This window comes from Nyctereutes procyonoides, unplaced genomic scaffold (genome assembly GCF_905146905.1).
Source record: "Nyctereutes procyonoides isolate TBG_1078 unplaced genomic scaffold, NYPRO_anot_genome, whole genome shotgun sequence".
In the NCBI taxonomy this organism is placed as follows: Eukaryota; Metazoa; Chordata; class Mammalia; order Carnivora; family Canidae; genus Nyctereutes; species Nyctereutes procyonoides.
In genome coordinates, this window is record NW_026575020.1 from 3,756,320 (window position 1) to 3,827,876 (window position 71,557).

Genomic DNA, 71,557 nt, shown 5'->3' on the forward strand with positions numbered 1-71,557 from the left:
GTATAACTATTTCAACAGTGATCCCCATAGGGTTACAGAGTCCATGTCACTGGATAGTTCACGTTTGTTTTTTGATTTTATTTTTTAAAGCAATTCTACCAGGGTCATATTTAGATTATAGCATTTATATTCCAAATGTAAAAAAAAAAAATACAACATCTTACAGTGCTATAAATATGCGCTCACTTATATGTAAGCTCCGGGACTTAAAAATTCTAACCTTAGCTCCACTTTTTAACCAAAATGATCAATATAGGAAATATTAGTAAGTCACCAAAAAATCTGGTAGCTTTTGGATTTTGGAAGTTGGGAAATCCCAAAGCAACAGAGCCTCTTCATGACACAGTGTACTGTCAAATTAATTCAGATAATACACCACTTGTTTCAGACTTAGAGTAACAAGCAGTTAATCTCCATAATGGGTGTTAGCTCAGTCTAGAAAAGCCAGAATAATAAAAGGATTAGCATTGCAATTATGCATGGTGGCTAATTGCTCTGATTTGTTGTTTTAATGACCGGTCTGGAGTTGAGGACAATCCTGCAAAAGAGTTTAGAACCTCCAGAAACCCAAGAGGAAGGATCCTCAGAAAGTTAAGGCCAAGTCTAGCCAGGATACAGACAAGACCAGCAAGTCCAACCCCTTCAAGAGCAGAATTCTTGCCCCATTAATTATCTTTCTTTTCAAATTAGTCCGTTTTTTCTATCATAAATGAAATGATATTAAAGAAGGCTTATCCAATCTGAGAAAGAAAACAGAATCCCTATGTTCTTGTTAATTTTCTAAGTCATAAGACTGGTAAATACAACTCTAGGCTACTTCCAGAGAGTTCTGAGTTACTCACTGTGTTAAAGCAAAAGCTCTAAAGATAGCTCTGTATTCAAATCCCAGCTGAGTCCTTTCATTGAACAATTTGGGGCAAGCTGCTTAATTTTTCTATTAAAATAAAAGCTATCTCATACAATTGCTGTCAGGATTTGATGAGACAAAAATTCAGGTCAAGTGCTTGGCACCGGTTCTGGAACATAGAATAAGTCTCAATAAGCTTTAATTATCTGAGAACTGACTTTGCAAATGTTACGTATTTAATAAGTTTAAATCCAGGAAATTAAAAGTTCTTTGGCATTATCTTTCATCAACTTTGTAGAGGGAGGCCAGAGTGGTTATGGTAGGTTTTCTCCATTGCTATTATGTGTTACACTTAAATGATTATTTAAATTACTGAATAAATTTAAATTTATTAAATTCCTTACCATACACACACACACACACACACACACACACACACACACACAAAGTGATTTGGACAAAGACCTATTCTCAATTTGTTATAAAACTGACAGGCTGTTTGATTCTTTAAATTATTTTTTAAATCTCTAAGGAATAAAATTAAGAGAATAATTTCGTAAGATTTCTTAAATTTAAGCACATTGCATATATTCATTTAAAATTACTAGAGTGGGGGATTCCTGCTTTTATGTATTTTTAACCTCTATGTGGACCATTTTGAATTCAAAATTTATTCTTTCCACATCTGCCCAGATTTCCTAAGTAAAAATTAACAAGACTTTATAATAAAGTTACTTTCTCTCATTACCAGCCATCATGGAGATGATCAATTTTCATGAACCTCGACAAGTAGACCAAAGGGAATTTTATTGGATTTAGGAGTAAGGAAAAAAAACAGTCACTATAATTTTGACAGGGTTCAGTTTTAATATCTTAAGACTGGAGAGGTTGGCTGGTTTGTTGATTGGCTTGGCACTTTCATCTTTACTATTTTTATGAAAACCAAAAGGGATATTTTTTTTTAAAAAAAAAGGGATATTATGTTTCTGTTCTCTGTACTACATCAGTAAATTCTCCTCCTAATGCAGGTAATTCATATTGACCAATTGTTTTTCATGGAATGAAGTCAACTCCATCAAAAGGAAGAAACCTAAGTCATGCTAACAAACCATAAAAGCTAAATCAGATAACATTTAATCTTCAAATTACACCAAACCCATGAGCTATCTAACCAGAAAACCAACTAAAATAGCCAATTCTCCTGGTAAAAAGTTTGAAATTTTATAAGTATAAATATATTTTTAGCAGTTTCCCAGTGTCAAGATCATCTCAACAGATCCAAGATCAAAAAATGGATTTTTATTTATTTATTTACTTATTTATTTTTAAAAATTTTATTTATTTATCTGACACACACACAGAGAGAGACAGAGAGAACACAAGCAGGGGGAGCAGCAGAGGGAGAAGGAGAAGCAGGCTCCCCACTGAGCAGAGGTCCCAAAGCAAGACTCCATCCCAGGACCCTAGGATCATGACCTGAGCTGAAGGCAGATGCTTAACTGACTGAACCACCAAGGTGTCCCCAAAAAGGGAATCTTTAATGAAGAGGAAAAAGTGAAAAGTTTTCTTAATATATATATTATATATATATATATATATTATCATTCTTATGCAACATTTTCACATCTAAAAGTATTATAAATTACTTTAAAGCATAATTAGTTGTCTTCAACTAGCCTTAATTAAAATGTGAACTTGCACCACTGCCAAAACATATGGAAAGAGTTCAGAGAACAAAATAAAGTCAAAGAAAATAAAGTAGGGGATCCCGGGGTGGCTCAGCGGTTTGGCTCCTGCCTTTGGCCCAGGGCGCGATCCTGGAGTCCTGGGATCGAGTCCCACGTCAGGCTCCCGGCATGGAGCCCGCTTCTCCCTCCTCCTGTGTCTCTGCCTCTCTTTCAATCTCTGTGTCTATCATGAATAAATAAATAAATAAATCTTTAAAAAAAAAAAGAAAGAAAAGAAAGTAGAAAAAGGCACTGAGATGATACAAAAACATTCAGAGAACAGTAGGTACCTGCCAGGTACCAACTAGGTATAAAATATCCTCCCTTCTCTAAAGGGACTTAAATGCCTTATCTCATTGGGAACAATAATAACAAAGCATATTATAGAATACTAGGTTACACACACAGGAAATGAAAGAGACAGACATGACTACATTAATGGTGAGAAACCTCCTGAAAGAGAGGGCATTTAAGCCAGAGACTGGAGTTGAAGTAGAATGTTTGTAAGTGGAAGAAAGTCCAAACCAAGAGCAATAAAGGAAGGCCTTAAATTTATGGATAAAGCTTGGTGTCTGACCAAGGTTAAAAAGAAAGGCTTGCTTATAATTAAAATATTTTTAATGGAAATTCTTTTCAGTGGATCATGGATTATTATACATATATTAATATTTACTAGTACAGGTACCCCCTGCTTTTTCAAAGTCACCTTTATGCAATTTTGCTTTTCTTTTAAAGGTTTTATTTGTGTTTGTTTGTTTGTTTTAGAGATAGAAAGAAAAGCAAGGAGGAGATAGAGCAGAGGGAGAGGGAGAGGAAAAGAGAATATCAAACAGACTGCACTGGGCGCAGAGCCTGACACAGGGCTTGATCTCACAACACTGAGTCATGACCTGAGAGAAAACCAAGAGTCAGACACTTAACCCACTGACCACCCAGGTGCCTCTATGCGATTTTGCTTTTACAAGAGACCTACATTAACACCTGTTTTCATTAACTGGAAATAATCGAAGGGGATTTTCACTTTTATGAAAAAAGGCACAAAGCAAAAATAGCACTGTTTCTAGCAATGAGCCATTACTGTGGTAGCAAGAATGGCCCCACCAAGCTCCTTCCCTAAGAATTCAGCATCTCAGCATCAAGCCACCATAGCCTGGAACTGGGTCTCTGAGCCCCTGTGCTTTATCTCAAACTATTTTCTGTATCCATTAGCAAGATGTGCCCCAGGGTATCAGAAAAGCCTATGAGAGGTTATTTTGGAGAATTGGGAATGCTCAAAATTTTTTCCATATAAGTGAACAGTAATTGCTTCTTTGCTTCACAGAACACCCTACTCTCCAGTAGCAGGGAAACCTACATTAATACTCATTTTTATGGGGTAGTAAAATGAGACATGGAGAGGTTGAGTGTCTTGCCCAAGGCCACATAATTACTTCAGGAGAAGCATGCAGCTCTCCTTCCACTCCGCCATCCTCACTCACTGCAGGGAGCACAAAATTGGGCAGAGTTGGACAAGGCTGTTGAGAAGACTTCATCCATCCACAGGAGAAAGCCATCATAGGCGCTTGAGTATATTGATGAAGCCATGACAATACTTTTTCAAGAACTACATTAATCTTGTGGCAGTAAACAGGAAAGATCCTAAGTGACATAGCATTAAGCCAAGACAACATCATCAGGAGCTGGTGATATGATATCCACGACAGAAGTGCCAAAAGCCTAGATTAGGGTAACGGCAGTGGCACCAGGCAGAAAGAAGCAAACACATTAGCTACAGTAAGAGAACTAGTGACAAAACTGGCGATTTGGTGGATGTAGCAGATAAAGAAAAGAATGAAGTTAAGGACGAAAGCACACATCCTTTAGAGAAAAACAGATGACACAGTTTCTACAACTTTCCACTGGGCTTTGATTCTGTGGTAGTAATCACAAAGGCACATTCAGCAATTCGCACAACGTCACAGGTCATTCAAGCAAAATATGTCTAACTTTCAAATTTATGTGATAAACAATAGAAAATTCTTTTTTTGTAAATTTTTTTATTGGAGTTCGATTTGCCAACATAGAGTATAACACCCAGTGCTTATCCAGTCACCCCATCCCCCCACCCACCTCCTTTTCTACCACCCCTTGTTCATTTCCCAGAGTTAGGAGTCTTTCATGTTCTGTCACCCTCATTGATATTTCCTACTCATTTTCTCTCCTTTCCCCTATAATCCCTTTCACTATTTTTTATATTTCCCGAATGAATGAAACCATATAATGTTTGTCCTTCTCCGACTGACTTACTTCACTCAGCATAATACCCTCCAGTTCTATCCATGTTGAAGCAAATGGTGGGTATTCGTCATTTCTAATGGCTGAGTAATATTCCATTGTATATATACACCACACCTTCTTTATCCATTCATCTTTCAAAGGACACCAAGGCTCATTCCACAGTTTGGCTATTGTGGACATTGTTAACAATAAAAAATTCTAAACATTTAGCTCATCAAGCTTGCCATCTTGAACATCATCTGCTTGAGCAGAGTCATCTTTCTTTAACTACCTAAATTATATCTCAATTAATCAGAAAAAGAAACTTGCAAATAGAATTTTCAACTAGAAACTTCAAAAGAGAATTTTACTTGAAGCAAAATAAGGAAGAAACAAGAAAGCTCCAAATCCCAACAGTCAGACAAGTCAAGCTGATAACAAGCCTGAATTAACTACATGGTTCAAGGGCCCCAGCCAAATTAACCCCATGAGAATAGCATTTATACCCACCTTAACCAGAGCCCAAATCCAGAAGCAATTAAAAGAGAAATTAACACACTTGACTACATGAAAACAAAATACAACAAAGTGATCAATTCTAATATTGGGTATACATTGTGGATTGCCCCACCAAACTCTACTAAACCACCCGAATGGAAGGATCCCAGTGGTTCCTAACTGCCAAATCAAGTCTTTCTTTAATCTCCTTTTTCCTTGACCTCTCTCTCTCTGGAGATGAGCCCACTTATCTGGGTTCCCTCCTTCTTGATCCTTCCATGATCCTTCTTCCTCTCTCCCCAGTCACAGGTAGCCTCCTTTTCAGTATTATTCTCTAACTCTTCTTCCCAGCCCCTAAAGTGGCCATCATTTGAAGCTTAGGCTTAAACCTTCCACTTATTTTCTTTCTAAATTCCTTCCCTTAGGTGGCACCCTCTTGCACTGTTGGTGGGAATGTGAACTGATACAGCCACTGTGGAAAACTGTGTGGAGGTTCCTCAGAGTTAAAAATAGAGCTACCCTACGACCCAGCAATTGCACTGCTGGGGATTTACCCCAAAGATACAGATGCAGTGAAAGACCGAGACACCTGCACCCCAATGTTTATAGCTGCAATGTCCACAACAGCCAAACTGTAGAAAGTTGGTGTCCATCAAAAGATGAATGGATAAAGAAGATGTGGTTTATGTATACAATGGAATATTACTCAGCCATTAGAAATGACAAATACCCACCATTTGCTTCAATATGGATGGAACTGGAGGGTATTATGCTGAGTGAAATAAGTCAATCGGAGAAGGACAAACATTATATGGTCTCATTCATTTGGGGAATATAAATAATAGTGAAAGGGAATAGAAGGGAAGAGAGAAGAAATGGGTAGGAAGTGTCATAAAGGGAGACAGAACATGAAGACTCCTAACTCTGGGAAACAAACAAGGGGTGGTGGAAGGGGAGGTGTGCGGGGGGTGGGGGTGAATGGGTAATGGGCACTGAGGGGGGCACTTGACGGGATGAGCACTGGGTGTTGTTCTGTATGTTGGCAAATTGAACACCAATAAAAAATAAATTTATTATTAAAAAAAAGATGAATTGATAAAGAAGGTGTGGTGTATATATACAATGGAATATTACTCAGCCATTAGAAACGACGAATACCCACCATTTGCTTCAACATGGATAGAACTGGAGGGTATTATGCTGAGTGAAGTAAGTCAATCAGAGGACAAACATTATATGGTCTCATTCATTCAGGGAATATAAAAAATAGTGAAAGGGATTATAGGGGAAAGGAGAGAAAATGAGTAGGAAATATCAGAGAGGGTGACAGAACATGAAAGACTCCTAACTCTGGGAAACAAACAAGGGGTAGTGGAAGGAAAGTTGGGTGGAGGGATGGGGTGATGGGCACTGGGGGGGAAACTTGATGGGATGAGCACTGGGTGTTATACTATATGTTGGCAAATATAACTCAAATATAATATGCAAAAAAATAAAAATTAAAAAAATTAAAAATAAATAAATAAATAAATAAATAAATAAATAAATAAATAAATTCCTTCCCTAAGGGATCCCACCTATCCTGAAGTCTGTTCTAGTCTCTCTCCTGAACTGTGGTCCTATGAGTCTAACTGTTGAAAAACATTTTACATTAATATCCTGGTATTATTTCAAATTCCCATCTTAAAACTTCTCAAAACTTCTCAAAATTTCACTCTTCTTTCATTGTGACCTCACTACATTGCATCTCTCTCTCTCTCTTTCTCTCTCTCTCTCTCACTCACACACACACACACACACACACACACACACACACACACTGTTGGAACCCCTCCCTGCACTACTTCAATACCCTGTCCATGCCTCAAGTGTAGCCCAGATTACCCTAGATTGTAATCTCTGACTTGTGGGTATGTTTGCTTTCCTCTCCCAAGTAGAGTGAAAATTCCTTAAAGGGGCAGAAATTGTATCTTAGTCACCTGTGTTTCCCCAGGGAATACTGTAGGTGCTCAATAAAATCTGTTAAGAGAAATAAATAAATATAGATGATCTGTTCCAGCCAAACTGGTCCACTGAGAGTCTCCACCTGTTTGGCATGTTCAGAGTGTCCACTCCCCAGAAGAGTCCTCTCTCTGCTGCTGCACACATGGAAAAATCCCACCCATCCTTTATAAGACTCAGCTTAAATTCTACTGGCAAAATGAAATCTTGTCAGATGACCCTATTCCAATAAGACTCCTTGCTCATCAGTCTTACAGTGACAGTTCAGTGTCATGAAAACAGGATCCATCTTTGAAGCTACATAGGCCTGATTCAAAACCAGACTGTAGTATAAACTACCTCTGCTACTCTGGACAAATTCCTAAAGCCTTCTAAAGCTTTTTTTCTCAGCTATAAAATAAGGTAAATAATACCTATCATAGAGAATCTGAGGGCGGGTGGATTAAAAGAGAGTAAACCATTACGAATATAGGAGATGTTCGGGAAATGTTAACTTCTTTCCTCATCCCACCTCCCTTTCACTTCATTTACTATCCACACGGCAGTTAAGTTGATCATGTTTGTTTTGTCTCCTCAATTAGATTGTAAGGATTAGCAAAATCCTTAAGGGCAAGAGCTAAATCTCATTCATCTCTCTGTCTTCTTCTTCTTCTTCTTCTTTTTTTTTTTTTTAAGATTTTACTTGTTTATTCATGAGAGACACACAGAGAGAGGCAGAGACACAGGCAGAGGGAGAAGCAGGCTCCCTGCAGGAGCCCAAAATGGGACTTGATCCTGGGACTCCAAGATCACGCCCTGGGCTGAGGGCAGACGCTCAACCGCTGAGCCACCCAGGCACCACCATCTCTCTGTCTTCTAAATGCCTACCAGCATGCCCTACAGGGGCAAAATAAAAATCAAGAACAACAAAATTACAGTTACAGTGGATTATGGCAATCAAGTGTAAATGGTGCCAAGACTAGACTGACGGTCATAAATTTTCATCTAATTTAGTGGTAGAATTGTTACACGGCACTTCTGCAATTTCATTCATGCCAAAGGCAGATCTCAACAAATGACAGTACAAATAAAAACAAATCAGTCTTAGAGAAAGCAGGTTAATAAGTAATCTTCGATAATAACCTTAAAGATGGCTTAAATTAAATGTTGCAGTTGGTATTAGAAGAGTCTCTATTTGTGTATTTACCCCCATGTACTTCTATGCAAAGGTTTCCTTTCACATACTCTTTAATATGATTGCAACAGATTTCTTCATACCACTTGTTAAATAACTGAACATAGATTGATATTTTAGGTTTCCCTACCAAGGTTTTTTAAAAAGTAAAAGCTAATACTGAAGCAAAATTGGTAAGATCAAGATCCAAAATTTGTGATAATTATAGGTAAAATCCATCAAAATCTCTCTTTCATTAAAATGGTTTCTTTCTGAATTGCTTTCATTAATATCAAGGCTTCAACATCCTTTCTGAACTTACTGGAATGTTTTGTTTTGTTTTGTTTTCTATCCTGATTTTTACAGCCTTCTACCACATGCTATCTTCATCAAGGATCAATTCCCATGGTTGGGCTTCATTATTTCTTTTAACCACTGCCCCACTTGCATGTGCTAACAAGTTGGAGGAGCTGCAATGTGCTGGGTAGTAACCTCTAACAATTGGCTCTTCATTAACATTCCCAGCCACATTTCCTTTCCTGAAGAAACTATTTCTACGGTTTTCATAGACTGTGCAACTGTAAATCTAATATGAAAAAGCAATTAGTAAGAGAAGAGTATGTGCCAAATACTATACCCTTTCAATATTTTCTTGCTTTCAAGTACTTTTTGTACTGTTTTGTTTCTTCCCCATATGGAGAAGTTTATGGTAAGAAATAGAGGCAATCTATTTTATCAGACCAAATCCACCAGAGTAGAAAGTACATACACACGTTCATAGAGAAGGACAGACCCAAAAGCCAGGGATCAAAAGATCAAGTTTCTAATTTCAGTTCAACCACCTATTTTATACTGTTAGTCAAAATCATAACCTCTCTAAGCTTCAACATCTTCTTTCATATACTAAAGATAATAACACATCCCTATTTCAGCACCTTGCTTCAGAGATTATAAAATCATAAGATCAAAAATGGCACTGTATAATTATAAAATGTGTGTATGTATAATATATATTAATATATTTCTGAATAATAGTAATGCCATAGCCTATGGGTAGATAAAAAATAATTTTATATCATGTATTAAAGTGCCAATTAGGGATGCCTGGGTGGTTCAGCGGTTGAGCGTCTGCCTTCCACTCAGGGCTTGATCCCGTGATTTGAGATCGAGTCCCACATAGGGCTCCTTGCAGGGAGCCTGCTTCTCCCTCTGCCTATGTCTCTGCCTCTCTCTGTGTGTGTTTCTCATAAATAAATAATAAAATCTTTAAAAAAATAAAGTCCCAATTAAATACTTCCCTAGACAAATTGTTACACCAAATTCTATATACAGTGCGTCCAAGGAATTTTTTTTTCTTTTAGAAACAGAATCTAACTGGGAAATATGTTCACAGTCCAGTTAATAATTTTTGGAGCAAGTATCATTCTCTAATCTGATGGGCACTGAGGAGGGCATTTGATGTAATGAGCACCGGGTGGTTTTATTTTTTTAAGATTTTATATATTTATTCATGACAGACACAGAGACAGAGGCAGAGACAGAGGCAGAGGGAGAAGCAGGCTCCCTGCAGAAAGCTGGATGTGGGACTCCATCCCAGGACCCCGGGATCACACCCTGAGCTGAAGGCAGAGGCTCAACCACTGAGCCACCCAGGTGTCCCAGCACTGGGTGTTAAATGCAACTCGTGAATCACTAAACTCTACCCCTGAAACTAATAATATCCTATATGTTAAATAAATTGAATTTAAATTTTAAAAATTTGGATTTATATTCTTGCAAGCAAAATTTTAATCACAATCATAATATACCTAAACTCTCCCTTTGGGATCAATCAAACTTAGAGTAAAGAAAGTACTGGAGGTTAGTTTTTCATATCTTGTGCTAAGAATTTCTGCATTATAGTTTTCAAATAAGCCTTCACTATGATGAATTTAAAAGTTAAAAAATCCAGAATAACTTCATGATTTTAGATTTTAAGGTTAAAAAGAATAGTACCATTATTTGCAGATTCCCACATCATTACTCACTTCCAACTCACTAAGCTAAACTCATTAAACTCACTTCCAACTCACTAAACTCACTTCCAACTCACTAAACTCACTTCCAACTCACCAACTCACTAAAAGTATCAATATACTTTCATTCTCCAAATAAATTAAGACTCCCGATAAATATATACATATATACATATTTCCAAATTGTGTTTTAATGTATATAACTTTTTATATGTGGCAACTTTTGAACACTAAATAAACTGTTTAGCATATGTTTTTTTTCTTTTTGGTTGCTTGCATTCTCTACAAGATTTCCATTAGAACATGATTCTAGTAGACTTTGTTAATTGCTGTTTCAATTCATTAAAACTGTTTAAAACATGGAATTTGAAATATCTTATTTTAACTAGAATTTTGTAGCTAAAATTCTTTTTCTAAACTTTGCAAACATTCCACGGAACCTAAATTAGTGCTGAGAAAAAAAAATGGATTTAAGTTGCTCAATGTTCTTCAAAAGGTGAAAAAGCACAATGAAACATAAGCTCATCTGAACTACACCCATTTTCAATTTCAACATAGTAAAACTCCTATTTGTTCTTAGGGCAAATTCAAAACCATACATATTGGAATTGGCTATTACTGAAGATAATGTATGCAATCATAAGTAAAGATGCTAAATTGGCAAAAAGAAAACCATGCAAGTAAGCAAACTTTAACACATGTGGGACACACCCTCTCAGTATATAAAGGCTTGTCACTGTCCTTGGTAGCAAGCACTCCCTGAGCTAAACAGCATCACCATGTCTGTTGGATACAGCTCAAGCAAGCAATACTCTTCCTCCCGCAGTGGGGGAGGAGGAGGTGGAGGAGGAGGAGGATCATCCTTCAGAATTTCGAGCAGCAAAGGCTCCATTGGTGGAGGATTTAGCTCAGGGGGGTTCAGTGGTGGCTCCTTTAGTCGCGGGAGCTCTGGTGGAGGCTGCTTTGGGGGATCATCAGGTGGCTATGGAGGATTAGGAGGAGGTTTTGGTGGAGGTAACTTTGGTGGAGGCTATGGAAGCAGTAGCTTTGGTGGGGGCTATGGAGGAGGCAGCTTTGGAGGGGGAAGCTTTGGAGGGGGCAGTTTTGGCGGGGGCGGCTTCAGTGGAGGCAGCTTTGGAGGCTATGGGGGTGGATATGGAGGAGATGGTGGCCTTCTCTCCGGAAATGAAAAAGTAACCATGCAGAATCTGAATGACCGCCTGGCTTCCTACTTGGACAAAGTTCGGGCTCTGGAAGAATCAAACTACGAGCTAGAAGGCAAAATCAAGGAGTGGTATGAAAAGCATGGCAACTCAAGCCAGAGAGAGCCTCGTGACTACAGCAAATACTACCAAACCATCGAAGATCTTAAAAATCAGGTAAGGTTCATTTTTAAAATCCAACTTGAAGCCTATTTTTTATCCATGCAATTCAGAGAGATGAATCTTAACCACAATATAGCTATTCACTGTGTTTGCCTGTGTTACTTTTCTTGCTTCCAAAAAAAATCCAGTCTTATCAAAGGTAAATATTTGTGAGGATATGGTCACTGAAATCTTCAGCATGTGTGTTGTGTATTTTACAGGATGGCAGATTACTGAGGCTTTTTTAGGCTCTAATAAGTGTATGAGTCCATAGTTAAAATACCATATCGTTTACAAACATAGGAACTGAAAGAATTATTAAATGAATCAAAACAAAATATTATTCAGATTGATAACAAAAAAATATTCATTACCACTTACAAGCAATGTGAATTCTCCAGTATGGAAATGGGATACTGTTTGCTTCTTGAGAATTTGTGAATTGTACCTACTATGTGCCAGTCCAGAGTGTATGCATTTAGAATATATACTTAAAACAACTTAAACCAAAAGGTATGAGTCAGTCAAAAGTTGGCTGAAATACATGGAAATCACCCAGGATAAAAGTGGGCGACACACATGCAGGAACACAGCTATATAACTACAGTTAGTTTTTGGAAAAGGATGAATACAGAAATAGAAAAAGTATAGAAATTTCAAGAAAACAAATAACTCAGAATTAGTAGCTGGGTAACCCTGCAATATTTAAGACAAAAATACCCCAAGATTTTGTAAGAGCACATAAAAATACAGTTTATCTATGCCACCATAAAAGCCATATCTGTATCGGATTTTCTTTGCCTCTCCCTCCAGATCCTCAATCTAACAACTGATAATGCCAATATCCTGCTTCAGATCGACAATGCCAGGCTGGCAGCTGATGACTTCAGATTAAAGTAAGCTAAGTGAACATGGCACAACACTGTCACAGCAAATACAGGAGTTGCTTTTAACAATGACTTCGGATGCCCACATTTACATTTTCTTAACTTCATTCAAAGTTAAACAGTGTTGGAATCATCAGAAAAAATTTCAATTTCAATATCACCTTTTTGGCAATATTTTTGGCAAAGAAGAAAATGCATTTTAAAGTAGCTGTGCTAAGCTTCTTGGCATTAAACCACTAATATCCCTATGTGAATTAGTATACTAAGAAATGTTGCCATGATGCGAAGTAAACTCTATATTTGCTTTGTAAAAAGTCTCAGCCCAAGTATACCTCCCTTATGTAAGTTGTACCCAGTATTTGTACTATGCCTGTTTCAGGTATGAGAACGAGGTAGCCCTGCGCCAGAGTGTGGAGGCTGACATCAACGGCCTGCGCCGGGTGCTGGATGAGCTCACCCTGACCAAGGCTGACCTCGAGATGCAGATCGAGAGCCTGACTGAAGAGCTGGCCTACCTGAAGAAGAATCATGAAGAGGTGATGCAAAAAGTTATACTTCCCCCAGCCAAAAAAAAAAGGGGGGGGGTTCATTGTGATCATGGTGTAGTCATTAAACTTTTCTGCTCCTCAAACAGGAAATGAGAGACCTTCAGAATGTGTCCACTGGTGATGTAAATGTAGAAATGAATGCTGCCCCAGGTGTTGATCTGACTGAACTCCTAAATAACATGAGAAACCAATACGAACAACTTGCTGAACAAAACCGAAAAGATGCTGAAGCCTGGTTCAATGAAAAGGTAATTCATCTTCCTTCATATCGAGGCCAATGGATGTTTGGTTATCATTTCAGATTTTTCTCATCTTTTCCTGTTTTTAATACTCTAGAGCAAGGAACTGACTACGGAAATCAACAGTAACATTGAACAAATGTCCAGCCACAAATCTGAGATTACTGAATTGAGACGCACTGTTCAAGGTCTGGAAATCGAACTACAGTCCCAACTAGCCCTGGTATGTTAACAACTCTCTCGAAATAACTTCAACTTAACCAAAGTTTCGTGCCCGCATAAGGATATGCAACTCAAGAGAAAAAAACAAAAGGAGGGGGGGTACGAATGTAGAAATAAAATTGGAGCACTTTGTTAATGGGAGAAAGTCAGTGGCACCACTGTACACAGGCTAAAGTTAAAATTTTACCATTAAGCATAAAACGGGGCACCTGGGTGGCTCAGTGGTTAAGCGTCTGCATTTGGGCTCAGGTCCTGGTCCCAGGGTCTTAGGATCAAGTTTCGCATTGGGCTCTCCTCCAAGAGCCTGCTTCTCCCTCTGCCTGTGTCTCTGTGTCTCTCATGTGCCAATAAAACCTTTTTCAAAAATACACAAAACACAAATCCCATTCATTTTCTTTAATCTTCTGATGTCTTATTAAATCAGGAAATAACCTTCATTGTATTCAGTCACACAGTGAAGTCACGCAGTCACCCTATATTCTCGGCTCTTTGCAGAAACAATCCCTGGAAGGCTCCTTGGCAGAAACAGAAGGTCGCTACTGCGTGCAGCTCTCACAGATTCAGGCCCAGATCTCCGCTCTGGAGGAACAACTGCAACAGATCCGAGCTGAGACGGAGTGCCAGAATGCCGAGTACCAACAACTCCTGGATATTAAGATCCGATTGGAGAATGAAATTCAAACCTACCGCAGCCTGCTAGAAGGAGAAGGAAGGTGAACTATCAACTCTCCCAGCTGGCTTTATGCAATGCCCTAAATCTCCAGGCTTTTCCAAAACCCCAAGAAGTGCTGCCAAAGGAGGAGAGGGGGGAAGCAGAGTACAGGAAAAAAAGGCGTGTGCAACCACAGCTTCAACTGCCCATGAATTGGGATTCTGGGGGTTGTGTGCTTATCAGACCGGCGCTAGCAATGGGTTTTAGAATCTATACTTGGCAGGGTTTTTTCTCTTTTCTTTTCTCTTTTTTCCTCTCGAAACACGTTTTGCTTACTTTCAAAGTAACAATAACGTGGAAAGCGACCCACCAGTTCCCAAAGTTCAAGCTAACCGAGCACGCCTCTCATTCCTGGTAGTTCCGGCGGCGGCGGCTACGGCGGCGGGCGCGGCGGCGGAAGTTCCGGCGGCGGCTACGGCGGAAGTTCCGGCGGCGGCGGCTACGGCGGCGGAAGCTCCGGCGGCGGCTACGGCGGAAGTTCCGGCGGCGGCGGCCACAGCGGTGGTCACAGCGGTGGTCACAGCGGTGGTCACGGCGGTAGCTCGGGCGGCGGCTACGGCGGCGGCAGCAGCTCCGGCGGGGGCGGTTACGGCGGGGGCAGCTCCGGAGGCGGCGGCGGCCACGGCGGTAGCTCGGGCGGCGGCTACGGCGGCGGCAGCTCCTCCAGCGGAGGTCACAAGTCTTCGTCTTCCGGGTCGGTTGGCGAGTCCTCTTCTAAGGGACCAAGGTCAGCAGAAACTAGCTGGGGTAATCAGCATTAGTTTTAACTTTCTGTGATGGTTGTGTTGCTTTTTACGCCCTAGTGCTTTTTTAAAAAATTAAAACGTGGGGCGCCTGAGTGACTCAGCGGCTGAGCGTCTGCCTTTGGCTCAGGTCGTGATCCCGGGGTCTTGGGATCGAGTCCCACATCCGGCTCCTCACAGGGAGCCTGCTTCTCCCTTTCCCTCTTTTCTCTATGTGTTTCATTAATAAATAAATAAAATATTTTTTTAATTAAAATCCCAGAGAATATTCCCACTTGCGTTTTTTTAGGAAACTATACTTTTGACCTCCATCTTGAAGGAAAAAAAAAAAAGTCATGGTCCAAGATGCTGTCGTTTAAACATTGTTCGGATTTTTTTTTTTTAATGTAGAAAACGAATTTCCTTTTTTTAATGTATATTTTACTTCTTAGAAATTTTGATTAATTAGTGAGGACCCCACACACACACACACTCACACACAAATCGCCTCATCTGAATTCTTTTTTCTCGTGATTCATGTACAGATACTAACAAAACCAGAGTGATCAAGACAATTATTGAAGAAGTGACACCTGATGGTAGAGTCCTTTCGTCTATGGTTGAATCAGAAACCAAGAAACACTACTATTAAGCTGCGTCAAGAGGAAAGAGTCTCCCTTCACACAGACCATTATGTACAGGTGCATGAACAACAAAATCTCCAAGGAAACACTTCAGTCTTAATGGTCTACGGAAATTGGTTCACTCCTTGAAAATAAGGTGTCTGAAAGGTGTTTTGTGGTTTCTGTATTTCTTCTTTTCGCTTTACCAGAAAGTGTTTCTTTCATGGAAAAAAAAAATCTTTTCTATTCTCATTCACTAATGAATTCCAATAAACTTTCTTACTGATGCAAGCTATCCAAGATGGTCAGAATTGTCTTTATTTAAATTAAGTGGTATTTTTAACCTTACAGATGAATGAACTATAGTACTTGAAGGTTGATTTATCTAGAAATTCTGAAGACATTAAAAAAAGGGTGGGCCCACCCAGGTGGCTCAGTGGTGGAGCATCTGCCTTTGGCTCAGGGCGTGAGCCTGGCATCCTGGGATCGAGTTCCACATCCAGCTCCCCAGGAGGAGCTTGCTTCTCCTTCTGCCTATGTCTCTGTCTCCCATGAGTAAATTTTTTAAAAATTCTGAAGACAGAATTATCATTATGATTTCTCTTGAGTAAGTTTTTTAATCTTATGGGTATGTTGGATCAACGTCAGTAATCTCACCGAGTGAAAAGTCTGAGACCCCAACCTTAACTCTTTCTTAAAGATGCACAATATATGGAAAACTCCCAGTGCTCTGGCTTTGAATTATTTCAACCCTGACAATTCTAAAATATCTCAAATAAGACCCCAAAGATCGAGTTATTGGAAATTTCACACTTCCTGATTACTTGGCTTCTCCCATTTGCCTACCCTCATTTTCTTCCCCTTCATTTCTGCCCAATTACTATATACTGTAAGAGATACCATCCACCATTTACCAGGCCAGTAAAATATCACCCCAACAAAATTATTTGGTGTCTATCATCAGACAAACAAACACTGATCAAGACATGATGATACCAATTGTACCAAAGAGCCAACTCTAGGTCCCAGCTTTCACCAAACTTTCTCTGTCTAGGGACAAATGCTAAAGACCTGGTATTTGTAGGGTCAACCCAATCATATCCTTCAGTCACTCAGAAACCAACTGATATTACTTAGTACTCTGCTAGTATATAGAATAGATGGGTTTATTAAGAGCTGGATTTATTCTTTGTACCTAAGATTACCTTGTGTTCCCTGGTGAGTTCCTAGTTGACCCATGTCTACCAAATAGCCTTCTTCTGCACTCTTACTGATTTGAGCTTGTTTTCCCCAAGACCTGAGCTCTGGTCCCCAGGTCATTTACTTGGGACTCATGGTGGGTATACCCTACCCTCTGTACTCCAAACTAATGACCAGTCATATTTCAAAATGAATGGACTTCCCTATAGTCAGAGCTCCATGACCTACCCAACACCAAATACTACCATAGTTCAGAAATTCTACTTTAGTTGGCATATCTATTTGCCAGACCCCCTTCTTCAGAGCCAGTCTCCTAAACTTCACTGTTGAAGTCCCAACACGCCACACTGTAAAACCCTAAAACAGATGTTGCTGGGTAAGAACTCTGAGCTGCCACTGTGTATATAATGACTGCTGTTAGAAACACTACCTTTTAAAATCCCTAACAAAGTTAACCAAGTCCTAGGATTTAGAGTAATTAAAATCTGAAACAGCCATTCTTACTCTGAAGAAATAAGTGTTTTTATATTCAGTATCACAAAAAGATAAATATGTTTCTATGAGATCATTGTGTTTGTTATTAGGCTTTGTCTCATACCCATTCCCATCACCACCACCACCTAACCCTCCACCCCAAACCAGGATCTCAGCTGGTCAGAGTACTTCATCTAGTTGGGTGGTGACCCAAACCTTCTTTCCTGAAAGTTCTAAATTGTAGTTCTGTCTTCTTACCTTTTCAGTCTTCCAATACCTTCTTAAACAATTACTTACATTACATTTTCTCTGATAAAGTAATCATCTCTGATAAAGAACTGCTTTTTGAATGTTAACTTACTGTGAAAATTCTTTCACTGTATAGATAAGCCATGCTGTACACTTTAAATAGTGGTATATATCAATTATATCTCAAAGCAAAAAAAAATTTAAATAGAACTTTCTGAACTGGACTCAAACTGTACTTTAATAAAGACTGCCTAAACAAAGTTTGATTTTAACAAGGACATTGGTATTTATAGTTCACAAAAATTAACTGTACAGATCACTATTGTTATTACATGGGTTTATCATGTAGCTATTTAAGCAAGACAGTGTCCAGTGAAACCAGCAGAGCCAATTCTGGCACTCATGTGGAATCCTACTAAACAGCAAAAGCTTGTCTCTCTAGAAGGATTTGCATTGTGCTGCTTAAAGCTTTGCATCAGGGGTCTGACATCTGTGACGGCTCAATTTTGCTAGGGCATGGCGAAATAGTTACGGCCAGTTTCCCCTTAGTTATAGGGGAAATAGCTTGAGTAAGGTAACTAAGGTCCACCCAGTATCCAATCTACATTGCATCAAGAGAGTGAGAATTAGGAAAAGAGATCATCTGTGACTTAAAGCATACATTTCAAAGTCAGTGGTTCCTTGTCTTCATATTCTGACACTGGCATTTACAAATCATGTAGTTTGGACAAATTACTTCAACCCTTCTGAGTCCCAGTTTTCTTATATATATAATAGAGATAATAACTACTTCATTGAGATTATTGTGGGGATGACTTAATGCCTACAAAACCCTTAAAGAATGCCCTCCATGGAGTAGACACTGAAGAAACTATTCTATTTTGCACAGAGAGGAAAACCATCAACAAAATGAAAGGGCAACCTACTGAATGGAAAAGATCTTTGCAAATGCTCTATCTAATGGGGGTTAATGTCCAAAATATATAAAGAACTTACACAACTCAAGACACAAAACACACACGTGCAAAGACAAAATCCAGCTAAATCTGGGAGAACACATGAGTGGACAGTTCTCCAAAGAAGACATACAAATGGCCAACAGACACATAAGACGATGCTCGACATCACTAATTATCAGGGAAATGCACATCAAAACCGTAGTGAGATATTACTTTATACCTGTCAGAACAGCTAGAATGAAAAAGAAATAACCAGTTGGCAAAGGTGTGGTGAACATTCGTGCTCCATTTGCAGGAATGTAAATTGGTACAATCACTGTGGAAAACAGTATAGGGTTTCCTCAAAAAATAAAAAATAGGAATACAATATTATCCAGTAATTCCACTACTGTAATATTAGTCGTAAAATTAAGGATAAGATATCTTGCCATTTGCAACAGCACTGATGGACCTAGAGGGTATTATGCTAAGTGAAATAAGTCAGACAGAAATACAAGTACCATATGATCTCACTTAAATGAGGAATCCAAAAAACAAAACAAAAGGCAGAAACAGACCCATAAATACAAAAAACAAACTGATGGTTGCCAGAGGGGAGTGTGGCAAGGAGATGTACACTGAGTGAAGGGGAATAGAAGATACAGGTTTCTAGTTATGGAATGAATAAGTCACAGGGATGAAAGGTACAGCCTAAGGAATATAGTCAATACTATTGATATAGTTGCTTTGCATGGTGACAGATGGTAGCTACACTTGTAAGCACAGTGTAAGTATTGAGTTATCAAATTGTGATGTTGTACACTTGAAACTAACGTAATATGTGACAACTATACTTCAATTAAAAACAAAACATTTTGAAAAATATTTTCAAAATATTTTTAAAAAACTGAAAAAAAACAATCCTGAAATTTGGTATCTACTATAAGTTTTTAATTCTGTTCCTTTAATGTATCTGCTTTTATTCCTTAGTTATATTTTTAAAGGGTATATAAACAGTCTTTATAATGTGTGCCCCTGGTCATGTATTAAATAAGCCCAAATAAATAAAGGTTTTATAAAGAAAATAAAACCACACACACACCAAACAGTATTCTGTTCATCGTCAGAGAAGTATGTTTATTGGCTATATAATCTAGTTTCTCCAAAGATGGATATGAGCATCACAATAAATTGTCAGAGCAAGTGATCATTAACATAGTCTGCCATGGGGTAGAGATCAAGGTGAGATTGCCGTTCTGGAGCTGCAAAACAAAATTCCAGACAGTAAGAATAGTGGCAAGAGTGTATCACAAAGAATTAGGACTAACATAGTCCTGTGAACCTGAGGTCCAATAAAACAGCAAAAGGTTTGTAAAGGTAAGTGGGAAGGACCAGATGACTGTCCCAAAGGTTTGAGATAGTTGACCATCCCTAAAAGCTATAGCTGTGGTCACCCTGATCATGAGGCAAATGACCCACGCTGCATCTTTGAGTGACAAAGAGAAACAAGTTATCACAATAAAAATAAATGCAGCCTGGAAACCAGGTATGAAGCATATTTTTTTTAAAGGATACTTTTTGAACTAGGTTGTCCTACAGAAAGCCATGCCAAAGGATGAAGGACTCTTTGAGTTGTCACATTGCTTTTCAGTGTCTCTTAATAAAAACACAAACATCATCTCACACCTCAACACTGAATAAGAGATCCTTGCAGCCTAGTGCCAGTTAGAAAGGGAATTACTGTGAATTAGTACAAATATTGGACATTACCTGGGGGAAGAATTTGAGTAATGCTCTCAAAATACTTTTGTCCTTTGGGATTTTAGCAAAGAAAAAAAATCACATACTTAAGCTTCTAATTAACCTTTCCTACTCAGAATAAGTTCTCTCAAAAGAAATGCTTGAAAAGCATGAATAAATAGGTTCACAGGCGAGCTGAGCCATAACAAAGCTAATGACCTTTTTGGAAGAGAACTCTCATTCAAGTTTTGACCTATAGAGCCTCTGGAAGGTTTTCTAAAGTAAGAAATGTGAAGGGAAGACAAGAAAACAAAATGGCACCAAAATGCACTTCAGTAGATTGAAAATAGTTGTAAAGATAAAAGCAAGTGGGGGGTGGCTAATAAATACATAAAAAGATCATGCTCAACATCACTAATCATTAGGGAAATGCAAATCAAAACTACCATGAGATACTACCTCACACCCATTAAGAAAGCTACCATCAATAATAATAATAATAACAACGACAACAACAACAGAAAACAGCAAGTTTTGGCAAGATTGTGGAGAAACTTGAATCTTTGTCCCCTCTTGGTGGAAATGTAAAATGGTATGGATGCTGCAGAAGTCAATATGATGACTTCTCAGAAATTTTTTTTAAAAGTACCATATAAGGGGCACCTGGGCAGCTCAGTGGTTGAGCGTCTGCCTTGGGCTCACATCATGATCCCAGGGTCCTGGGATGGAGTCCCATATCGGACTCCCTGCAGGGAGCCTGCTTCTCCCTCTGCCTATGCCTTTGCTTCTCTCTCTATTCTCATTCATGAGAATAAATAAAATATTTTTTTTAAAAAAAAGTACCATATGACTTTGCAGTTTCACTTCTGGGTCTAAAGCCAAAAGAATTGATATTAAGGTCTTGAAGAGATATTTGTGTGTGCCACATTCACAGCAGCATTATCCACAGTAAGGGCTTGGAAAGCATTTATTTTCTTCCCCTCTGTATGCCCTGCTACTCATACAGTGCCTTATGCATAGTATGTGCTCATTAAATACTTCTTGAATGAACAAAAAATGAATGACTGACACCTGATAGGCAGCATAACTGTAATCAAAAGTTTCATTTGGCTATTAACTAGATATTCTGGAAAGAATTTTGTAAGAATTATGTTTATGTTTTTCATTAAAGAGATTTTGGCATCATTTGAGTTACTTTTCCATCTGACTTTAAGATAACTGTACTTAACAGAAGAACCACCACACTGAATCCCAAGGTCTATTCTGGCCTGATTCACCCTGCTTCATGTTGTATGTCCCTAAACAGTCCTTGTCCTCTGTTTTCTCATCGTTAAATCAGAAGGAAATCTCTCTTACTAATTCCCAGATGTTTTGTAAGGTTCATATAAGATAATGTACAAAAAATCTCTTTGGAAGCTGTAAAGCACCATATAAACATAAGGAAAGCTTGTCTTTATACTCTTCATACTCTGAACTTTGAGAAGATAAATATTGAGGTTGCTTTTTACCAAGGGTTTAATAATTTCCAGCTGAAGGCTCAAAGGACCCAATCTGAAGTGGTGAGTCAGCGCCAAGCAACATCCATTTGCAGGTGAGCGCTGCCCCCTGGTGGAAATGAAAGGTCAGGGACAATTGCTGTGAACGGTGTGGGATCACCAGGGGTGATGCTAATGAGGGAAGCAAGTTATTTCAATTTAAGCTTTAAAAAAAAAAAAAAAAAAAAAACTTCTTTCCCTTTTGTGTCACAAAATGTTCTTTGGAAATTTTTTTTACATCTGAAGGATGCATACACATTACACCAAAAATTTGTTTAACTTATTTACAGCTAATAATCAGACACTGAAGAGATTTATAATTCTTCATGTTTTAATATTCTAATTTTTTAATATTTAAATTTCAATAATTCAGCAACTTAAGAGAATAATTTCACAATTAATATAACATGTTAAGACTATTGAGGGAATTATATAAAATATGTATTTGTATGGGTGTAAATCATTTAGAGAAATTATTAGTATCTTAAAATAGACTCATGATGCCAGACTCTCAGTCCTATCTAGAACATATGCCAAATCTTCATCTGGCATGTTCCTGGTGACTCTGAACAAATCGTTTAACATTTACAGCCCTCAGCTTGCCCCATCAAAAAAAGGGGCTAAATTAGATGTCTAAGACCTTCTGCTGCTTTAAAAAATCCTACAGTTTTGCCCAGAAAGTGCATTTAAAGGCCATGCCGATGACAGCCACAGTGCTAGCTGACCAGGCTTCAGACTGCTTGTACCAGCACAGTTCCAGGAGACACCCTGACTGTCCTGGAGGCAAAACAGTTTTATGCCTGTCTTCACCACAGAATCTGGAACCAGTCAAGCCCAACCAAATCCCTCCTATCCCTCCTTTTCCTGTCCTCTTCACCTGCTTCACCCCCACCTTCCTGGCAACTGCCTCAAGAGGAGGCTTCTCAGGTCAATTCCTGCTCACCTCTCCTGCCCTCTCAGCTAGACTGCCTCTCCCCTTCCCACACACATACCCAGTCAAACTCTTTGACAGAGAAGGTTAAACACGATCCAGCTTCTGCCTGACATTTCTTTTTTTGTTTTCCAACCATACATTTCTTAGAGACTGTACCCATATCTTTTCCATCTCTGAGTAATTTACCATCATGTCTTCATTTTTTAATTTAGCTTTGAACACCAGATATAGTAGCCATACATGTTAAATAAAGGAATCAGTTTATATCTACGTTATTGTTCAAGGTAATAAATAGATGTTATAATCATAGTAAGACCAGAGAAGTTACCAGGATCATATTTTTTAAATGACACATTTATTTTTTGCTATGACAGGATAAAATATGTTTCTTTACATATTTATGGTTATTTTTTATGGTTATAATTAATGGTTCTCTTTTTTTAAGATTTTATTTATTTATTTATTTGAGAGGGAGAAAGCATGAACAGGGGAGGGACAGAGGGAGAGAGAGAAGCAGACTCCTCACTGAGCAGGGAGCCTGACAGGTGGCTCAATCTCAGGACCCTGGGATCATGACCTGAGCTGAAGGCAGACACTTAATCGACTGAGCCACTCAGGTGCCCTTAATGGTTCTTTATATACCACCCTGGTAATTAAGACCCTACTGTAGCTAGTTGGTGGCACCCTATCACAATCAAACTTTTAAGACTTTATATCTGGTGTCAGGTAATGACAGTATATTCCTAGGGTCTAGATGAAAGTAAAGGATTACTCACCCAAAATTAGAAGTTAAAATAATGAACTTAATATAGACTGAACCCTGTTATATTTAAGATAACAAATATCCTGAAGCAATAGCTAGGGATGTTAGACATCAGATTACAAAAAAAAATCTAATTATACATAATTTCATGCTAATCTGGATGATGCCATTTTTCTTCTGGCATGCATAACTTAAATAGAAACACCCAATAATTGTGTATAAAAGCTCAAAGAAACCATCAGCAGACAATATTCTGTTCACCTTTGAAGTTACAACTATCTTGTTACAGACAAGGTGAACGTTTCTCTTTCTGTCATGTCTCTCCGATTTTCTAGTGGGTCCAGACATATTTGCTTATGGTCTGGAACTGGATCTGCCAGGCCATCCAGTGGAGGCTCAGGCTTTGCAGGCAGCAATGCATGTGGCAGCTCCTTTGCTGGAAGTGGATTTTCCTGTGCCTTGGGAGGGGGCCTGCGCAGTATTCCTGGGGGGAACCATGCTGGTGGTGTCTTTGGAAGCGCTGCTTGTTCTGGCTTTGCTGGAAGTGAAGGGGGACTTCTGTCTGGGAATGAGAAGGTGACCATGCAGAATCTTAATGACCGCTTGGCATCCTACCTGGATAACGTGCGAGCTCTGGAAGAGGCAAATGCTGAACTAGAAAGGAAAATCAAGGGTTGGTATGATAAGTATGGACCAGGATCTTGCCGTGGACTTGATTATGACTATAGCAGATACCATCTAATAATTGAAGATCTTAAGAATAAGGTGAGGAATCACAAATCTGAAAATATTCAAAGTATTTAAAGCTAAGAATTACCTAGCAAAAAGACATAGAACATGAACAGGAAATGCTTCATAACTGTTATCTGTCATTTATATTCATATTTATTTATTATTTATGTTCATAAATAATTCTTCCTATTAGTCAAAAATAAGCACTTTGATGCATGAATTTCAAGTAGCTTAAATGTTACTAGTTTTGAAATATATTCATTGATAAGAAAGTGTTGCATTCTAAAAGTTACATGAGTAGATGAGAAGAGATAATCATATTTGTAATTTTTAGAAATTAAAATTCTAAATATTTTGGTTGTCACTTGAGGAAATGAGATATTTTAAAGATTTTATTTGTTTATTCATGAGAGACACAGAGACATAGGCAGAGGGAGAAACAGGCTTCCCCCACTCCCACCCCCTCACCCCCATCCCTGTGGGGAGCTCCATGCAGGACTCGATCCCAGAACCCCAGGATCATGACCTGAGCCAAAGGCAGACAATCACTGGGCCACCCAGGTGCCCCAGGAAATAAGATTTTTACGCAAAAGTTCATTGTGTCACAGTTTTTATTTCCTGAGATAACAAATTATAAGAGCAGGCTTATTTGTTGTGTCCTCCCTTTTGATTTCTTCTAGATTATCTCTTCCACTACCGCTAATGCTAATGTAATTCTACATATTGACAATGCCAGACTGGCTGCTGATGATTTCCGGCTAAAGTAAGTGATAGAAAACAAACACTCTCTAGAAAAAGTTTCCTGTCTGTTTAATATGTTAAGTAAAATTTCAATTTCATCCCAAGTAAAATAAACTATAAAAGATTAAGGAAAGTAATGCATGTTATAATACAACAACACCCTATGACACAAAGCATGTTATTACAATCAGCTATACTCGCAGTTTATATATGTTTATTACATTCTTGGGACAAAACACCACTGTATTTCTATGCCTGGAATAGCGCCAAGCACTATTCCAGGCATAGCTCGTAAATATGCATCAAGCAAGGAAAAATAGTAACGAAAATAAAATTCTAAAATGGCATATTTTTATTTAATCAGGATCTGCTATCAGAATTTGTATCATTAAATAACTGCCAATTTCCTTGCATAGAACTTGGTAAAAGGAGTGGAGGAAGGCTTTCGCTGTATGCTTTTATGACATTTTGAGTCCCAATTCAATTTCCAATGTGCCGCTGAAAGCAATCAAAGTTTTATTTTATTCTACCTCTTGAAGTAATCTAACCTGTGCTGAAATTCATTGAATGCTCCCCAAGGTACGAGAATGAGCTTGCCCTTCACCAAAACACAGAGGCTGACATCAACGGGCTGCGGAGAGTCCTGGACGAATTGACACTCTGCAGGACTGATCAGGAGCTGCAGTATGAATCCCTGAGTGAAGAGATGAGGTATCTCAAGAAGAACCATGAAGAGGTAGGAGAAACTGTACTTCTAGTCAAATCATGATTCTGTACGTTTTAAATACTTTGGGGGGACATTAAATTACAACAGTATTGTTTAAATTATTATAATAGGCTTTTTACTATATGCATTTTTACTATATATGTCATTCATATAATATTAGTTATTATATTAATTATAACTATTAAAATAGTATGCCCATTGTAATAATTTAAACAATGCCAAGGCACATAAGAATTTTATTTCTCCCACTCTCTAACCTTCTAATCCCATCTCCCAAGGTTATAAATATTAACCATTTGATCTGTACCCTTCCATTTGTTTAGGCTGATATAATATTTTATCATTTTGAAAATGGTGCATTGCTTTTGCATTCATACACCCATCTCTGTTTGCACTAGATTATTTCTTTCATTCATAAATGTCTATCCTGAGGTCAACCTTCTCACAGAAGACCTCTCTATGAATGTCATTGTTTTCTCCACTTAATGAGTCTGGCTTTACTTGAGTGTTGAACCCGCCCAATAATATATTATTATTATTATTTATTTTCATCAATAGTTATTCCTATTAGTCAAAAATAGGCACTTTGATGCATGAATTTCAAGTATCTTAAATGTTACTGGTTTTGAAATATATTCGTATATTGTATGTATTTATGTATAGGGTGTATCATTATTTGATACATTATACCAAGCAGCTTCAAACTCCTTTAAAAAAAAATGATTATCCCCAAAATAGTCTCCAAAACAATAGATGATTAAGAAGGCACGCGATGAGACGAGCACTAGGTGTTATACTATGTTGGCAAATTGAATTTAAAGAAAATCTAAAAAACAAAAAAACAAACAGTAGATGAAAATGTTTCAGAAATCACCCGATGACAGGTTGAAAAAGCCTAAAACCCCAACCCTACCGGCCCCCAAGGAGGTAATTATGCGGGAGGGAAAGGTCAGGAAACATGAAAAAAGAGGGAGAGGGCTGGGAAGCCAGGCGCTGGGCTCCCAGCAGGAGCATGGAAGAGCAGGTGCACGCACTGACCCTACACCCACCGCGTCCTCACACACTTCCCTGCAGGAAATGCAGGCGCTGCAGTGCGCGGCGGGAGGGAACGTGAACGTGGAGATGAACGCGGCGCCCGGGGTGGACCTCACCGTCCTGCTGAACAACATGCGGGCCGAGTACGAAGCCCTGGCAGAGCAGAACCGCAGGGACGCCGAGGCCTGGTTCAACGAGAAGGTGAGGCCGCCGCCCAGTCCCACGCAGGCCCGCCGGGCAGGTGCAAGCCTGCTCACCCCTCTGCACCCCACCTTCCAGAGCGCCACCCTGCAGCAGCAGATCTCTGACCACGCGGGCGCCGCCACCAAGGCCAGGAACGAGCTGACCGACATGAAGCGCACCCTGCAGACCCTGGAGATCGAGCTGCAGTCCGTCCTGGCAACGGTAGGCAGGCGAGAGCGCGGGTCAGCCTGGATTTAGTGACTTGAACTGAAACCCTCCTCTTCTTCTCTGTTAGAGCTTTCCCTACAAATCCTTAGAGCAGCAGAGAGCAGGGAAGATAGACCCCGAAACACTCAGAAAGAGAGAGAGACTGTGTTTCTTCCTCCCTGGCCCCTTTCACAAAAATAGCTCACGTCTTCACACAGCCCCTTCCTCGGCCCCACAAAGCGAGCAGCAGCACTATTACCCCACCTGAAAATTAAGTGTCAGGCCAAGGTCAAGGTGGCCACACAAGGCAGACCTTAGGAGCCTCCCCAGCATCTCCTCATATTGATGCAGGCCAATGAAAGCCACATGGTGCTTTCCATAAGGTAGAGAAGAGGGTACATATCTGAAACCCTATGAGCACTGTCAGCCTTTTCATCCCCGCTCATCTCACAGAGCTGGGCATTCAGCCACCTTGGCACCTACTGCCAATTATTTCAGAGGTTACCATGGAGACAATCCAGGACTAAAACTGGCTTTCCTTCTGGGGTATGAGCTAGCAGCACCCAAAAAGCCTGATTTTGAGAATTAACGCATATACATGGCCCACGGGTTCCCATTGTCATAGGGGGTTTCATGCTCCCTGAGGACATGAGATTGTAACCCAAAGAGAAGCACCACTATTATACAAATAAGTGCAGTGAGCAGAAAGGGTAAAGATGACCCAAAACTACAGGAAGACCATTTTGCTTTAACCACTCTAAAAAGGTAGAGTGCTCTCTTACCAGATAATGTTTAGATTGGAGACTTGTTTTAACCACGGACTGTCAACTGAACCAGGGTGTGCCCCTCTTGTCCTGACCTTGGTCTCCTCTGCAGGAACCCCACCCTCTCCCTGTCATTTGAGGCCCCTGGAGCCCTGCTCTCTGCCCCGTTCCCTTTGTCCCTGAGACTAGAACCCAGAGGACCTGTGCTTGCTGCTGTATCACTGAGCACAAACTGAGTACAAACCTGCCCTCTCATTTCTGAGATACATTGAAGCAAATAAACTCCTGAGTTCCCAGATCAAAATGTAAGCCCTTTCACATAGGAGGTGATGTTAGAAAGTAGTTAATTCTCTGCAGCCAGGAGTACCATAGTTGGGGCTCAGGAAATAATCTACACAAAAAGCCCATGTTAGACAACATAACAGAATTATAGAATAATGGTGGTGTAGAACCTAACTTCCATACTTGAGATTCATCATAGATGGATTCTAGGCAAGATCTCTATAGTTTAGTACACAAATCACATGTAAGTTGGGAATTGTCTAAATATATAAACTTTCCCTATGCTTCCCATAGTATGCAAACTTGTAAGTTTATCCTGTTCTCTTTCCTTATCTACAAGCTAACCTTTACAGTGAAAGGCTGTAGACAGAGATAGGGATGCTGTCATCTCTGATTAAGAAGAGTAGTAGCAAACTTAAAAAGGAATACCAGATCTGGGTAGCCCAGTGGATTAAACATCTGAATCTTGATTTCGGCTCAGGTCATGGCCTCAGGGTTGTGAGATCGAGCTCTGCTGGGTAGGGAGCCTGCTTAAGATTCTTTCTCTCCCTCCCCCTCTTTCACCGTCTCTAAAAAAAAAAAAAAGAAAGAAATACCACATGAGGACACATCATCAGGGAAATTAATGTTTCGAACAGCCGAGCATACACTTCACTGACATCTTTGCCTCCTCCCCATCACCATTCTGTCCACCTTCCACTCCTTTGCTCTGGAGAGGCCAGCACCACCCATGTAATGCACCAGTCGGCCCATTTAGTAAATCAGTGGTTCTTAGCCCCATCCAACCCCATGTCTGCCTGTTATGATGAATATTTTATAACTCCCTCTTTGTCCTAGAATGAAGTCAACAAATGATATACTTAGCAATCCAAAAAAAAAAAAAAGATTTAAAAAACCCCACTATACTGCCATAACTGCAATGAAAAGGAAAACTATAAGTATTTTTAAATAAAATCTATTTAACTTGTAAACACTTAGGCCCAAATACCCCAGAACATGTAATGACAGAGACAGAAGCTTACCCCTTCCCTTGACAAATAGTTTTATTTTAAATGATGTAATATCAGGAGTGGCTCCATGCAAGAAGAACAGGAAAATGAGAGTGTGAATGGGGGTGGACACTCAGAAAATAACTAATATCAGGAGAAGAAATAACCACCCAGATGTACTTATCTATGGTAAGGGGAGAAGATAATTACTTTGATTGGAGTAGACATCACACGACCAGACAGATGACAGCCTGTCCAAGTGGAAAGGAGAAGGTGTAATATCCGTAAGAGTAGTGTGGAAATAATGACCTGTACTGTGCTATGAATATATCTCTTGTGTTGAAAGCCCACCCTCATTAAGACATTCATTCTTTCTCAAGTACTCTATAAAAGGCCTTTCTTTGAATAACAACAGCAAATCCGGAACAAATCAGAAAAGGAAACAGCACACAAGGCCTTGGAGCAGTGGTGGGGTAGGTCTCTAGAGACAGTGGCAGAAAATGATCAAAAAAACAAAACCAACCCCAAAGTAAATATGTAATGTCAATATATAAAATTTCCAATATGATTTCTTATGGCACTATCCCCTCCACCAAAAGATTTTTTCTCTGCATGATAGGAAATATTACCTAAATATCACAAAAGTCCAACGAAACAGTCAAAAGTCTCATGGGTAAGGGCCATTTATGCCATATCAGGTCATCCAGCATGCCGCCCCTCCACCCCATAAATGCCTGTGACTTCCCCTTCCTCTGCACCTCCCATGTTGTTATGATGATCCCCACAGATTTCCAAAACTCACCTAGAAAGCAGTGCTGCTGTTTGCTGAGAAGTGCTGGTCTGCATAGTCCTCCAAGTGGCTTCATCCTTGCTGTGACATCTCTTGTCCTCAGAAACACTCCCTGGAGTGCTCCCTGACCGAGACCGAAGGCAACTACTGCACACAGCTCGCCCAGATCCAGGCTCAAATCGGGGCCCTGGAGGAGCAGCTGCACCAGGTCAGAACTGAGACCGAGGGCCAGAAGCTGGAGTATGAGCAGCTGCTTGACATCAAGGTCCACCTGGAAAAGGAAATTGAGACCTATTGCCGCCTGATTGATGGAGATGGGAAGTAAGTAACACCATTTGAAAATCCGATATTTTGAGATGCCTGGGTGGCTCAGTGGTTGAACAGCTGCCTTTTAGCTTGGGTTGTGATCCCAGGGTCCTGGGGTGGAGATCTGCATCAGGCTCCCCACGGGAGCCTGCTTCTCCCTCTGCCTAAGTCTCTGCCTCTCTATCTATGTCTCTCATGAATAAATAAAACAGATCATAAAAAAAATGAAAATCCAGTATTTTATCAGATAGGTTTTTACCTATCTTAAACCACAACCATGGGCTGTCCATGTTCCATGCCTCCAATCCTTTTCTTCTTCATTCCATCTGCAGTCATCCCTTCCATATTTTGTACATCACAGCCCCTTCTTCATCTGCTTTGGATGACCCCAGTCATCCCTGCAGAAGACCCTATTCATTATCCATGTTAATCATTCTAGGTTTTGAGATTACTCCCCACCAGGCTTTACCCATCTTTCACTCCCTTCCAAATACATTGCTGCCCTCAAATAAACATAGTCTGTGCAGCCCCCAGGATCTATATGTTAAAAAAATAAAAGGTAGGGATGCCTGGCTGGCTCAGTTGGAGGAGTATGCGATGTTTGATCCTGGGGTTGTGAGTTCAAGTCCCACATGGGTGTAGAGATTACTTAAATAAATAAGGGAGGCAGGGCAAGATGGCAGAAGAGTGGTCCCCAAGTCACCTGTCTGCACCAACTTATCTAGATAACTTTCAAATCATCCTGAAAACCTACGAATTCGGCCTGAGATTTAAAGAGAGAACAGCTGGAATGCTACAGTGAGAAGAGTTCGCACTACTTAAATAAATAAAAAACTTAAAAAAAAAAAAAGGAGTAAGTGCACCTGGGTGGTTTAGGAGGTTAAGCCACTCCAACTCTTGATTTTGGCTCAGGTCATAATCTCAAGGTTGTGAAATCCAGCCCTGTGTTTGGCTCTCCACTGGGCAAGGAGTCTGCTTAAGATGCTGTCTCTCCTTCTGCCCCTCTCCCACTTCTCTCCCTCTCTTAAAAAAAAAGCATTACTTTCATTAAAAAAGTATATATTTATAAATGTATATATAGACTATGTACGTATATCAATATGCATATATATTCTCCTTAGGTTTAAATTCTTGGGTTAGGGCAGCCCCGGTGACGCAGCGGTTTAGCGCCACCTGCAGCCCAGGGTGTGATCCTGGAGACCCGGGATCGAGTCCCACAGGGGCTCCCTGCATGGAGCCTGCTTCTCCCTCTGCCTGCGTCTCTGCCTCTCTCTCTCTCTCTCTCTCTCTCTCTCTGTCTCTCATGAATAAATAAATAAAATATTCAAAAAAAAACAAAGTTCACTTGAGTTCATGTTCATCATTTGACTCAATGAATATTTAAGTGACAAACTATTGTCACTATTAAATGATATTGAAGAATATAGATATATAGATACAGATATAGATATAGATATAGATATATTAAAGAATAAACTGGGATTTTTTTTGCAGCTCATGCTCCAAATCAAAGGGCTTTGGATCAGGAGGCTCAGGGAATTCATCCAAAGGTAATAAAATCTAGTTCTATTTCTACTGCAAGTACTTTCATGTTAATGGTAATCATATAGTGTGGCAACATTTGTATTTAAATAATTTTAATTAGAGTACTCTGAAGTTAAAGTATTACTTTAAGTGGATAAAATTATACTAAACTATTATTATAAATCTACACATACTCTCTCATCAAAGTGTACATAATATGTTATATCACAGCTAGCACTGGAATTCTTCCTCATGTAATCTTTTAGCTGGAATATGTGTATTCACATGTGTTTTATTTCTAGAGTTATCCAAAACCACACTGGTAAAGACAGTGGTTGAAGAGATAGATCAACGTGGTAAAGTTCTATCATCAAGAGTTCACTCCATTGAAGAAAAGACATCTAAAGTGACCAGTGGAAAAACAGAGCAAAAGGTTCCTTTCTAGCCGCCATAGAGAAAAGAACAGTCTGGGAAAGGATCCTGCACAACTACGTTATTCTAAATATCAAGGAAATTTTTTTTAAAACCAACTTTCTGCCCTTAATAATAAGTTACTTAGCAAAAATACTTTTTTTCTTAGCTAATTTTTACAGGTTTTTGGACGTCTGTTTTCAAATAAATAAAAAAGTAGATGTGCACTCCTTTCCATTCACTCATAACCAATAAACAATTATTTGAGTTTTTTTTCCTACATCACAATCATGGGTATACATTTATGGAATCTATTTTAATTGCCTTTCACTCTAGTTTTAAATAATAGTGAATATCATGTGGCACTTAAATATTATTATTCACTAGGCATAATCTTTAAATATCTCACCCTTTTGCATGGACAAATAACTAGGAAAAAAATTAGAAATTCTCCTGTGATTGAAAAGTTCCATCACTAGATGGCGCCTCCTGGAATCTTACCAATGAGCCTATCAAACTTCCTGGGGATCTGGATACTTACCAGGGTTCTTGTTCCCTTATAAACAAGATTAACTCTGGGAAGATCCACAGCATTGAGCCTCCTGTGAATGACTTTTTTCCTAGAGCAAACTTTCTGTCGAGCTCCAGATAGCAAAGCTCAGGCTTTGCAGGTCATAAGGTCTCTTTTTTCAACTACTTGGCTAAACCATTATAGCAGAAAACAGCCATAGACAATCAGTAAATGAATGAACATGACTGTGTTCCAATAAAACTATTTATGGATACTGAAACTCAAATTGCAACTAAGTTTGACATATTATGATATATTATTCTTCTTTTGATTTTTTCCTAGCCATCTAAAAATGTAAAAACCATTCTTAGCTCATGAGCTACACAAGAACAGGTGGCAGACCACATTCAACCCACCAACACCTGGTCTAGAACTTAAAATCTCATGAGGGTGATGAACGTTATGGTTATTGCGTCTTTCTGTTTCCAGATCAAAACGTATGGTAAGGAATCCTAACAAATGTTAAATTCCCTAAAAGGAAAGCAGCTCTCCTATTTCTGTTATGTGGCCTGATTCTAATGAGAAGCTCCAATGAAGGCAGGACTGCTATCCAAAACACAACAGCTTGGGAGTTCAAAGAAGTGACAAAGGATGGGATGTTTACAAAATCCTGAGCCAAAAGGGATCAAATGAAGTTAATACTAGAAATTCATGGGCAAATAATCTCCCAAGTATAGAGTGTACAGGGCTAGCTGCATAATTTGCAGGGCTAAGTGCAGGATGAAAAGTTGGAGTCCCTTGTTCAAAAATCGGGGGGGTGGGGAGTATCATTAAAGGCACTAAAATATGGCGTTTTCCCTATCTTCTGCAGTCATACAGTCTACTTGTCATGTTTTTTTTAAATTTGTCATTTAATATCATTCTAAGTAAATAAAAATTAAAAATTTTAAGTTATTGGCATAAATTTTTCCATTCATTTTTATGTTGAGAAATACCCATTTTAAATTCACAAAAAAAAAAAAAGAACATTTAACTGGAGCACCTGGGTGGCTCAGTTGGTTAAGCATCTGCCTTCAGCTCAGGTCATGGTCCCAGGGTCCTGGGATCCAGCCCCATGTTGGGCTTTTTGCCCAATGGGGAGTCTGCTTCTCCCTCTCCTTGTGTTGTTCCCCCTGCTTGTGCATGCGTGCACACTCGCTCGCTCACTCTCTGTCCCTCAAATAAATAAATAAAATATTTTTTTAAAAAAGAAGAACATTTAACTTGTGTACAGAATCACTAAAATAACACAATTCATATTTTATAGCTGATACATGTGAAGGGAAGGAAAATTCTTCTTCAACTCTACAAAGTCTTCCATCTCCACTAAGAATTAATTTACAGGAGTCAGATTAACAGAAGAAAATAAACAAAGTCATTTATGTGTGCACAGAGACCCACTATTCAATTCGAGACCCAAAGAAATGACCAAAGCTGGCTTTTTTTATACTTTTTAGACAACGAGAAAATTAATCTGTGAGCAGTTGACAGAACAAGGAAAACATAGCTTTGGGAGCTTCAATTCATAAGAAATTCTAAACAGAATTCGGGCTGCGGTAGTAAATCAATAAAAAGTAGCAAGAGTCATTTATACAACCTTCTTGCCTCTAAATTCTCCATCTTCAGTAATAAGGATCTCTCTTTACCTCTTTGTATAGGGAGGGTAAGCTTCACACAGGAAATTTATTTGCTGCTTTCAAGGCAGCAGAGGAGGTCTGAGTGTCCTTCTGTACAGGCTATCCCTTAAGTAGCTTTTATTTAAAATAGTCAATATGCCAGGGACACCTGGGTGGCTCAGTCAGTTAAGCATCTGTCTTCAGCTCAGGTCATGATCCCAGGGTCCTGGGATGCAGCCCTGCATCAGGCTCCCTGCTCAGTGGGGAGTCTGCTTCTCTCTCTGACCCTCCCCCTCATATTCTCTCTCTCTCTCTCTCTCTCTCACTTACTCTCTCTCAAATAAATAAAATATTTAAAAAACATAAAAAATAATATAGTCAATATGCCAAAGTGGCATAGTTTGGGGCAGACTACCCTTGGTTGGCCCCTACACATGGACATGTATTTTGTTCTTACCAAAAGTGGAAACACTGCACCAAACCAACTCAACTGGTTATCTTTCACTCCTTTATCTGCTCCCATTTTACCAACACTAGCCATCACTGGCATAGTGATGAGTAAAAAAAAAGACAGGAAAAGGAACTGTGGGTTGCCCTATCTTTCTATATCATTGTTTTCAGCATAAGCGGTTGGCTCATAAAGGAATGCAACAGTAAGTGATAGGGTTCCTGAGTAGTTCATGTTCTTTAGAACACCACTGCCTTCTTTCTACATTTGAAACAAATTCCATTTGAATGGAAAAGTTCTTGGGGTTGTCAGAAACCCTGCTTACTCATAGACATACTTACCTAGCATGTGCTTTGAGTTTCACCAAACTCCACAGGATGGGTCCACCAGAATGCTGTGCACCTGGGCATTGCATATGCTACATGCTGCTGTAAGGAAAAACTGCAGATAAACATATTTCCATACTCCTCTGCTCAAACTCTTATCCCATTGTCCCAGCAGGCTTCACTTAGAAGACACAAGTTCTGAGATAAAATTAAGAATATCAAGACGGCAACAGAAGAACATTAAATCTAGTATGGGGTCCTTCTGAACATGAAACCTTATGTCCTACACAGGTTTCATGCTGATGAAGCCAGACCCATTTATCAGATGTGCTCATAATACATTGATTTTAAAAACACTCTTCATGGTGATTGGCTTTTCATGGTGTGATATTGTGATTTATAATAAGAAACATATTTTTGTCCCATTCCTGGCACAGAATTACTAAAACGCTTAGAATTTCCAAGGGGTCTAGAGCTATCAAGGTTCTTTTGTGATGTTAATAAGGAGACTTTGGGAAGCTAAAAGGAAACTAAAGAAGAAACTAAAGAAACTTTCTTTAAGGAAACTAAAGATGGGGGATGCTTGTCAGCCAATCATGTGAGTAGAGTATTGGAATTTTCAGTCCCACCCCCAACCCCACCTCCTAGGAGTGGAGGGGAGGGAGTGGAGTTTGAGTTCAATCGCCAAAGGACAATGATTTGATCAATCACACCCAAGTCAGGAAGCTTCCATAAAAACCAAAAAGGATGGGGTTTGCAGGGCTTCCAGGTTGATGACCACATGGAGATTTGGGGAGGATGGTGCACCTGGAGAGGGCACAAAAGTTCTGCACTCTTTCCCCATACCATGCCTTCTGCATCTCTTCCATATGACTGTTCCTGAGTTCTATCCTTTTATAATAAACCAGTGATCTAGTGAGTAAAATGTTTCTCCGAGTTCTGTGAACCACTCCAGCAAATTAATCAACCCAAGAAGAGGATCCTGGGAAAACTTTTGATCTATAGCCATTGGGTTAGAAGCACAGTGATAAGCCAGACTTGAGTTTGGGGTCTGAAATAGTTGAAGGTAGAGTGAACAGTCTTATAGGACTGAACCCTTCATCTATCACCAGGTAGGCAGCATCATAATTGAGTGTGGGAGAATTTTTGCTGGCTTCAAAGCATTGCTTGGTGTGGGGGGAAAAATCCACACCTGGAACTGGAATCAGAGTTGTACTCCCTCAGTAGTATAGGGAGCACACATTGCCTTTGTGGTACTGGTGCTGTTGATGTGACAAGATTAAAAAGAAAAGCAAATAACTCTAAGTCATCGTTTTTAAAAAAAGAAAGAAAGGAATTACAAGTCATATGCCCCCCACGCAGCAAACCAAGACTTAATTACAGTTTCGACCTCTTCCAGGAATGTGACCTTTTATGAGTCAATCTGAAATTTCCTGATCAGCACTGGTGAGGTCATCTGCATGATTTAAAAAAAAAAAAAACTGTGTTTCCCTTTCCTCAGAAAAGAAGAAGTAACCATCCTTTTCTTTTTTTTTTTTTTTCTGTTGCTAATAACCTCTTGCCGCACCCTCCTTCCTAAAAATCCTCCCGTTTGGTACAGCTTGTCATAGCATCTCGCTATCTGTAACAAAGGATGCTGCCCAATTCATGCATCGCTTAATAAAGCCAATTCAATCTTCAAATTTACTCAGTTGAATTTCGTTTTTTAACAATTTCTTGCCAAGGGAACCAACCAGAATTCCTTGTGTATCTATTTAGCAAAGGAACAGATGTAAAATTAAATTCTGGGTGTCTCCTTTATATTCTGTTGAGTTCATAGGATTGAAGGAAGTATCCCATCCTCAGAACTTAAGTCTTAAATCTGTCCTTCCCTTCAGGGAGAATAAGAATTCATCATGGCCTCTTGGTCTATGATTTTCCTTTGCTCAGCAGAATTATGGGGCTCCTGAGTTTTTCAGGAGTTCTACTAATAATTAACATATTTTCTCCAAACCTTGAAGGTTGCTTTTTGCTGTGGTGAGTTTCTACACTGAAGGTACCTCCAAGGAGTCAGTTGCCATCTGAAGGAGAAGGACTTCAGATACTGTGCTTGGGAGGTTGTTAAAGCAGAAATCACAAACTGATATGCTTTCTTTTAACAAACACCCAAGATCTGTGGACGCTCATTACCAGAGAAGTGAATTATTATTTGTTATTGGGTGTTGCAAATGCATTGCTATTGCTGTTTCTCTTTTAATTTTTTTTAATTTTTTATTAATTTTTTATTTATTTATGATAGTCACACAGAGAGAGAGAGAGAGAGAGAGGCAGAGACACAGGCAGAGGGAGAAGCAGGCTCCATGCACCGGGAGCCCGACGTGGGATTCAATCCCGGGCCTCCAGGATCGCGCCCTGGGCCAAAGGCAGGCGCCAAACCGCTGCGCCACCCAGGGATCCCTCTCTTTTAATTTTTTAATCTTTTTGGTCATCATACAGAATTTTATAATACCTTGTCTCATGTATAGATAAATATCCATCATAGGTTTAGAGTTTTACATCTGAGAAAGGTCGTTGTCATGCCAGCATAAGTAAAACTGCCCATTTTGTTTTAGTACTTTTGAGATGATCATAGGATTTTTGTCATATGACATTTTATGCATGTAATATTTGACCATCCTCATTTCCTATAAATAACTCCCTTGGAATAGTATATGCTATTTCATATACTATTGAATTTTATTTGCTAATATTTGATTTAAGATTGTGTATTTCCCGAATATGTCTTTTCTCTGAGAACTGGTTTCCCCTAAAGTTCTCATTGCCTGTGTTTGGATCTTATTCAGTGTAAATATTTTTTTGCTTTTATTTCTAATCCTTTCCTAAGTTATGTCTTCTCATTTCTAAGTGTCCTAATTATGGTTTATGTTGCTTGTTTTTTCTTCCATCATTTTTAATGCATTTTAGATCACTTCGAAATGATAAGTTATACCTTAATTTGTTTTGTTGACATGTCTTTCTGGCATACTTTCATTTTCTATAGAGATGTAACGCAGTTCCTAATTTTTTTTGTTTTTGTGTGCTAACATTTTGTGGGATTTTACCTTAATCCTTTTCTTCTCATTTTTTTTTGTTTCCTTTTTTTTTTATTTTTTTTTTATTTTTTTTTTTATAAATTAATTTTTATTGGTGTTCAATTTACCAACATACAGAATAACACCCAGTGCTCATCCCGTCAAGTGTCCCCCTCCGTGCCCGTCACCCATTCACCCCCACCCCCGCCCTCCTCCCCTTCCACCACCCCTAGTTCATTTCCCAGAGTTAGAAGTCTTTATCTTCTCATTTTTCAAGCAATTCATGTTCCTTAACCTCTAGAATGAGTATAGTTCCGCTAGGCTTTTCTAACTATACATACCTCCCATTTCTTGTTTTTCATCTAGGGATCAAAAATATATTGGCTTCAGGATCCCTGGGTGGCCCAGTGGTTTAGCGCCTGCCTTCGGCCCGGGGTATGATCCTGGAGTCTCAGGATCGAGTCCCACATTGGGCTCCCTGCATAGAGCCTGCTTCTCCCTCTGCCCGTGTCTCTGCCTCTCTGTGTGTGTGTCATGAATAAATAATTAAAATCTTTTATATATATATATATATATATATATATATATATATATATATACACATATATACATAGGTTTGATTTCAAATTTCTTCTCTTTTCCTCTCCTCCACTATATCTGGACCTTCTCTTCCCTTCATCTCTACTGACCCTATTCTGATCAGTTGAGATTCTTCTTCCTGGGGTTTCTTCTCATGGGAGGGGGGCACTCTCCTGGAAGGGAAACACAGCTGGTTGGTTTTGAGAATTCACAGGGTCTAGACTATTTCCGTCTCAGCTCATGCAAGATTCTTTTCACTCACCTGCTTCTGAATGGGCAAAACTCTCCCAGTTTTGAGGGCAGATAGGGTTAGAGGTCTACAGAAAAAGAAAGATGAGTCATAGCTTTCTTAACATAAGAAAAGTCACGTAAGGCCCCCAGCCATTCTGTGGTCTGTGCCTGACCAGCCATTTTGTGATCTTGCCTGACCAGCACTACTTGCCCAAACACACTTCTTGCAGGACTTCCTAGGAGGAATGACCAAAAAAAAAAAAAAAAAAAAAATGCAAAAAATTCAGTAGTTAAGGATTTTAAAGGACTAATGAGAATGCAGAAACTAAGTCTCTACCAGGCCTGGAAATAGCCTAACCATATCAGACACAACAAATCAAGGATAAGACTTCCAGTACTGTTTCAAACTAAAGATTGACCTAGTGCACATCCTTGAGTTGTTTTTTTTACAGAATTTAAACCCTTTTGAGCAGTCAAATACCAGACTAACTAGAGCAGAGAATTGGTAATGCTGCCCCCCGCCCCATGACTTCAATCAATTAAAACCTGGACTCTGTCCACTTAGCATGACTTTTGCCCCAATTCTCTACTGAATTCTCCCTCACCATGCTCCATCCGTGAATACACATGCACCCTTACCTTAAAACTTCCCAATTTTTAAAAAAGATTTTATTTATTTATTCATGAGAATACACAGAGAGGAGAGAGAGAGAGAGAGAGAGAGAGAGGCAGAGACACAGGCAGAGAGAGAAGCAGGCTCCATGTAGGGAGCCCAATGTGGGACTTGATCTCAGATCTCCAGGATCATGCCCTGGACTGAACTGGACTGAAGGCGGCGCTAAACCACTGAGCCACCCGGGCTGCCCAAAACTTCCCAACTTTTGTTGTTTGGGGAGACACTGCTTTGGGAAATAGCCATGGTGTTCTCCTGACTTGTTGCAAGTCAAACCCTTTCTTTTTTTTTTATAATAAATTTATTTTTTATTGGTGTTCAATTTGCCAACATACAGAATAACACCCAGTGCTCATCCTGTCAAGTGCCCCCCTCAGTGCCCGTCACCCATTCACCCCCACCCCCCGCCATCCTCCCCTTCCACCACCCCTAGCTCGTTTCCCAGAGTTAGGAGTCTTTATGTTCTGTCTCCCTTTCTGATATTTCCTACCCATTTCTTCTCCCTTCCTTTCTATTCCCTTTCACTATTATTTATATTCCCCAAATGAATGAGAACATATAATATTTGTCAAACCCTTTCTTTTCCTAGTCTTTGGCTTGGTTGTGTCTTTTGGCTCCACATGCAAAAGAGGCGAACCCAGTTTCAGGTTATAGTTTCACCTGCTCTTCTCAAATTCACCTGCTGTCCTTTTTCAATCGGTTTTCCATAATTCTCCTGTAATCAGACCCTTCAACTACCTCTGGATATCCTCTTCTTCCCACAGAAGTGCTTCTAACATAAGACTTGCAGGTCTTCGGGCTCCCTGCATGGAGCCTGCTTCTCCCTCTGCCTGTGTCTCTGCCTCTCTCTCTCTCTCTCTCTCTCTGTGTGTGTCTCTCATGAATAAATACATACATACATACATACATACATACATACATCTTTAAAAAAAAAGACCTGCAGGTCTTATGGCAAATGATAATTTGTTCTACCAGCTTACGTTTTGGGTTTCATGGTCACCTCAATTTGTTATAAAAGTTGTACATGGGTATCTGGTTTTGTGATATAATTGTTCTGTGTAATTTCTATGTGAAGATTCAAAAGTTCTGCCACCATTGCCATGATTTCCCAGACTCTATGCCTTATTCTTGAAAGATAATTTTGCTTGGTGCTCAGTTTTAATGTGATAATTATTTTTTCTTAATATTTTGTGGAGGGGCACCTGGGTGATGCAGTTGGTTAAGTGTCCAACTCTTGGTTTCAGCTCAGGTTGTGATATTATGGAATGGGAAATGGAGCCCTGCATCAGGCTCTGCTCTTAGTACAGAGTCTGCTTGAGTTCCTCTCTCCTTTGCTCCTCCTCTCCCCTCTCTAAAATAAATAAATAAATCTTAAAAAAATATCTTCTGCAGAGATCATTCTAGTGTCTTTGATTTCTATTGTTGCTCATGGAAGCTGCAGACAGTCTAATTATGGTTCCTTTATAGATGATCTCTATTTTCTCTGCTGCTTTCTCTTTGTCTTTGGTGTTCTTCAGCATCACTATAATGTTACTTGAAGCAGATTCTTAAATTCACTTTGCCTTTTAAATTGGAGGGCTGTTTCTATTCTAGAAAACTCTTACCCTCTGCCCCATTAGTATGGTCTCTAAGGAGACTCCAGTGAAAAATATGTCAGAGTTTCTCTCCAATCTCCCTCTTTCTTTCTCCTTTTCTCCCTCTCTCCCTCTGTCTCATTCTCTTTCATTTAGGATAATAAGGTTTTATTTTTCCTACAATTTATTTATTTCTTCCTTAGTTATGTCATATCTGTTGCTTAATCCTCAGGTAAAATTCTCAATTTTAGTTAATATATTTCCCATTTTATTTTTTTATTGAAGTATAATTAACACATGATGTTATATTAGTTGCAGATGTACAATATAGTGATTCAACAGTTCTAGGATGCTCAGTGTTCATCTAGATAAGCACACTCCTAATCCTCTTCATCTATTTCTTTTGTTTCCATTTCTTTTTAAAATATATCTAGTCATTTTTTATAGTTATTCATTCAGAACACTTCCATTTCTCTCTTTCACTTCCCTAAACACAAAAAACACATTTTTTTGCATACATTTCCTTGTAATTGCATTATCATTGATCTTTGACGTCCTATTCTGTAGATTGTAGTTAGTTTTGGCTCTTAGTCATATGTGTTTATTTCCTCATATGTTTATTTTATTTTGAGTTCATATGTGGTTGGAATTTAACTTTGGGAGTCGTGTAGGGCCAGGACTGAGATGATTTCTCCAGGGGAATGTGAAGCAGTACCAACCTGAAAACATCTTTTTAATTTTTTTTTAATTTTATTTTTAAGTAAGCTCCACACTCAGCATGGAGCCCAACACAGGCCTTGAACTCACAACTCTGAGATTAAGACCTGACCTGATATCAAGAGTTGGACAACCAAGCAAGCCACTCAGACACCCCATCCTGAAAATATCTTAAATGGATTTCTTGGATTGGGGTTCTCAGACTAAATTGACCGTATCAGAGTAAGGCTGTGATTATAAGTCATTATCAAATATAAATAATATTCACATTATCAGATTTTTACTTAGTACCATTGGTAACAGAATGACTTGCTGGTTTCTCCATTTCGCCAGCATGGAGACTTTTCTAACTTCATCTTTTCTACTGATGATATAGGCTTTGGTGGCATACAGCTTTAAGTGGGGTCTCAAGTTCAGCTATGACATTTGGTCAGGTCCAAATCTTACTTCTCAGTGGAGTTTTTAACCAAAAAATCTTTCTAATCTAAGCATATTTCTAAGATAACTCGAGCTTCTATGTCTGCTCACCATTCATGTTCAGCTCTGTGTGTGTGTTTTTTTTAAATGTTTTATTTTCTTTTGAGCTTAGGTATGAATTTAAAAAACATTTTACAATAATTTATCCAGCACTAGGATATTTCATCTAGTCTTATTTAACTATTAGACATGGACATACCATAGTGTCTATTTTTAAACTGGATTTATATCAACTTTTTTTGTAAATTTTACAGTGAAATATCCAAAGTGCACTTGAGATTAGTTTGTAAAAAATTTTCTTGATTAGTTTTTGATTAGTTTGTAAAAAATTTTCCTTTTTATTCAAGTAATGAATGCATTTTAACAGTTAAATTGTGCTAAAAACAAAAACAACAGTGTCTTTTTCTCTCCCTTCTTCTGCCTCAAGCCCTGCTTTCTACAGGCAACCACTTACAACTCTTTTAGCTGTTTCTTGTCATCTTTATCTCTAGATTTTTAAATACTATGTTTTATTCAATATTTCCTGATTTATCAATTTTTCTTATTATATATTGTACTCTTAAAAGAAAGTTGAGAGTTTTTCCTTTGCCACCTTCCTTCTCTTCCTAACATAGCTATACCACAGTATTTGGTTAGATCAATGTTAAGTTACTCATCATTATGGCTAAGAAGATATTGTTCATTGTTGCATTGAGCGGTAGACGCCATGTTTTTTGTGCAACTTTTTGTTTTTCATACAAGCAATATTTTTTTAGCATTTGTACTAACCTAGTTTCCTATATATCTTCATCTCTCATGCCTCTTTCTTACATGAACAAAACCATCCATCTTTTCCATCTACCTCCTGCAGCCCTCACACTCAGAATCCTCCCACCTCATATTTATTTTTCTGACTTGCTACCCAGCTATCATCAGGGACATTCATTCAGTGTACCTGTACTGGGGCCCTATTTCTCGGATTCTAAGCTTTTTCCTTTTCTTGTTCATTTTTCGCTCTAGTGATTTCCTGACAAAGTATGTGAGGAAGATAAATATTTTGAGACCTTTCATGTCTGAAGATATTTTTATTCTACCCTCACTCATGATTAATTGTCAGAGTAGAGAATTTTATGTTGTACTTCATTTTCAAGTAGAATTTTGAGGGCATTTTTCACTGGAGTCAGGGCTTCCAGGATTGTTGAGAAGTCCAGAGCCATTCTGATTTCCCCATCACTGGATGTGTGTTGTCTTTTCTTCTGACATTTTAAGTGTTCTCTTTTTCTCCATGGTTCTCTGAAATAAACTGAGCATGTGCTCTGCTGTGATTCCTTTTCATTTATTACTTACAGTCATTGGTGGTCTCTTTCAATTTAGAAGCTCAGTCCTTTAGTTCTGGGTAGTATTATAAAATATGTTTATAAAATAATTCCTTCATCATTTCACCGTTCTCTCTTTCTGAAAGATTTACTTAAGGTTGCTCTTCTTGGACTAAACCTCTAATTTTATTTTATTTTTTTAATTTTATTTATTTATTCATGAGAGACACAGAGAGGCAGAGACATAAGCAGAGGGAGACATAGGTGGAGAGTCCACTGGGAGACTCAATCCCTTGACCCATGGATCATGACCTGAGCTGAAGGCAGGTGCTCAACCACTGAGGCACCCAAGTGCCCCAAACCTCTAATTTTCTAATCTTTTCTCTTGTCCATCTTTTGACCTTCGTTCAACTGTTAGGGAGATTTTTTTTCTTTTTGAATCTTATTTGCCAACCCATCTATTGAAGTTATTTTGGAATTTATTTTTTAATTCTTAGGGCCCTTCCTTGTGCTCTGCTGTTCAATTTTAATAATACTGTATTCATGTTTCAAATATGTAGTATTTTTCTTACTCCTAGGGGCATTAATGATAGGTAGTTTCTTTTTTAACGTTTTATTCAGATTCCTTTATTGTTTGTATCCAAGTGCCATTCTTTGATTCTTTCTTTGTGTCTTTGTCTTTCATGTTGGAGTGTTTTTTAATATATGGTGATTATTGAAATTCTGCTCATCCTTAAGTAAGGCCCTAAATACTCAGAGGCTGTATGTGGTGTGTGCTTATTTCACTCCAGAGTAGGTAGGTAGTAAGCACTCTTCTGTGGGAAACACTCAAGTACCTGCAGGTCTTTTCTCTAGAACTCTTCAGCTACCCCAGAGAAAGACCCAACAACCAGAGATGGCATCTAATCTGCAGAGTCTAGGGCAAAATAAAAATGTCAGGTCCCTTGTTCCAAAGTCAGGAAAAAGTTCAGTTAGGGGTACTAACACATAAATATTTTTCTTTAAAAATGTTTTATTAAAACATAGAATAGTAATACATACATAATATAATCTTACAAATTGCAAAATAACATTTTTATGTCATATTTTTTGTAATATAATAAATTATAATGCTTTATTAATATGATTTCTTTGTTGATCAATAGATTTCTCTGACTTGCTTTACTGTAAATTCACTTATTAGGTCATGAAAATTTATATTTTTAGCAACTTCATTTTCAATCTATATAATTGAAAGTAATGTCCATTGTTCTTGGCAAATGCAAGATCTCAAATAATCTCAACTGGAAAGAACAACACGAGCAGAGACCAAAAGGAGGGAGGTAAGAACAGTAAAATGAAGGAATGAACAAGTCAGGCTGGTAAAACCTACCACAAGAAGAAACTTCCAAGTCAGACAAAGGAGCTTTATCTAGCTTATAGTCCATTGATTTTAAACTGGAGGAAAGTGGGAGAAGGAAAGAAATACTTACTGACTACAGTCATTGACAAGCATAGTTGCTTTACAAATGTAACTACCATTTAACAGCCTCACAAAAACACAAGTCACATCTCCATCTTAGAAACAGAGGCTCAGCAAGAAAGAACTTTGCATTGGTCACACAGCAATTTGCAGAACTGGGATATGAATGCTGATATATTTGATCCAAGAGCTCACATTCTTTCAATTACATGAATGGTGGTGTATTACAGGAATGGTACCTTGACTTACTGCTCTGCCTACTGATCAGGAAGGAAAAGAAAAAGACTTGAACCAAAAATCCAATTATTAAGCTGGAAAAAAATGATAGAAGAAAAATAGAAAAGAAAAAAATGCTTCAAGAGACACTGCAGAAGTAGATTCAATTGGACCTAGTGACTTGTTGGATGCAAGCTGGTAGAAGATGACAGAAATTAAAGATTTTTTTAGCAATCATAAGCATGACAGGGTAATTCCACCAACAAGTAATGCAAAAAGATACAAAAGATCAAAGTTTGATGACAAGGTGATTGAATGTTGAGCTAGAAGTCATCCAAGTAGAAATGTCTAGTGGACATAGTGAGGCGTGGATCTAGAATAGAACACAGACCAGTGTTAAAGATACATATTTAGAAACCATTCACCTATAGCCAAAGTGACAAGAAGGGGTGACAGCACCAAAAGAGAATGTGTAGAAAATAAGAGTGTCAAGCACAAAATTATAAGGAATGACAAAATCTAGAGCACAGACATACTAAACGGAAGAAAGAAGAGGAGCAAACAGAAATATTCCATTAGAAGTATTTTCAGAAGGCAGTTGTTCAGAATTCACTAAGCCTGGTGTGGTCAGTATCAAATATGTCCAAGAAGATGTAAGGGAATAAACATGAGAAATAATGACTGAATTGGAGATGTGGGAAAATGAGCAATTTGAGGGTTAATTTCCATAAAGTGCTAGGAACCAAAATTCAGGAGTGAGTAGGAGGGGAAATGTGGAGGAAGTGAATGCACAAAATTTTTCTAGAAATAATGAAAGAAAGAAATGTAAAAACACAAGAAATCTAGAAATAGAACAGGAATATACAGGCCATAGTCTAGTTCCTATATTTTACAGATAAGAAAACTGGACCCAGAGAAATTAACCAGTGCCTTTATTTATACCTTAGACAGAAAAGCAGTAAAGATGAAATGATAACTCAGGAGGGATAAGGATCAAGAAGACTTTCTGTCTCCAAAGAAGAGTCCATTTAAAACCTCAGTTTTCATCTAAGACCTGACCTTTTCCCTCCAGTACCATGAGCCCATGGTCTTGAAATTATTTTCAATATATCTGAAAGAAAGATCATATTTTCCATCAAAATGCATGACTATGATGGGCTCTTTTGCTGAAGAAAATGTAATGTCGTTGCTTTGAGCAAGGGGAAGAGAAATCTATCATACTTTGTTATTTATTCTTATAAGAGTTTTGTAGCCCTGAAACCTAGAAGACAGGAAGGATTACTCATACTAAATTTGAAATGCATCACTATAATAATCTTGATCATACCCCTCCCTGTCTCATTTTGGAGATAGCAAATAACCCCAAGGTAATTCTCCACCTACAGAAATGGACACAGTAGGGTAAAGGCATTCATTAAAAAAAGAACAAAACACCCAATTATGAATAATTCATGATGAGCTGGCAAGCACTATTTCGCTATGGGTAGCAAGGTTCATCAAGAAACACCCTGGTAATATGTATATAAAGACAAACTCACCATTTGAGCAGGACATTTGCCATCAGAGCTTCACTCTAGGGACAAGCTCGCTGGTCTGGACATCATGTCTGTGCGCTTTTCTTCTGCATCCAGACGGCTTGGTTCTAGCGGGGGAGCAGGTTTTGGGGCTGGGAATGCATGCGGTGTGCCGGGCATTGGAAGTAGCTTCTCCTGTGCTTTCGGGGGCAGCTCATCTGCAGGAGGCTATGGCGGGGGAAGTGCTTCTTGCGCTGCTTTCACAGGAAATGAGCATGGCCTCCTGTCCGGCAATGAGAAGGTGACCATGCAGAACCTCAACGACCGCTTGGCCTCCTACCTGGAGAATGTGCGAGCACTAGAAGAGGCCAACGCTGACCTGGAGCAGAAGATCAAGGGCTGGTATGAGAAATTTGGGCCTGGTTCTTGCCGTGGTCTTGATCATGACTACAGCAGATACTTCCCAATAATTGATGACCTTAGGAACCAGGTAAGAAGCACAATGTCATAAGGGTTAAACCCCTAAGAGTATTTAGCCACATAAGCACACACAAATGTGGAAGCTGTCACACACAGCAGGGCTTTGCACTCAGCTTCTGATTTTCTGTAGTTCATTATGAATATTAAAAATAATTTATGTTAAAATTCTAATCTTTGAATATGGCTCACCCAAACCTGGTATGAGGCATGCATGTTTATGCTTTTTGTAATATGAAAATATCAGAAACTGCCCACTCTCTCTTGCTATATTGTTTATAAGTTTTTTCATAGAAAGGGTTATTTTTATGGGTGGGGGAAGGGTAAAAGAGGCCATACTTGATTTCCCATCTGCGAAAGAATCATCTTATTATTGGAGACAGGATGCCAGAAAGAGTACTATATAATTTTGTAGGTGACTTTCTTTCAAGGAAGTATGACATTTTTAAAGTATTTCCTCACTCCTAACTAACTCTCCATTTATCAGATCATTTCTGCAACTACCAGCAATGCCAATATTATCCTGCAAAATGATAATGCAAGACTAACGGCTGATGACTTCAGGCTAAAGTAAGTAGAGCTGAAGAGAAACCAAAGACGTTATCTCAGCATTTTCCCCTTTAATCTAAGCTATTGGAGGTCACCTCAATTGTTTGACCTTATTTGTTTTAAACCAAATGCATGTAAGAATGACCAGCCGAATATTATGTTTTACTCTGGAAATGTAGGATCCAACACAAATGAATGTCAAGATCATATGAAAGAGTATTTTGAGCATTCCCATTCTCTTGTGCCAAAGATTGCTTCTTGCATTATGGACAGTCTAATTGCAATTTTGAGTATATTTTAACAGTTTGATCTCAAAGCATGATTAGAAGTTTTTGATAACCTAAAAGGTGATGGGACTAACTGTCAAATATTTTCTAAGGTTTGAAAACGAACAGGCCCTTCACCAGAGTGTTGATGCAGATGTCAGCGGTTTGCGCAGGGTCCTGGATGAGCTGACTCTGTGCAGAACTGACCTGGAGATCCAGCTGGAAACTCTGAGCGAGGAGCTGGCCTACCTCAAGAAGAATCACGAGGAGGTAGGTGCTCTGTCTCTCCTGCCTCCATGATCTGCCTGGCTCCCAAAATTAAAATAATAATAATAATAATTTCAGATGACAAGTATAATAATGTCTGACATAAACATTCCAGAAGGAACTCATCAGTTTCTCCATATGGCTTAGGTTTTTTGCAGTGTTTCTATCCATCTGCCTCCAAAGAAAATTTTGGGGTTTTTTTTTGGGGGGGGGAGGGTGGTCAGGTTTTATTAGGTTTTAGAGATAAATCAACACAGATTAATTGCCTGCTTTGAGAAATTCTTTGATTTCCAAGGCAGGCCATTAGTATCGGAAAAAGATGGAGGGGGCAGCCCGGGTGGTTCCGTGGCTTAGCGCCACCTTCAGTCCCGGGTGTGGTCCGAGAGACCTGGAATCGAGTCCCACGTCAGGCTCCCTGCATGGAATGGAGCCAGCTTCTCCCTCTGCCTGTGTCTGTGCCTCTCTCTCTCTCTCTCTCTCTCTCTCTCTCTCTGTCTCTCATGAATAAATAAATAAGATTTAAAAAGAAAAAGAAAAATATGGAGGGAATATGATGTGTGATTAGAGACATTGAGCGATCTTTTATATCTTATGAAGATTACAGACTTCACATTTCAATGTAACACCCATTTATTTTTTATTTTTTTAATTTTTAAAAATATTTTATTTAAATTCAACTTGCCAATATATAGTATAACACCCAGTGCTCATCCCATCAAGTGCCTTCCTTAGTGCCTTAGTCATCCAGTTACCCTAAACCCCCACCCACCTCCCCTTCTGCAACCCTTGGTTTCCCAGAGTTAGCACTCTCATGGTTTGCGACCAACGCTTTTTTAAAAGTTTCTAACGTTATGCATCCTGCCTGTCTGGTTCCTTTGAAAATATTCAGCTCCTAACGTGGTCAATCAAATTCCCTGCAGGAAATGAAGGCGCTGCAGTGCGCGGCGGGAGGGAACGTGAACGTGGAGATGAACGCGGCGCCCGGGGTGGACCTCACCGTCCTGCTGAACAACATGCGGGCCGAGTACGAAGCCCTGGCAGAGCAGAACCGCAGGGACGCCGAGGCCTGGTTCAACGAGAAGGTAAAACCCGACCTAGGCGCGCTTGCGTGGTCCTGGGTGCTGAGGCAAGGCCAGCAGCACCCTAACACCCTAACACCCACCCCCAACCTTTCAGAGCGCTTCCCTGCAGCAGCAGATTTCTGACGATGCTGGTGCCACCACTTCGGCTCGAAATGAACTTACAGAGATGAAACGTACTCTTCAAACCCTGGAGATCGAGCTTCAGTCCCTCTTAGCAATGGTCAGTAAAATGTACTAATATGTTTCAGAATTGGAGAAAAAATTTAAAGTGTTTCTTCTACATAATATTACTTATTTTCGTTGTTATCCGTTAATTACCATGCTTGAAATAAGACACATTTGCGTTTTGCACAGCACAATCCTCTTGGCCTGAAAAGTAGACCTAGACGCTGGTAATTGTGAAACATGAGAAATTAGCAAGCACAAATATTTTGAGGTCCTCGAAAAAGAAAATAATTTTTATCCTGAATCTTCTCTCGCAAATCAAAAGATAAAAAAAAAATTCTCCATGGAATGCAAAAATGTGTGTGCACCCCTATCTTCCTCATCTGGCATTCCGTTGGGCAATTTAATTAAGAACACTTACAAGTTCCTTTTTAAGTGGCATAAACAAGAAGCAAAGTGGAGGCATGAATGTTGCCTATAAAGCTAAACAGGCTTGATAATAATAGCAACCTTTTCATTAAGGGTTTGCCTAGCACTTTCTCCCACTGGAGTCCACAATAACCCTGGGGCTTGGGCAGAGCAGAGTTTATAATTCCTGTCATTATTTTCAAAAGAACGATCTGAGATTCAAAGAAGTGAGGCAGTTTTCCCAGTCCCACAGTTGAATACCAAGGAACCTGAACTTCTCTCCAAATTTCTTAACTCCCACATCCATACTTTTTCTGCTAGGGCTAGTATACAAACCTTCAGAGTTTATCCACAAAAGAGGGTATGAGTGTATATAAAATTAGGACTTTGCATAAAAATTCTTGCCGCTGAAAGAGTAAGACAGTCTTATCTTCATTCCATGTAGAAGTATAACACGTATCCCTCTTGAAGAGAAACTCTTTATAAACCCATTTGGATTCACAAACCAATGAGTCAAACCATTTAAAGCTTTAAAAGGTCCTTCTTTTCTTTGGGACATTATACTTTGGAAAAGTTTGCACAGTTCACTATGGGATTTTTTTAAAATATTTTATTTATCTATTCATGTGAGACACAGAGAGAGGCAGAGACATAGGCAGAGAAAGAGTATGCTCCCCACTGGGAGCCCAGTGTGGGACTGGATCCCAGGACCCTGGGGCCACACCCTGAGCAGAAGGCAGATGTTCAACCACTGAGCCACCCAGGCATCCTTGGGATTGTTTTTTAATAGAAGAGCTACAATCTACATGAGACAAGACTGGTGATTATAAACAACGTAGCAAATTGTAGGGTGACCTTTATTCCTAGGGAATGTGGCAAATTGTGCCAGACTCTAGAAGCAGTTTATATTAGTGGGGCAGAGGGATCTTTGGACTGTGCCCTATGAGAAAACAAGTTCATCTTTGCTAACACTCCTGGACATCCAAGTGACATTCACCATCAACTGTGTCATTCTCAGACAGAAAAATAGTATGACATCTAATAAAGGCAACAATGAATATTGAACCCTCTTTGGGGCTAAATATGGTTATTTGCATCATGTAAGCATAATTATTAAATATGTCTTAAGTGCTCTGCCTTATTCTAAAACAACACTGTGACATTTTCTACTAAACTATATCTTGCTGATCCACAGAAACACTCCCTGGAGTGCTCCCTGACCGAGACCGAAGGCAACTACTGCACACAGCTCGCCCAGATCCAGGCTCAGATTGGAGCCCTGGAGGAGCAGCTGCACCAGGTCAGAACCGAGACCGAGGGCCAGAAGCTGGAGTATGAGCAGCTGCTCGACATCAAGGTCCACCTGGAAAAAGAAATTGAGACCTACTGCCGCCTGATTGATGGAGAAGATGGGTAAGTACAGCTTCTATTGAGAATGCACTTTATTTTAAGGTTACTAAAGATTTTTTGAAATCAAGCACAAATATTAATGACCCATATCATGTATAAATAAACCTCTTCTAGTGTTATTTCAGAATCCAGAGATCTCCCATCTTAAATCCTTGTTTTCCAGTTTCCTCAGCAAAATAGAGTGAAATAATTAATACAAGCTCTCTGTATTTTTACAGCTCTTGTGTTAAATCAAAAGGCTATGGAGGACCAGGAAATCAGATAAAAGGTAAAAAAAAAAAAAAAAAAAAAAGCTGTGCTAATAAGCATTCAAAATGTACTTGTGTCAGTTTCAAATGAGGAGTTAATTATTTTCCTTAATGGATTTAATAAATTATAACACTTCATTGTGTCATTTTAGAGTCATCTAAAACCACCATGGTTAAAACAATTGTTGAAGAAATAGATCCTCGTGGCAAAGTTCTCTCATCCAGAGTTCACACTGTAGAAGAGAAATCCACCAAAGCCAACAACGTGAAGAGTGAACAGAGGGTGCCTTCCTGAACCCCAGAAGAAGGACCCCTAAATTAAAATACCAAATTGAAGCTAGATTCCTGAATAGAAGCCCTCTTATTTTCATGGTTTTCTTCTAATGAATTAAGACAAGCTATTTGTAGAATGGTAATGTTTCTTTGGCTTTCTCTATGGTGGTGTGTCAATAAAAGCTCTTCCTGTTGCAAGTCATCTTCACTGGTTCTGGTCAATCTTTACATTTTAAACATACCCACAAGGGAGTTGAATCTTATTTTTAATTTTTTTTTTTTAGTTTTTATTTATTTACTTGAGAGAGAGACACAGAGATAGAAACAGAGATAGTGAAAGAGAACACAAGCAGAGAGGAGAGGGAGAAACATCTGCCTCAGCAGGTAGCCCAACTCTGGGCCTGGGATCATGACCTGAGCTGATGGTAGATGCTTAACCCACTGAGCCACCCAGGCACCCCTTATTTTTACTTTCTTTTGTTTAATTCAGAGGCCTTCACAAGCCAGGAATTTAACAAATAAACTGGTTGGAATCTTTTCCATATCTCTGTAAAATTTTAAATCTTTCTCCTTCCTTCTATAAATACTTGTTAAGCACACTTGCTAAATGCCGGCAACGAGAATAAAACAATGAGAATAAAATCTAATCCCCGAATACAACATGCTCATAGAAGTGGAAATAAGAAATTTAAGAATCAAAAACATCCTAAAAATAAAAGGAAAAAATGTAAATGGTGATATTTGAAGGTAGAAGGGAAGGGGGGGGGGACTAGATATAGCAAATGGGAAATTCCACAATGCTAGGCCACAAAACACATATTAACAAACTGAATAAGACTTAAATCATGTCACAAGTATCTTTTCTGGCCACAATAGTCTGAAACTAGAAATGAATAACAGGAGGAAGGGGGCAGGGCAAGATGGTGGAGGAGTAGGGTCCCCAAGTCACCTGTCCGCACCAACTTACCTAGATAACTTTCAACTCATCCTGAAAACCTATGAACTTGACCTGAGATTTAAAAGATTTAAAAGATCGAGTCCCACATCGGGCTCCCTGCATGGAGCTGCTTCACCTTCTTCCTATGTCTCTGCCTCTCTCTCTCTCTCTCTCTCTCTCTCTCTGTGTGTGTGTGTGTGTGTGTGTGTCTGTGTGTCTGTGTCTCTCATGAATAAATAAAATCTTTAAAAAAAAATGAGATGCAATCCAAACTGGAGGTCCTAACGACCAGGGTTAATGAGGAGGAGAAAGAGTGAGTGGCATAGAAGACAAGTTGATGGCAAGGAAGGAAGCTGAGGAAAAAAGAGAAAAACAATTAAAAGATCATAGGAAAGGTTAAGGGAAATAAATGACAGCCTCGGAAGGAAAAAACTACATATAATTGGGGTTCCAGAGGGTGCCGAGAGGGACAGAGGACCAGAAAGCATATTTGAACAAATCAGAGCTGAGAACTTCCCTAATTTGGGGAGGGACACAGGCATGCAGATCCAGGAGATAGAGAGGTCCCCCCCAAAAAATCAATAAAAACCATTCAATACCTCGACATTTAATAGTGAAACTTGCAAATTCCAAAGATAAAGAGAAAATCCTTAAAGCAGCAAGAAACAAGAGATCCCTAACTAATATGGGGAGAAATATTAGATTAACAGCAGACCTCTCCACAGAGACCTGGCAGGCCAGAAAGGGGTGGCAGGATATATTCAGGGTCCTAAATGAGAAGAACCTGCAGCCAAGAATACTCTATCCAGCAAGGCTCTCATTCAGATTAAAAGGAGAGATAAAGAGCTTCCAATATAGGCAGAAACTGAAAGAATATGGGACCACCAAACCAGCTCTGCAAGAAATATTAAGGGAGACTCTGTAAAAGAAAGAGGAAGTCCAAGGGAACAATCCACAAAAACAGGGACTGAATAGGTATCATAATGACACTAAATTCATTTCTTTCAATAGTAACTCTGAATGTGAATGGGCTTAATGACCCCATCAAAAGGTGCAGGGTTTCAGACTGCATAAAAAAGCAAGACCCATCTATTTGCTGTCTACAAGAGACTCATTTTAGATATAAGGACACCTACAGCCTGAAAATGAAAGGTTGGAGAACCATTTACCATTCAAATGTTCCTCAAAAGAAAATTGGGGTAGCAATCCTCAAATCACATGAATTAAAGTTTATCCCAAAGACTATAGTAAGAGATGAAGAGGGACACTATACCATACTTAAAGGATCTATCCAACAAGAGGACCTAACAATCATGAGTATTTATGCCCCTTAATGTGGGAGCTGCCAAGTATATCAACTAATTAATAACCAAAGTAAAGACATACTTAGATAATAATACACTAATACTGGGAGACTTAAAATGGCACTTTCTGCAAATGACAGATATTCTAACCACAACATCTCCAAAGAAACAAGAGCTTTAAATGACACACTGGACCAGGTGGATTTCACAGATATTTACAGAACTTTACACCCAAACACAACTGAATACACATTCTTCTCAAGTGCACATGGAACTTTCTCCAGAATAGACCACATACTGGGTCACAAATCAGGTCTCAACCCACACCAAAAGATTGGGATTGTCCCCTCCATATTTTCAGACCATAATGCCTTGAAACTTGAACTCAATCACAAGAAGAAATTTGGAAGAAACTCAAACACGTGGATGTTAAAGAGCATCCTGCTAAAAGATGAAAGGGTCAACCAGGAAATTAGAGAAGAATTAAAAAGATTCATGGAAACTAATGAGAATGAAGATGCAACCATTCAAAATCTTTGGTATACAGCAAAAGCAGTCCTAAGAGGAAAATACATCACAATACAAGCATCCCTCAAAAAATTGGGAAAAACCCAAATACACAAGCTAACCTCGCACCAAAGGAACTGGAGAAAGAACAACAAATAAAACCTACACCCAGCAGAAGAAGAGAGTTAATAAAGATTCGAGCAGAACTCAATGAAATAGAGACCATAGAACTGTAGAACAGATCAACAAAACCAAGAGTTGGTTCTTTGAAAGAATTCATAAGATAGATAAACCATTAGCCAGCCTTATTAAAAACAAAAGAGAAAAGACTCAAATTAATAAAATCATGAATGAAAAAGGAGAGATCACCACCAATACCAAGGAAATACAAACAATTTTTTAAAAAGTATTATGAGCAGCTTTATGCCAATAAATTAAGCAATCTAGAAGAAATGGATGCATTTCTGGAAAACCACAAACTACCAAACTGTAACAGGAAGAAATAGAAAACCTGAACAGGCCAATAACCAGGAAGGAAATTGAAGCAGTCATCAAAAACCTCCCAAGACACAAAAGTCCAGGTCCAGATAGCTTCCCAGGGGAATTCTCTCAAATGTTTAAAGAAGAAACAATATCTATTCTACTAAAGCTGTTCCAAAAGATAGAAAGGGACAGAATACTTCCAAACTCGTTCTATGAGGCCAGCATCACCTTGATTCCAAAACCAAAGACTCCACCAAAAAGGAGAATTATAAACCAATATCCCTGATGAACACAGATGCAAAAATTCCCAAGAAGATACTAGCCATAAAAAAAAGAAGATACTAGCCAATAGGATACAACAATACATTAAGAAGATTATTCACCATGACCAAGTGGGATTTATTCCCGGGATGCAAGGCTGGTTCAACACCTATAAAGCAGTCAATGTGGTAGATCACATCAACAAGAGAAAAAACAAGAAACATATAATTCTCTCAGTAGATGCAGAGAAAGCATTTGACAAAATACAGCATCCATTCCTGATCAAAATTCTTCAGAAGGTAAGGATAGAGGGAACATTCCTCAGCATCTTAAAAGCCATTTACAAAAAGCCCACAGCAAATATCATTCTCAATGGGGAAACACTGGGAGCCTTTCCCCTAAGATCAGGAACACGACAGGGATGTCCACTCTCACCACTGCTATTCAACATAGTACTAGGAGTCCTAGCCGCAGCAATCAGGCAACAAAAAGAAATAAAAGGCATTCAAATTGGCAAAGAAGAAGTCAAACTCTCCCTCTTTGCAGTTGACATGATACTATACATAGAAAACCCAAAAGACTCCACCCCAAGATTGCTAGAACTCATACAGCAAATTGGCAGTGTGGCGGGATACAAAATCAATGCTGAGAAGTCAGTGGCATTTCTATACACTAACAATGAGACTGAGAAATTAAGGAGTCAATCCCATTTACAATCGCACCCAAAAGCATAAGATACCTAGAAATAAACCTAACCAAAGAGGTAAAGGATCTATACCCTAAAAACTACAGAACACTTCTGAAAGAAATTGAGGAAGACACAAAGAGATGGAAAATATTCCATGCTCATGGATTGGAAGAATTAATATTGTGAAAATGTCGATACTACCCAGTGAAACTTACACATTTAATGCAATCCCTATTAAAATACCATGGACTTTCTTCAGAGAGTTGGAACAAATCGTCTTAAGATTTGTGTGGAATAAGAAAAGACCCCAAATAGCCAGGGGAATATTGAAAAAGAAAACCAGAGCCGGGGGCATCACAATGCCAGATTTCAAGTTGTACTACAAAGCTGTGAACATCAAGACAGTGTGGTACTGGCACAAAAACAGACACATAGATAAATGGAACAGAATAGAGAATCCAGAAATGGGCCCTCAACTCTATGGTTAACTCATCTTCAACAAAGCAGAAAAGAATATCCCTTGGAAAAAGGACAGTCTCTTCAATAAATGGTGCGGGGAAAATTGGACAGCCACGTGCAGAAGAATGAAACTAGACCATTCTCTTACACCATACACAAAGATAAACTCAAAATGGATGAAATATCTAAATGTGAGACAAGAATCCATCAAAGTCCTAGAGGAGAACCCAGGCAACACCCGTTTTGAACTTGGCCACAGCAACTTCTTGCAAGATACATCTATGAAGGCAAGAGAAACAAAAGCAAAAATGAACTATTGGGACTTCATCAAGATAAAAAGATTCTGCACAGCAAAGAAACAGTCAACAAAACTAAAAGACAAACTACAGAATGGGAGAAGATATTTGCAAATGACATATCAGATAAGGGGCTAGTATCCAAGATCTACAAAGAACTTATTAAACTCACACCCAAGAAACAAACAATCCAATCATGAAATGGGCAAAAGACATGAATAGAAATTTCAGCAAAGAAGACATACATATGGCCAACAAGCACATGAGAAAATGCTCTGCATCACTTGCCATCAGGGAAATACAAATCAAAACCACAATGAGATACCACCTCACATCAGTGAGAATGGTGAAAATTAACAAGACAGGAAACAACAAATATTGGAGAGGATATGGAGAAAGGGGAACATTCTTGCACTTTTGTTGGGAATGTGAACTGGTGCAGCCACTCTGGAAATCTGTGTGGAGGTTCCTCAAAGAGTTAAAAATAGAACTACCCTACCACCCAGCAATTGCACTGCTGGGGATCTACCCCAAAGATACAGATGCAGTGAAACGGCAGGACACCTGCACCCCAATGTTTATAGCAGCAATGTCCACAGTAGGCAAACTATGGAAGGAGCCTCGGTGTCCATTGAAAGATGAATGGATAAAGAAGATGTGATATATGTATACAATGGAATAATACTCACCCATTAGAAATGACAAATACCTACTATTTGCTTCAATGTGGATGGAACTGGAGGGTATTATGCTGAGTGAAGTAAATCAATCAGAGAAGGACAAACATTATATGGTCTCATTCATTCAGGAAATATAAAAAACAGTGAAATGGAATAAAGGGGAAGGGAGAGAAAATCAGTGGGAAATATCAGTGAGGGTGACAGAACATGAGAGACACCTGACACTGGGAAACGAACAAGGGGTGATGGACAGGGAGGTGGGCGGGGGGTTTGGGTGACTGGGTGATGGGCACTGAGGGAGGCGCTTGACAGGATGAGCACTGGGTGTTATGCTATATGTTGGCAAATCAAACTCCAATTAAAAAAAAGAAAGAAAAACAGGAGGAAAATTGGAAAATTTAAAAATTCGTTGAAATTAACTAATACTCCTAAATAACCAATGCATAAAAGATGAAATCAAGAGGAAGAATTATTTTTAAATCTTGAGACAAATGAAAATGAAAATTTAGCATATCAAAACTTATGGGATGCAACAAAAGCTTACTATGAGGGAATTTTATCATGATAACCACCAATATTAATAAAGAAGAAAGCTCACAAATAAACAATCTAACTTTACATATCAATGAACTTTAAAAAGGAGAAATTAAGCCTAAAACTAACAGAAGGAAAGAAATAATAAAGATTAGAACAAAAACAAATGAAATAGAGACTAGAAAAGAAATAGATAAGATTAACAAAACTGAGAGGTGGCTTTTTGAAAAGATAAGATCGACAAATCTTTAGCTAGACCAACCAGAAAGAGAAAGGACTCAAAAATTGTAAGTGAAAAAAGAGACATTACAAGTACTGCCAGAAATACAAAGGATTATAAAAGAATACTGAAACATTAAATGCCAACAAATTGGGTAATCTAAAAGAAATAAATTCCTAGAAACACACAACCTCCCAAGAGTAAATCATGAAAAATAGAAAATCTAAGCAGACCAATGATGAATGAGGAGACATAATCAGTAATCAAAAACCCTTTCAACAAAAAGCCTAGGACCAGGTGTTTTCACTGATGAATTCTACTATTTACAGAGGAATTAATGCCAATCCTTCTCAAGCTCTTCCAAAAACTAAGAGGAGAAAACACTTCCAAACTCATTGTATAAGGCAGCATCACTCTTATACCAAAGCCAAAGATGCTACAAGAAAAGAAAATTACAGGCCAATATCCTTGATGAATATAGATGCAAAAATCTTCAATAAAATTCTAGCAAAACAAATTCAACAGCACACTAAAAGAATCATATACCATGATCAAATGTGAATTATCACTGGGATGCAAGAATGGTTCAACATACACAAATCAATAAATATTATGTACCACATTAGCAGAAGGAAGGGTAAAAATCATATGGTCATCTCAATAGATAAAGAAAAAGCATTTGACAAAACTTGACAGCTTTTCATGATAAAAACGCTCAACAAATTAGTTATAGAAGGAATGTAACCCAATGTAAAAGGCCATATAAAACAATACTACAGTTAATATCATACTCAATGGTGAAAAACTGAAAGCTTTCCTGCATATTAGTAATAAGAGAAAAATGTCCACTCACCCCTTTTATTCAATACTGGAATTCCTAGCCAGAGCAATTAGACAAGAAAAAGAAAAAGTAAAATTATCTCTGTTTGCAGAAAACAGGCTTTTATATATAGAAAACCCTAAAGACTTTACCAAAAAACTGCTAGACGTAATAAATAAATTCAGCAAAGTTGCAGGATACAAAATCAACATTAAAAAACCACTTACATTTTTATACACTTATAATAAATTATCCAAAAAGAAAATTAAGAAAACAATCCAATTTATAATAGCATCAAAAAGAATAAAATACTTAGGAATAAATTAACTAAGGAGATAAGAGACTTGTACCCTGAAAACTACAAAACAGTATTGAAAAATATGAAATCAGACACAAATAAATCAAATGACATCTCATCTTCACTATCTAGAAGAATTAATAATGTCTAAATGGTCATTTTACCAAAGCAATCTGCAGATTTAATGCAATCCCTGTCAAAATCCCATTGGCATTTTAAAATAATAAATAGAAAAAAATCCTAAAATTCATATTGATACCAAAAAAAAAACCCTTAATAGCTAAAGCAATTTTGAGAAAAGACAAATTACACTTCCTGATTTAAAAATACATTACAAAGCTAGAGTAAATAAAACATCATGGAAGACGTAAAGATATAGAGAAATTAGAACACTTCTGCACTGTTAGTGGGAATGCAAACTGGTGCAGCCCCTAACAAAAACAGTATGACAGTTTCTCAAAAAATTAGAATTAGAAATACCATATGTTCCAGCAATTCCACCTCCTGATATAATCAAAAAAATTTGAAATCATAATCTTAAAAAGATATTTTTCACCCATGATCAGAGCAGCAACTAAAATATAAGCAACAACTAAATATAAGCAACCCAAGTGATCACTAATAATGAATGAATAAGCAAAATGTGGTGCATGCTTACAGTGGAATATTATTCAGTCTTTAAAAGGAAGGAAATCCCAATACATGCTACTACAAGGAGTATGTTAAGTAAAATAAGCCAGTCACAAGAAGATAGATACCATACGATTCCACTTATATAAGGTGCCTAGAGTTGTCAAATTCATAGAGAGAAAAAATATAGAATGGTGATTTCCAGGGGCTGGGAAGAAGAGAATGGGGAGTTATTGTTTAATGGGTATGCTTAAGTTTTGCAAGATGAAAACAGTATGGAGATGTATATTGGTTGCACAACATTATGAATGGATTCAATGTCACTGAATCATACACTTAAAAATAGATAAGGAGGGACACCTGGGTGGCTCAGTGGTTGAGCATCTGCCTTCAGCTCAGGGCATGATCGTGGGTCTGTGGATTGAGTCCCAAATCGGGCTTCCTGAGGGGAACCTGCTTCTCCCTCTGCCTGTGTCTCTGCCTCTCTCTGTGTGTCTCTCATGAATAAATAAATAAAATCTTTTTAAAAATAGATAAGGAAATAATTTTAGGTTCTGTGTATTTTACCACAATAGAAAGAATAGAGAGCCCAGAAATAAATCCACATATATACATTACCCTAAATTCAACAAAGGGGCCAAGGATATGTAATGGGAAAAAGATAGTCTCTTTAAGAAGTGGTATTGGGAAAACTGAATAGTCACATGTAAAAAGAGCCCCATGTGAAATTGGGCCTCTATCACACACTATACACAAAAATCAACCCAGAATGGATTAAACACCTAAACATAAGACCCAAAACAGTAAAACTCCTCAACAAAAACATAAAAGATAATATCAAGTGTGTTCAGGGTGGTATGGCAATATTGATGGGAGAAAGCTCCTTGACTTTGGTCTTGGCAATGATTTCTTGGATGGGACACCAAAATAAAGGCAACAAAACCAAAATATGTGCAGGATTTTTAAAATAATTTCCAGGAAAGAATCAATAATAGTGATACCCAGCACTTTGAACTCTATTCTAAGCATCATTTAATTCTCAGAACAACTCTATGAGATAGGTACTATTGTCATCCTCTTTTATACATAAGGAAACTAAGGTAGACTGTGGCTAAGTAACTTTCCCAGCATCACACAACTAATAACTGGAGTTGCTGGAATGCTAATCCAGGTGGTCTGGCTCAGAGTCTGTGCTTAACTCCAACATAACACCATGCTATTGAGAACCTCATGATTCCAGTTTCCTTCTAGTGAGAGAAGGGAGAAAAAAACTAAGCACATTCTGAACTCCAATCAGTCAAGATTAAGCTGTCATCAGAGTCCCTTATAAAGAGCAAGGGACCCTGCAAAGTGACTTTGGGTAGTATCTGATTTCATTTCTCAGGTCCACCATTCACTTCAGGGCAAAATGGAAGTACCAAAAACAGGGAAGCCATTTTGTGGGAAGAATTAGCACACCGGAATCTGATTCTCAGAAAAACTAGATAGCTAGTGATAAAAAAAAACCTCATTCAGTCTGAGAAAAATACCATTTCAACTTGGATAACAGAAATGTAGAGTGTAAATTTTAAAAAACAGCAAAAAATATTGAAAAACCTAAATGTGAGACAGAGAGCCATCAAAATCCTAGAGAACACAGGCAACGACCTCTTTGACCTCACCCACAGCAACTTCTTGCTAAACACATCTCCAAAAGGCAGGGAAACAAAGGCAAAAATGAACTATTGGGACTTCATCAAGATAAAAAGCCTTTGCACAGAAAGGGAAACAATCAACAAAATTAAAAGGCAACCAATGGAGTGGGAAATGGTATTTGCAAATGGCGTATTGGATAAAGGGCTAATATCCAAATATGTAAAGAACTTATCAAACTCAATACCCCTAAAAACAAAAAAATACAGTCAAGAAATGGGCAAAAGACATGAAACAGACATTTCTCCAAAGAATATATACAAATGGCTAACAGGCACATGAAAAAATGTTCAACATCATTCAGCATCAGGGAAGTACAAATCAAAACTACAGTGAAATACCATCTCGCACCAGTCAGCATGGCTAAAATTCACAACTCAGAAAACAACAGATGTTAGCAGGGATGCAGAGAAAAGGAAACCCTTTTACACTGTTGGTGGGAATGCAGACTGATGCAGCCACTCTGGAAAACAGTATGGAAGTCCCTCAAAAAGTTAAAATAGAACTATGCTATGACTCAGCAATTGCACTACTAGGTATTCATCCAAAAGATGCAAACATAATGCAATGTTTATGGCAGCAATGTCCACAATAGCCAAAATATGGAAGGGCCCAGATGTCCATCGATAGATGAATGGATAAAGAAGATGTGATATATGTATACCACATATATTACTCAGCCATCAAAAAGAATGAAATCTTGCCATTTGCAATGACATGGATGGAACTAGAGGATATTATGCTAAGCAAAAAAGTCAGTCAGAGAAAGACAAATACCATAAAATTTCACTCATGTGGAATTTAAGAAACAAAACAGATGAATATAGGGGAAGGGAAGAGAAAATAAAATAAGATGAAAACAGAGAGAGAGACAAACCATAAGAGACTCTTAACTATAGGAAACAAACTAAAAGCTGCTGGGGGGAAGTGAGTGGAGGGATGGGGTACCTGGGTGATGGGCATTAAGGATGGCATGTGATGTAATGAGCACTGGGTGTAATAGGCAACTGATGAATCACTAAATTCTACTCCTGAAACTAATAATACACTCGATGTTAACTAAATTGAATTTAAATTTAAAAAAATTTTAAAGATATTGAAACGTTTGAAATTAAACACTAAATTTATCATATGATTTTTAGAATAAGATAATGTGATGAATTTCATTATCCTGAGGTGAGCAGACATTTACACTGCATAATTTACAGTTCAATTCAATTATTTTGGAGTACCTAGAACATGTGTATTATATGAACATTCTAGTACCTAATAGAGTTTCAAGAAAGGATAATGATATATGGCTGAATATTTCTTACCATGAATAAAAATAACCACCCTCAAAGAAGAGATGAATGGATAGAATTCATTAAGTCTATCCCCCACTTCTGGAAAGGACTAAAATCTATCTAAATTTCTGTAGCAGGTATTAGTGTAGAGGAAATCCATGATTAACAAAAGTCAAAAGATTTGCCCTGATGAGTAAACAGATGACAGAGTTTTCAGGAGTTAAGCATCATACATTCCAATCCTGCTTGCATATAAAAATGCTTTGTGATCTGTGTTGCCACTTAGCCTCACAGCCAACTCATCCCCGAAATGGTTCTGATAATATATGCTTAACTTGTTCCACAAAAGATTACAAGTTAATTAGTATTTATAAAATACCTAGAGATAAGTAGATTACATTAATAATACTTTGCAGCTTCATAATACTTCTTGTACAAGTCTCTGGACTTCAAAACTATTACACTGACCCCATATTCTATTTTTCTTGTTTTATTCATGGAAATTTGGGCAAAAGATTAAAATTGTGACCAAGTCACAACAAAATCAATAACAACTCTCTAGGGCAGCCTTGGTGGCTCAGCGGTTCAGCACTGCCTTCAGCCCAGGGTGTGATCCTAGAGTCCCGAGATCAAGTCCCACATTGGGCTCCGTGCATGGAGCCTGCTTCTCCCTCTGCCTGTGTCTCTCCCTCTCTCTCTCTCTCTCTCTCTCTCTCTCTCTCTCTCTCTCCCATGAATAAATAAATAAAAATCTAAAAAAAACAATTCTTTAAATATAAACTGTATCTCTTATCACACATTATTCTGAAACTGTTGAGATGGTCTGAATTACAGTTTTATATTAATTATCTTAAAATATTTTGGTCAAAAAAATCCAGGCATTCTGGCCCACCAATTATTATCTATCTTTCAGGAGCAATAATGTTGGGTGTTTTCCAAACTATTTGATACTCAGAGCATTGAAAAATCTCATTCAGAAAAAAAAAGTTTCAAAACAATCTAAACCCATAATCAGTAACTAATCAATTTGTACCATTATAAATCATAGAGACTTGACCCTGTCTGACATGTTCACTTTATTATAATAATTTAAATAATTAACATTTACAAAATGTTTGTGCCCTTCAGACTGTTTTACAGTCACTAATTATTTAAACTACCCAACATTCAGTGTTATTATTTTCATTTGCCCAAGAGGGAAATGAAGCACAACCAAATGGGACGACTTCCCATGGGCATTAAGAAAAGAGAACGAAGAGGCTGCTTACCTATAACAACTAATCTTTCATCTCAAGTACCATAATTATTGGTTTCCTAAGAAGGGATGAAAACATGTCTCTCCTTCATATATCTTACTCCTTAATTATCAATAGGAAATTCCAAAATAATTCTGAATACTTAAAATACATAAATTAAGCTAAAAGGCAGTATACAATATTTTTGAGGTAGAGAAATGAAGTATTTAGAAACTTAGAAGTTTGTTGAATGGATACTCTCCTAGACTAAGCCAAGAAATCTCAATACAAATAGTTTCCTGACACCACCACATATTAATTAATTTCAGTTAAATTCATAAGCAGTGTTGCAGGACTTCTCTTCTGTTTCAGCTTTAAAAAATCAATTAAAAAATTCCCACTACCAACAGATCACTGTATATTGAGAGCATCTAATATTAATAAGAAAGGAAATGCCCAATAAAGCATGAACAATAGAAATACTCCATCAACATTTGCAGGAAAAAACCAGTGGAGATTTCTCATGTGAATTATTCTTTATTATCTAGAGGAAAAAAAAACTAGACTCTCTTCCAGAGGTCAAAAAGATGTATGTTTACTCACATTTAATATTGACCTTTGAAACTATGATTTAGTATTACTCGGCCAGGCACCTTTTCATAGATCAACAGACCCTTGGGGCGCCTTTCCACCTACAGACTGGACACAATTAAAAATCATCCAATTATGAAAAATAACAATTAGGGAGCAAGTAACATTTTATTACAGATTGAAAGTCAAGACTGAAAGAACCTACTGAGACCTATAAAAGGCCAATGGAGATCACTTCTTCACTTCTATGGATGGTGTGCTTTTGCTTTGCTCCTTGCTGAGAAAGGGTTGCTCCACTGTACTGTCACCATGTCTTTTCAACTTTCTAGTGGATCTAGGAGAGTCTGCTCACGAGCTAGCCCAGGGTGGCTGTCTGGTGGCGGTCCAGGCTTTGGAGCTGGGAATGTGTGCCGTGGATCTGGAGCAGGAAGTAACATTTCTTGTGCTCTTGGGAGCATTTCTTCTGGAGGAGGTTTCTATCATGGTGGTGGGGATGTCTGTGCTGGTTTTCTTGGAAATGAGCATGGCCTCCTTTCTGGGAATGAAAAGGTGACCATGCAGAACCTCAATGACCGCCTGGCGTGCTACCTGGACCATGTACGAGCTCTGGAGGAGGCCAATGCAGACCTAGAGCAGAAAATCAAGGCCTGGTATGAGAAATATGGGCCTGGTTCTTGCCGGGGACTAGATCATGACTATACTAGATATTTCTCTATCATTGAGGATCTTAAAAAGCAGGTAAGAAATATGGACTTCCATACTTTTACTATAGACGTTGGGTGTACGTAACCTAAAAGAGACAAAATATAAAATATAAAGTGTTTAAAATTTTGACATGATGGCAGCCCAGGTGGCTCAGCGGTTTAGCGCCACCTTCAGCCCAGGGCCTGATCCTGGAGACCTGGGGTTGAGTCCCACATCGGGCTCCCTGCATGGAGCCTGCTTCTCCCTCTGCCTCTCTCTCTCTCTCTCTCTCTCTCTCTTTCTGTGTGTGTGTGTGTGTGTGTGTGTCTCAGGAATGAATAAATAAAATATTTTTTTAAAGTTTTTTTACATCATGTAGAATTTGCTCACTCTCCATTCCCAGTGCTTAAAGCAGTGTCTTGGAAAAAAAAATTATGTAATTAAAGACAAATAGTTTCAAAACATATAACCACCTTGTTGATCTTATATTTAGCTCATATTTTTTTTATCAAGAGTATAAAAGTATCTGTAATTGTAAAAACTTATACTTTACTTTGCCTCTTAAGCTCTGGCTATTCGTTATCTGAAGAAAAAGCCAGATTCCTTTCACATAGAAAAAAATGATACTAAAGCAGATACTTGATGGGTTGCGAAGATAAGAATCACATTGAAATCTGGACTCGCCCTTAACTATCAGCACCTAACTATTTTGCACAATCTATCCTATTTAGATTATTTCTGTGACCACCGGTAACTCCAGCATTATACTACAAAATGACAATGCCAGACTGACTGCTGATGACTTCAGGCTGAAGTAGGTGAAAATAACGTAATTAATTATAATAAAGGTAAAATACTACAGTTGGAGTAAAAAAACAGACCTTTTGCTTTAAAAACCGAGATATGAGACTAAATAACTGAAGAAATTAAATGTGCCCTTACAAAAAGAGCTATCATAAATTTTAAACATTTTGATTTAACTACAAAGCACAGTGGATGATAAAAACTGAAGGCACAACTCCTCCAAAACAATCACCCTAATCAGTAGGTGTTCCAAAGTGTATCATCTCTTTGCTGATGCGGTAAGTTTCAGAAGCATGGACAGAACATCCTGTCTTTTGGTATATGAGATGTTGGAGAAAGTTAGGCTTTGCACCTGCCTGAGATTACAATTCTCAAACACTTTACTAACCTTTCAGGTATGAAAACGAACTTACTCTACACCAGAGCGTCGAGGCCGACATCAATGGTCTTCACAGGGTTCTGGATGAGTTGACCCTTTGTACAACTGACCTGGAGATACAGTTTGAAACACTCAGTGAGGAATTGGCGTACCTCAAAAAAAATCACGAGTCGGTGAGGGACCCCACAGGTGGCTTCAGATAGTATCTGATTTCGTTCCTCTCAGGCCCACTGTTCACTTCAGAGCAGAGTGGGAATATTGGTCAAAATTCTACCTTGAGTGTTAATACTGATCCCTTTTCCAGGAAATGAAAGTCCTGCAGTGTGCAGCGGGCGGGGATGTGAATGTGGAGGTGAACGCAGCCCCAGGTGTGGACCTCACGGTCCTGCTGAACAACATGAGGGCCGAGTATGAGGACTTGGCCGAGCAGAACCGCAGGGACGTGGAGACCTGGTTCAATGAGAAGGTATGTCTATGGCAAAGCACACACCACAGGCTCGGTTGGTAGACCACTGAGCTGGTCACTAACCCTTCTGATGATTATGCTACAGAGTGCTTCACTGCAACAGCAGATTTCTGATGATGCAGGAGCGGCCACCACAGCTAGGAATGAGCTGACGGAGCTGAAACGCAATCTGCAAACTTTGGAAATAGAACTTCAGTCGGTCATGGCTACGGTTCGTAGGAGTCCCCACTGATTTGAATGTGTGTGTGTGCATGTAAAGAGATAAATGTACTTCTAACAAAGTGTATATAACTAATCACATATAATTAAATGTGTATAAAATGTGGTAGATCATAAGAACATTGTCCCTAAACATGACTTCTGACTTAACAATCCCAAAACTTTTCCCAATGGGGAGAAAAATTGTTTTGTTTGTTTGTTTGTTTAAAGAATGCTGGCTTACACTAATTTTTCCATTGAAAAGATTTAGACTTTGTTCAAATGCTTCTTTCCATCTTGAGAATGTTTCAAATATGAACATGCCATTTATCTGTTACCCACACAAACCTTGCTTTGTTCTTCCTTCAGAAACATTCCTATGAATGCTCCCTGGCTGAAACGGAAGGCAATTACTGCATCCAGCTCCAGCAAATTCAGGACCAGATTGGATCTATGGAGGAAGAACTGCAACAGATTCGCACAGAGACAGAAGGCCAGAAGCTGGAGTATGAACAGCTCCTTGACATCAAAATATTTTTAGAAAAAGAAATAGAAACGTATTGCAAATTAATAGATGGAGAAGAAAGGTAAATACTAACTTGTGAAAAAAATCATCTCACATCAACTAGATTTTCTTGGAATCCATGTATACCAGTATCACATCCTAGAACTTCCTACTGTAAGGATCATATTCATCTGTGGTCTCAGGAATTTATTATTGCATCCAAGTTAAATGAAAACAGGCAGCCATATCAAATGTCCAAGTATGTGAGGTGTGTGTGTCTACAATAACACATAGGACACTTAAATACCCAATGTTAAGTAATCCCTGTACTCCAGGGGGAGTGATTCTGTGATTTAATGTTGGAGCACATTTCCTTTAACAACACACTCTATATTATTGGTGCTTCACTAGTGACCACATGTGCACCCTGTATGAGGTGAGCTATTACATTTTCATATGAAAGATGAACAATGACTATTTCATTGGCGAAGTCACCATAGCTTGGTAGCCAAGAGCAACAGCCCTGGAAATGTAGCCTTGGGTGAATGTGAACACATGGCTTAACCTCTTTAAATCCCAGTTTCCTTATTGGTATGATTGTGATGACACCAAAACCACACTTTGTGTTCACGACCATAATGCTTCACTGTGTAGGTAAAGTGGTCATGAGAGTGGCTTGCACGCAGAAGGTACTGGGTAATCATCAGTGTCCGTTACCACTAAATGCTTGCCCATGGTCCATAGCAGGAGTGCATACCATCTCCTGCATCTACCAAGGCTAGTGTCAGCCCTCTACAATCTATTTGCATAGGAACTCAACAATGATGCTCCCTCCTTGGAACAAAGTGCTCATTACAGCATTCATTATTCACTTCTTCCACTATACATTTCATGCCATGTTCCGGCTAAATTTTTACACTATACTTCATTTTCAGTGGTGTAAACTGATTGCATCATCACTCTATATTTTCTACAGCACCTAGCCCACCGCCTTTTGCATTGTGGCATCCTGAACATCTTCATTGGCCAGATGACTCACTGAAAAGTCAGAGTCAGAAACTGGAGTCCCCAGATAGTGAGACAAAAGAGATAGCTGGTCACAAGGGGATTTCTGACCATAAACACTCATTTACTCTCTCCCTTCACTATATTGGGGTCATGGAAAGCTTACTTATATGTCTTTTAAACATAAGAGGAATTGAACCCTGTGGAAACCAGAACTCCAAAACTTTTATTCCCGATTCAGTTATTTGTGAGCTTCCTCATGAAAGAAAAAAAATGCAACAATTACTCTTCTCTTCACAGAAAAAGCAAGTCCACATGCTACAAATCAAAAGGACGTGGGCCCATACATTCTGAAAATCAAGTCAAAGGTACAGAAGGTTTTTTTACTTGGTATAAATCTTTTCAACTCTAGCAATTTTATTAAATAAGTCGCTAATTTGTAAACTAAATCAAATTGTTCTAAGGTTAATTGCAGTGAATGAAGAAATCAGGGGTCATTATAGCAGCTGGGTTTTTTTTTTTAAAGATTTATTTATTTATTCATGAGAGACACACAGAGAAAGGCAGAGACATGGACAGAGGCAGAAGCCAACTCCCTGAGAGGATCCCGATATGGGACTCGATCCCAAGACCCCAGGATCACACCTTGAGCCAAAGGCAGATGCTCAACCACTGAGCCACCCAGGTGCCCCATTATGACAGCTTCTTAATGGTTGCATTTTTATATTCCTGTAGAACAGGCATTGTGAAATTTCTGAAATGGAAACTCAATCCCCAAACATTTTTCTTACCTAGAACCTATTATTTTCCCAGTTTCAATTCTTTGGTGAAAGAGCTACTGTATTTTAAACCACAAAAGTAGGCCAAGTTGGCATTTAAAAGAAGACATTACTTGCCTCAGGCCAGTACTGACCTGATAATTAGGTTGCTTTAATCTACATTTTACTTAAACTTTCAAACACTCATTGTTCTAAAAGACAGTAGTAAATAAATATAAGATAGTTCTGGGCCTTGCTGAGCAGTCTTCAAACACAGTCTTATATCTCAATTTACTGCAAACTTGCAAACACTATTTTTTAGAAGCATACCATTGTGACTAAGTACCTTTCAGCCTATTAAGAATGAGTACTAAATTTGCATTTATTTTATTTTAGACTCAAAAGAAGAAATTGTTGTCAAAACAGTGGTTGAGGAACTAGATCAACTTGGTAATGTCCTTTCATTGAGGGTCCATTCAGTTGAAGAAAAATCCTCTAAAATAAGCAACATTACAATGGAGCAACGAGTGTCTTCTAAAGCACCATAGTGAGAAAACAAGTTATTTTAAAAAAACAAAACAAACAAACAAACAACAACAACAACAAAAAAAAAAAAAACAAACAGAGCCTGCCTTTGCAAAATCCCACTGGCCAAATAACCCAAGGAAATAATTCATTTCTGTTCTTAAAAATGCAAGGGTTAGAATTTGTTTTCCTTCTCCTCTTTTTCTCATGTTCTTTCCATGTAATCCTTCTCAGGAGTAAGAAAAATCTTGTTCTCATTATTTTATTTCTATTTCAGGGTACTTTTTGGGCACTCATTAAAAATTTTTCTGTTGCAAATTATTTCTGATGAATCTGGTGCTTTTGAATTTCTACAGCAGTTGATCCCAACGTGAAGGTACTAAGGGTAGGTTGGTAAAATAAAGTGCCTCACACAGTCACATTTACTTCAATTCATGGTTAGATAAATTGGATAGAGCACCAGACCTAATCTCTGGTCCCAAATCGGCCCCTGATCAATCATATAAATAACTAAATCTCCTTGGGCTTGGGCTTTTGTGGATGGAAAAGAAGAGTATTCCCGTTGATCACTAGGATTTGTTCACCCTTATAATGGCCAGTCTGCATGGGTGTTCAGTTAACATGAGTTTGTTGAATTTGAATTTCGATAGCTATTTTTCCATTTTGTAGTACATTCATCTCTCTGCTCCAACCCCAGGGGAGAAAGCTTACTGGTTCAGAATAGTGGAAGAATTCTCAAAAACAACAACAAAAATACATGTTCAAGGAACTGATTGACTCTCTAGAATCCAGGAGGGATTCAGGACTTAGAAGAACCAAGTATGATGGTGAACCAGTCTGAGAGATAAAGCTGAGAGCAGGGTGAATTTACCATGACACTAATGCATAAGCTTCAGATCCCTCATCAGTGCAGGAAAGGCCCTAGCATTATGTTTATAGAGTCATTTTTTTAAAACTTTTGCAAAACTAAGATAATTTTAGCACCATCAATTAAGTCTCCCTATCTCTTTCCACTCCAATTTCTCCTCCATCACTCTTTCCCTCATGTCTGGGGGTGATCTATCATGTCTAAGATGGGGTGACCATACAATGTATTGCATT

General features: G+C 38.6%; 4 protein-coding genes across 5 annotated transcripts; all 4 read left to right on the forward strand.

Moving 5' to 3' along the window:
- The first annotated feature begins 11,237 nt into the window (after positions 1-11,237).
- KRT10 (keratin 10) lies at positions 11,238-16,109 on the forward strand. 2 transcript variants are annotated; one of them, XM_055333476.1, is made up of 8 exons: positions 11,238-11,876; positions 12,675-12,757; positions 13,128-13,284; positions 13,383-13,544; positions 13,633-13,758; positions 14,253-14,470; positions 14,828-15,216; positions 15,737-16,109. In XM_055333476.1, the coding sequence occupies exons 1-8, from the start codon at positions 11,277-11,279 to the stop codon at positions 15,841-15,843; spliced, it is 1,842 nt and encodes a 613-aa protein (XP_055189451.1). In that variant the 5' UTR covers positions 11,238-11,276; the 3' UTR covers positions 15,844-16,109. The 2 variants fall into 2 exon arrangements, with proteins under 2 accessions (XP_055189451.1, XP_055189458.1); XM_055333483.1 differs by having other exon boundaries at positions 14,828-15,196.
- Positions 16,110-23,884: 7,775 nt separating this feature from the next.
- Positions 23,885-33,803, forward strand: KRT28 (keratin 28). The gene is made up of 8 exons (XM_055334876.1): positions 23,885-24,412; positions 25,060-25,142; positions 25,700-25,856; positions 26,922-27,083; positions 27,162-27,287; positions 30,201-30,418; positions 31,898-31,953; positions 32,230-33,803. Exons 1-8 carry the CDS (start codon positions 23,963-23,965, stop codon positions 32,370-32,372), a joined length of 1,395 nt encoding a protein of 464 aa, XP_055190851.1. The 5' UTR covers positions 23,885-23,962; the 3' UTR covers positions 32,373-33,803.
- A 13,289-nt stretch (positions 33,804-47,092) lies between these two features.
- Positions 47,093-52,413, forward strand: LOC129515827 (keratin, type I cytoskeletal 27). The gene is made up of 8 exons (XM_055334890.1): positions 47,093-47,556; positions 48,031-48,113; positions 48,472-48,628; positions 49,546-49,707; positions 49,802-49,927; positions 51,476-51,693; positions 51,909-51,958; positions 52,091-52,413. The coding sequence occupies exons 1-8, from the start codon at positions 47,155-47,157 to the stop codon at positions 52,231-52,233; spliced, it is 1,341 nt and encodes a 446-aa protein (XP_055190865.1). The 5' UTR covers positions 47,093-47,154; the 3' UTR covers positions 52,234-52,413.
- A 12,955-nt stretch (positions 52,414-65,368) lies between these two features.
- Positions 65,369-70,777, forward strand: LOC129515830 (keratin, type I cytoskeletal 26-like). Its single transcript, XM_055334904.1, has 8 exons — positions 65,369-65,870; positions 66,548-66,630; positions 67,016-67,172; positions 67,304-67,465; positions 67,551-67,676; positions 68,033-68,250; positions 69,474-69,541; positions 70,328-70,777. Exons 1-8 carry the CDS (start codon positions 65,442-65,444, stop codon positions 70,477-70,479), a joined length of 1,395 nt encoding a protein of 464 aa, XP_055190879.1. The 5' UTR covers positions 65,369-65,441; the 3' UTR covers positions 70,480-70,777.
- Positions 70,778-71,557: the final 780 nt, after the last annotated feature.

What these genes read in the sequence shown, in the direction of transcription:
- KRT10 (XM_055333476.1), top strand. Translation starts at nt 11,277, where the DNA reads ATGTCTGTTGGATACAGCTCAAGCAAGCAATACTCTTCCTCCCGCAGT. An exon ending in AAGCCTGGTTCAATGAAAAG is followed by an intron (nt 13,545 to 13,632) that starts GTAATTCATCTT and finishes TTAATACTCTAG; the next exon opens with AGCAAGGAACTGACTACGGA. An exon ending in GTCAGCAGAAACTAGCTGGG is followed by an intron (nt 15,217 to 15,736) that starts GTAATCAGCATT and finishes ATTCATGTACAG; the next exon opens with ATACTAACAAAACCAGAGTG.
- KRT28 (XM_055334876.1), top strand. Translation starts at nt 23,963, where the DNA reads ATGTCTCTCCGATTTTCTAGTGGGTCCAGACATATTTGCTTATGGTCT. An exon ending in TGCAGTCCGTCCTGGCAACG is followed by an intron (nt 27,288 to 30,200) that starts GTAGGCAGGCGA and finishes TCTTGTCCTCAG; the next exon opens with AAACACTCCCTGGAGTGCTC. An exon ending in CTGATTGATGGAGATGGGAA is followed by an intron (nt 30,419 to 31,897) that starts GTAAGTAACACC and finishes TTTTTTTTGCAG; the next exon opens with CTCATGCTCCAAATCAAAGG.
- LOC129515827 (XM_055334890.1), top strand. Translation starts at nt 47,155, where the DNA reads ATGTCTGTGCGCTTTTCTTCTGCATCCAGACGGCTTGGTTCTAGCGGG. An exon ending in GCTGATGACTTCAGGCTAAA is followed by an intron (nt 48,114 to 48,471) that starts GTAAGTAGAGCT and finishes ATATTTTCTAAG; the next exon opens with GTTTGAAAACGAACAGGCCC. An exon ending in ACCAGGAAATCAGATAAAAG is followed by an intron (nt 51,959 to 52,090) that starts GTAAAAAAAAAA and finishes GTGTCATTTTAG; the next exon opens with AGTCATCTAAAACCACCATG.
- LOC129515830 (XM_055334904.1), top strand. Translation starts at nt 65,442, where the DNA reads ATGTCTTTTCAACTTTCTAGTGGATCTAGGAGAGTCTGCTCACGAGCT. An exon ending in TCAAAAAAAATCACGAGTCG is followed by an intron (nt 67,173 to 67,303) that starts GTGAGGGACCCC and finishes TCCCTTTTCCAG; the next exon opens with GAAATGAAAGTCCTGCAGTG. An exon ending in AGACCTGGTTCAATGAGAAG is followed by an intron (nt 67,466 to 67,550) that starts GTATGTCTATGG and finishes ATTATGCTACAG; the next exon opens with AGTGCTTCACTGCAACAGCA.